The sequence below is a fragment of the Staurois parvus genome, unplaced genomic scaffold (assembly GCF_062004578.1).
Source record: "Staurois parvus isolate SC_StPar_1 unplaced genomic scaffold, SC_StPar_1.0 ptg000376l, whole genome shotgun sequence".
NCBI classification, from domain to species: domain Eukaryota; kingdom Metazoa; phylum Chordata; class Amphibia; order Anura; family Ranidae; genus Staurois; species Staurois parvus.
In genome coordinates this window covers 2,749,795-2,821,883 of record NW_028318172.1, presented here as the reverse complement: position 1 = coordinate 2,821,883, position 72,089 = coordinate 2,749,795, and the positions used below count along the sequence as shown (strand labels likewise).

The 72,089-nt window shown below is 41.6% G+C and overlaps 1 protein-coding gene across 2 annotated transcripts; it reads right to left on the bottom strand.

The window, feature by feature from the left end:
• Window positions 1–25,664: 25,664 nt before the first annotated feature.
• On the bottom strand, window positions 25,665–60,331 carry PSMD2 (proteasome 26S subunit ubiquitin receptor, non-ATPase 2). Of its 2 annotated transcripts, XM_089685498.1 has the most exons (22): window positions 60,163–60,331; window positions 50,353–50,409; window positions 48,338–48,502; window positions 47,170–47,291; window positions 46,419–46,643; window positions 46,032–46,190; window positions 44,653–44,697; window positions 43,028–43,172; window positions 42,872–42,932; window positions 42,644–42,790; window positions 42,436–42,542; window positions 42,174–42,301; window positions 39,988–40,075; window positions 36,428–36,590; window positions 36,237–36,338; window positions 34,361–34,494; window positions 34,066–34,149; window positions 30,286–30,454; window positions 30,104–30,198; window positions 26,597–26,723; window positions 26,354–26,472; window positions 25,665–26,055 (listed from the first exon to the last, which is right to left on the bottom strand). In XM_089685498.1, the coding sequence occupies exons 1-22, from the start codon at window positions 60,268–60,270 to the stop codon at window positions 25,873–25,875; spliced, it is 2,733 nt and encodes a 910-aa protein (XP_089541624.1). In that variant the 5' UTR covers window positions 60,271–60,331; the 3' UTR covers window positions 25,665–25,872. The 2 variants fall into 2 exon arrangements, with proteins under 2 accessions (XP_089541624.1, XP_089541625.1); XM_089685499.1 differs by lacking the exon at window positions 44,653–44,697 and having other exon boundaries at window positions 60,163–60,330.
• Between the last annotated feature and the right edge of the window lie 11,758 nt (window positions 60,332–72,089).

Here is a 72,089-nt window from a genome sequence, read left to right as displayed (position 1 = left end):
GCTGTTATGTAGACAGGCATTCTGCAGTTTGCTTGGGTAATGGGGACTTGTAGCCTTTCACTTATCCAGATTTCATACTGTGCTGATTACTGTGTATTGTACTGCAGTGCTTCTCTCGCATGCACAGTGGGCACCCGGCTGTGAAGCTGCAAGCTGTCACAGCTGGGTGCCCACACTGAAGATGCTGGCACCAAGGAGAGAAGATGGTGAAGACACCGCTGGACTGAGGAACAGGTAGGACCGAGAAGCAGGTTCTGCTGCACAGAAGAGCTGAGCGGGTATCCCGGTATTCTAACACGGCGGCGGCGGGAATACCGGGCTGGTCGTTCCATAAGATGCACAGACATTTTCGCCCATTTATTGCATCTTATGGAGCAAAAAATAAAGTAATTATATTTTACAGAGAAATATTTACTTTATTGGGAACTAGGTCATAGGCATTGAAAACTACCAATCCCATGATAAGGTCTTCCTGCAGAAAGCAGATAATCCTGAACAAGTGTATCAGGTTTTCTCCAACATAGATCCTTCCCGGAAACTAGCCATGATGATGCTTTTGCCAAGGTTCCTTTTAAAAACATGTTAGTTAAGCCTGAATACTGACAGCCACACAGTAACAGTCTCCTAGCTGCATGCAGAGCACTAGGCAAGCAATGTCTGTGTGCTGCTAAGCAAGACGGTGTTAGCAGTTACTCTGCACGCTCACCACTATTCCCAAAGCCTCACTGATTACTGTGTAGCAGTCTCAGGACTGCAGCGTGATTTCACATCAAATTATGCTTTCTAAACCCATGCAGAAATTGCACAAGGACCTTCAATTAAAGTACAGTATATGTAAACCTAATTACTAAAATCCCTTACCATTTTTAACAAGTACAACTCCTAGATTGTAAGCTCTAACGAGCAGGGCCCTCGGTTTCCTCTTGTACCAAATTGTATTGTAACTGTAATGTCTACCTTCATTTTGTAAAGCGCTGAGCAAACTGTTGGGGCTATATAAATCCTGTATAATAATAACTAAAGGTTCCTGTAGGTCAGGCTAAACCAGGGGTGGACTGACCATTTGGTAACTCGGGCACTGCCCGAAGGCCTGGGGTCAGTCGGGGGCCCCATGAGATGCCCTGGTACCTTTTTCATAGGCTTTTTTGAGTTTGGGCAGGGACACAGGGGCCCCATGATCCCCTATTGCCCGGGGGCCCCATGAGTTGTCAGTCCGCCCCTGGGCTAAACAAATACCAAATCCAGTTACAATGTGATGCACAAGCCTCATAAAGTTAATAAAAAACTTTACCTGCCCTGAATGAGCCAAATCCTCTTTTAATTGCATCTTACATGCTCCCTTCCTAGACACTGCAACTCAAAGTGGAGTGGTTTCAGCAACAGGGGTAATTTTTTTTTCTCCTAAAAAAAAAAGACAAAATAAGGAATCAAACTCTTACCACATCACTTCCTGACCCACCCCATTTTACTGGTTCTTCTCCCTTGCTTCTCTCTACTTGATTATACATCTCTGATTAAATTGGTTTCTAATATGAAGTCTTCCACTCCCTTAGCACCAGTTTTGTATCAACAACCTTCAAAACTGCCACCATCACCACAGTACCAAAAAACTAACATGGTTTTGGACAATTTTAACAACTTTTGACACATATCTAGGAAGGGTAATTTCCTTGCCAATATCCTCAAGTGGGCTGTGACATCTCAGTTACATAACCACCTCGACCCTAAACAACCTATTTGAACCCCTCCAATCTGGTTCACAGCACATAAACTGCCTTGGTCAAAGTCAATAATGACCTTCTGTTAGCTACTGATTCTGGCTCACTAACTATTCTTATTCCACTGGATCTTAGTTCTGCCTTTGATACTGTAGACCACAATCTTTTACTCTCGCACCTTGAACCATATTTGAAGTCTCAGATTTCGCTCTGAAATGGATTAAGTCATATCTTACTTATCACTGTCACTTTGTTTCTCTTGGCGGATTCCAGTCTGATTTGGTCCAGTTAAGTTTAGTGTTCCTCAGGACTCAATCTTGGGTCCCTTACTTTTTACGATTTACATGTTTCCACTTGGCCAACTGCTTAGATCACATGGGGTCAATTAACACTTCTATGCCCATGACACTCATACATCCACACTAAATTGGATTCTACTTTGGCTGCTACTCTCCTATCTAACTGTATTTGTGATATTATAACTTGGATGGCCCACGATCTCTTTCAAATAATTGTGACAAGACTGAAGTCATGCTCATTGGCAACCCCCATTAATTGTGTGATATTTGATGTTGGTTTAATCTTTGATCCACATGTACAGAACATCTTTTTTCCACTTGAGAAACATAGTTTGGCTGCGTCCTATGCTATCATACATACATTGTAGCTAAAAAGCTGATCCATACGCTTGTGTTCTCCTGACTTGACTACTGCAATGTTCCACTCCCTGTTGTACCTAAATCCATTATTGATCGACTGCAATATGTACAAATATGCAGCCAGAATCCTCATTAGGTCTGGTACCAGTGACCATATTACCCCTATCCTGGAGTCCTTGCACTGGCTACCCATCAGGTTTCGCATACACTTTAGCATCATTTTGCTCACCTACAAGGCTCTTCATGGCTTAGCACCCCATTAGGGGTCGGAACTTTTATCAACTTAACCCTCACCTCATAACCTCCACTCGTAAATTCTTCTGTGTGTCCCCCCAACTCACCTACACTTAATGGGAGACAGATCCTTCTCCTAAATAAATATAAACAATGTTGCGCTCCTAATCTAGCAAATTAATAAAATAGTGTACCCATTCAATTAATATAACGCAATACAAAAATTTATATAAAACCCATGTGATCAAAAAGTAAATGATATAATAAAAGCAAAACCACTGTGATCAAAATACATAGTAGGACATCCAATGCATAGCATATGCTGAAAATAAGTCTCTAATTATAATGGAGTAACTAATCCCTGTGATTAAAGTGAAATAATAAATTCCAGTGACTTCTTTAATAGTGATGTCAACTCTCAGTGACGATAAATTCCAGTGACTTTCTTAATGTGATTTAAGATGTACGCTCACCTCCTAGATAGCCTATAATAGGCTTACTGCGGTTTTGTTCTCTTAAGGAACTTTTGTATAGATGTGTATTGCATCATATAAGGTATGGTGGATATCTCTCCACTGGCTCCCCGTCTCTTATCCCTGCTGGGATCTCTCTCTCCTGCAACTCTTCCCTTGTATTCCTCCTTTGGACGTATCCTCAGTGGGAGAGAAGTGCAAAAAATAGTGCCTTATCCTTTTTAGAATTAAAACACTTTATTCAGTGCCCAAATGCACTCACATTAGGTATACATAAAAACCGCTTTTATAGGAACAATTGAACACCTTCAACGAGCCGAACACAGCATGTAATGTGTGTACTTGCCGTCCACCAATGGTCCGTGACGTGGTAGCCCCTCCCCTCTGCGTTACGCCGCCAATGATCAGCATGATGCTGTGAATAAGGCTTTGTTAAGCTGAAACGCATTTGCTTTATGGATTCTGTATTTATGTAAAGATAAAGATTTCCATTAAGAAGCGTTCTGAGTTGACGGCTACTTGTATTGTGGATATTTGCTGTGAGGAGTAGACCCCTCAGCCAGTGAACCGGCCTCCTGTCTCCATGTGGTGAATAGAGCAGTTGAGCTTGGGTACGATTTGTTTTTGTGTTATAAAACTAGTCTCAAAACTTTTTGATACCACCTCGTTCTGATCAAAATGCTGCCATCAAGCAGGGATTGGCCAAATTTCAATCAGTGTGTGGACTTCAACACTCAATAGAGATTAATTGTTTATTCTATTTCTGTTGAAGGAACATGTTAGAAAGTTTCCCATCAATCATTGGATACAGCAAATCAGCTGCATCCACTGATCTGTGTATTCTGACTGCAGCGGGTGCCACTGTCAGAATACAATGTCCCACGAGGGGTGATTGGTGGAAGGGGGCATTCATGTATGGCCAGCTTAAGCATGTGTGTATGAATATGGCCCCATTCAAGTGTATAGCGACACACCACAAGGGTCTTTGAAAGTCTTTTTTAAATATATTTTCAAAGTGAGACCTTATTCCAACATAATTTTTTAGGTCTCTGGATGGAAGGCCATGATTTTCCATTGGACCCTCCAGTAGTCCTATTAGGAAAATTAATTTTTAAAGTATTTAAAGGTTTATCCCTCTGGACTGGACAGGACAGTCAATAATTTGACATTAAATGAAGGAGACCCCAGGTTAAATACATACCAGGGCCCAATGGCTTTTAGTTATGTCTTGGTAGTTCATGTATTTGACATTTAAATTCCTTGTAATTACTGCTTTATTTTCTATGTAGTGTGTTTTTTTTACCTTTACTACTAGAGCTTTATGGAAGTTGATTCCTGGTGTGCATGAGCTATAAAATCATGGTGTGCATGGGCTATAAAATCATTAAAACCTGTTTTCTTTCTAACATTTATACACATTTTAGTTTCTCTCCTTTAGTGCCTAAGAACTCCTCCTTTAGAGCCTTGCAACTCTCTGCGGTGGGAGAAGCACAGAAGCTGCCATTGCTGACCTTTAGTTGGAGTGGCCATTCACACCAGAACACGGGGCATGCACGTTTCCTGCACTGCCTTTGAGGCACTGCAGTTAGGATCTGCAGCAGGATTCAATGTTAAGTTAATGATACCCCAGATGCAGGTTGCATGCGCAGTGCGTTTGCCTGTACAGGACCGCATGGTACCAAAGTACTGTAAGAACTAAGAGTGTTTTTTGCAGGGAGGATTTTTTGCAATATTCTAGAAATTAGAGTAAAGAAACAAGGAAGGCTGGGCAATATGCAAGATATCTTCATCACTCACGCATCCTCAGAAATTGACTAGCACACTTGAAAACTATCATGGAAACTAAAAGTTCCCCAATCTGGACACAGGAAACAATCAGAAACAACATGCACACACAAATATCCACAGGATAGGTGCCAGCAGCTGCAGTTTGTCAGTATCTGGTCTGCTAGACAACCATACACATAGATTGCTGTCGCTGGCAATGAGAAATGTCCCTGCCTATAGCATACTGTATAGGATAGCTTTGACACACTGACTCTAATCTGCTTATGATCTCGCTCTCCAACCACTGCAATTAAAGAGAACATGAGGACACAGTCACAATCACAAAGCAACCTCACATTTCTAACTGAGCATACAGGTACTGGTAATACAATACAAGAGGTTCTATAGGAGTTATGAATTCTGTACTTAGTGCATAAAAGGTCACCTTTATTCATATTTTATTCATCATTACAAATTGTCAGAGCACAGCAGAAATAATAAAAAAAGAAAGAAAATAACAGAAATATTGACTATTTGTTATAAAATAAAATAGGAGAAAACAGAAGCTCCAGGTGAATTACACCATTCTTTTTCATCCTACTTATTTTATAGAGGCAGCAGTGGTAGACAGACTCTTTTCCCTTGGCCAGACATCTTATCACATGCAGTTCATAGTTTGTGCCATTAGAAGGAATAACTCTCTTCTCCCCACAACTACAATTTTGGATCTTATGAGAGACAAAACATATTTTCTTTGATCTTTGGAACATGGGTAATGACCCCAGACAGTTCATCACCCAATGTGGAGTGACTCTTCCTTCTGCTTTGCAGTGGCCATGTCTGGCTATAGGATGGGGGGCTCCTGTCTGACACTCATTCAATAGCAGCAAGTTGTTAAATTGAGCCTAAGATGAATATTCAGATGAAGCCACATTTGTCTATACACCAAACTACATGGAATGATTCTATATCCAATATAGCACATATTTTTTTTTCTTAAGTGACAGGAGTTGCTTTAGATCATTTATATAGAGATAAAAACCATGAATTGGTCTAAACTAACTTGTAGTAAATCATTTATTTGAGCAGAGAAAGCTTACATTTGGTAGCCAAATTGAAAATGTGCTTTTACTTTATAGGTTTTCAGTAGGGAGACAAAAAAAAATAAAACAAAATAATTTCCTGTAATTTCTTTCCAACATTAATGTCAATTAACTAGTGCAGCTGAAGAAACCTAGCAACATCTTTTCAGTACAAGAAAACCACATACTGTATATTTGATTATCACAAAATGTACGGAAGTGGTAGATCCTCAAATCAAAGTCTTAACCTAGGAATGCTTTTCCCTGTTTTACCTTTACAGCATGTGCTGGTAAAAAGAATCTCTTTGCATACCTGGTTAGTAAAAGATTTAGATAAGATCGAGATGGGTTTGTTTAAGCAGGTGTGACTTGTTTGAGGATTCCACATGTACCAACTTGTGACTGTAAAAATGTTAAATCATATAGTTAATCATATAGGCGAGACTCATCCACCTCACTAACCGCTCCACATCCGCAACCCACCTTTGCCAATCACTTCACTGGTTCCCGATTGCCCAATGCATCAAATTCAAACTACTAACCCTGACCTACAAAGCCATCCACAATGCTGCCCCAACCTACTTAACCGACCTGATACCCAAATACTACCCTACCCGTGCCCTTCGCTCCTCTGAGGACCTCCTACTCTCTAGCTCCTTGATCTCCTCCTCCCACGCCCGACTGCAAGACTTCTCCAGGACCTCCCCCATCCTCTGGAATTCCCTACTCCAATCCATCAGACTGTCACCCACCCTCACCACATTCAGGCGCACCCAGAAAGACCCACCTCTTCAGGGAGGCCTACCCCTCTCTCACCTAACATCTGACCTTCACTCCTCCCACCACCTCATCTCCCACAGCCACTTCCTCCTGTACCACTTTCCCCTCCCTCCTAGATTGTAAGCTCGAAAGAGCAGGGCCCTCGAACCCCTCGTGTATCGCACTGTCTCTGTCTTGTCTCATGTCTTGTCCCCCTGCCTTTGTACAGCGCTGAGCAAACCCTTTGGCGCTATATAAATACTGTATAATAATAATAATAATAATAATATAGTGCTAATTAGTATAAATGTCTGATGATGTTCCATGCGGTGAGCACACATGTAATCCAGTGCATGCAGTTTGTTTGTTTGAACCTGGGTATTTTCTATTTCTATTATTCTAATACTGTTCTAATACAAATTTATTGTAGCAAAGTTAAGTCAATAATGTTTTATAACAAGTTTCAGTCATCCCTGAGGAAGTCACGTGATCTGTGACGCAACACGTTGGAGGATAGAGCCAGGTGATGTCACTTCCAGGACCGGAAGGTCACTTCCTATGTGTCTGGAACATAGATAAGCTGCATGTTATTGTTATTAAGTGTGAGCGGCATTCTTCTTACTTATTAAATACATTTTAATACTACACTATGGGTGCTTCCATTGTCTCTTTCCTTTGAGCATATCTGGTTTGATTAGATGCCCCGAACTACATCGGTGGAGAGGCTGAAATGAGGAATGAGAAATACACACAGCCCTGAAGTGTCCTGATATTTAAAGTGACCTTGACCTATTTGAGAATATGGGTCTTGTGTAAAGGTGAGTGGCCATTGCACACAAGACGGTGGAGCACTACGATTATGTGTATGTGTATACCACCTCAAAATTCCTCAAAAAGTCACACTTTCTCCCCAGAAAGTAATACAATGTTATAACCTTTTTGTGTTGAAATTACATAAACCTATTAATATACAAATCCCATAACAATGAAAACTCAAAAAGAAAAAACAAAAACAGAATTTGTAAAAAAATTCAGAAAAAAGTGTCCCAATAAAAATTGTCCCAAGAAACATTAATAATGTCCAAAAAATATGTCCCAATGTTCAAACTTTATCCTCCAGTAGAAAAAATCTCATTGCATCCCGTGGTACCTCAAAAAAAACAAAATAAATAATCTAGTGCGTTACCTCTATAAAAGATAAATATTCACTCCGTGCAAAACACAAACAACAAAAACTGTGCAAAAACTGTATACATATATATCTCCTGTGCACGTATGGATAAACTGTGACCACTCTGTGAACACTGCAACACTGTGTATCCACCGACACCAATAGTATAAAATACTATTACCCTCTGTATCAATATACCAGCAGGGATCTTCTCATTCTCTCCAAAGAAATTTTCCAAGGTCCTCAAAAGACAAGAAGGGTCTCAAGGCTCATATTCAAGGTATAGGTAAAAGATTTTAATATCCACTTACATTAAAATTTCATATATCCAGCTCCCCACATGGTTCCTATGCAAGTTCCACCAAAGAAATGCGGTAAACCATGTGTTGACAACCCACAAAATGGCCGCGGCGACACCCCCGGTCCACGCGCGCGCGCCACGACGCCACACCCCCAACGCGCTTCGCCACCTCCGGACCTCGTCTGAGCGTTGGGGGTGTGGCGTCGTGGCGCGCGCGCGCGGACCGGGGGTGTCGCCGTGGCCATTTTGTGGGTTGTCAACACATGGTTTACTGCATTTGTTTGGTGGAACTTGCATAGGAACCATGTGGGGAGCTGGATATATGAAATTTTAATGTAAGTGGATATTAAAATCTTTTACCTATACCTTGAATATGAGCCTTGAGACCCTTCTTGTCTTTTGAGGACCTTGGAAAATTTCTTTGGAGAGAATGAGAAGATCCCTGCTGGTATATTGATACAGAGGGTAATAGTATTTTATACTATTGGTGTCGGTGGATACACAGTGTTGCAGTGTTCACAGAGTGGTCACAGTTTATCCATACGTGCACAGGAGATATATATGTATACAGTTTTTGCACAGTTTTTGTTGTTTGTGTTTTGCACGGAGTGAATATTTATCTTTTATAGAGGTAACGCACTAGATTATTTATTTTGTTTTTTTTGAGGTACCACGGGATGCAATGAGATTTTTTCTACTGGAGGATAAAGTTTGAACATTGGGACATATTTTTTGGACATTATTATTGTTTCTTGGGACAATTTTTATTGGGACACTTTTTTCTGAATTTTTTTACAAATTCTGTTTTTGTTTTTTCTTTTTGAGTTTTCATTGTTATGGGATTTGTATATTAATAGGTTTATGTAATTTCAACACAAAAAGGTTATAACAAGGTGGAGCACTACGGTTATATCACATCACAGTGGTAAAGGTTTTTGATCTGAAGGACTGGTTGAGCATGAACATTTATTTTTATATATATCTGGAGTGGACATTTTTGTTGCAGATGCACAATCTCATTCTTGCTTACATATAATTCTTGTAATAGCACAATTTATGCTTTTCACTATTCATTGTTTCACGTTTTTGTATTATATACTGTTTATAGGTATATTAGTTTCTATTAAGGAGAGGGACATCATTTGATTTTACAGTGTTGTAGCACTGACATTGTGGCATCAATATACTGCATTGTTTTTTCTTTATTGTAAGAGATTCCGCTGCACCATATTTTTACTATTATCTGATATTTGCTGTGGAATGTTACACAGTTAGGTGCTAGTTGCAGTTCACTATTGAGTGGTCCACTTATATCGTCTAAGCCAATTTGTTCTGTTGAGCTGCCTTGCAAAAAGCCACCTCTTCCTCAAAGACTGCACAGGAGAAGGGCAATGTGGACAACTGCTGGGTCAGGAAGAGTGAGGCCTGTGGACCATAAACATGTAGCTTTTGGTGTGACACTGCATCACTCCTATAGTGTTCTTTCTGAGCTAGAAACAGATACAAAGGTTGCAAATGTAGCTGATTGTGAGCATAGGAAGGAGGACCCTGAGAAAAAAGTTGCTTTGCCAAAAGTAACTGTTTTATCTGAGGTTCCATTCCATGCAAGTGTTGTGGATAAGACTCCTAAAAGGAGAAGTCATCTTCTTGTTGGTGATTCAGTTCTAAGAGGTGTTTCTTTAGGAAATTATGTGGAAGTGTCAAAGGAAGATAGATGTTTACTTGGTGCTACTGTTAGGAGATATAAAATGCACATTTTAAAAATTGTCAAAAAAGCTAGTGAAGAGTGCAATGGTGATGTTGTCCTGCACCTTATCACAAATGCTTTTCAGTATTTGGGACAGGTTCTTCAACAGTTAGGGTGTGCTGTTACATTTTCGGTGGTCTTACCTCTGCATAATGGACAACAAGTGAAAATACTTTGTATAGCAGAGCTAAATGTTTGGTTAAAGGATTGGGGCAAAGCTGAAGGTTTTGGTTATGTTAGTCATGATGCTATCCAGTGGTCTGATATTGAGCTGCACAAAAGAGATGGTCTGCATCCCTCACACAAGGGCGCTGAGCTTCTTACTATGGAATTTTAGTAGTTTTTTGGACATACATTTAAATTGAGAAATGTGGTCAGAGATGTAATTATTGAGGAGCATTTCTGTCCCCAGCAGGTTGAAACAAATGTGAGGGTTAGTGTCGCTAATGACTGGGCTGATGGGGTGGTAACTTCAGTTAAAGATTCTGGTGGTAAAAATAAAGCAGTTGATAGCAGTGTTTGTCATGTCATGTGCACTAATGCTCGTAGTTTAGGCAACAAGCTTTGTGAGCTGACAGCTCTTATGTCTAGGGACAACACGGACCTTGTTGCAATCACAGAGATGTGGTTCAAGGATGCAAATGACTGGGAAATACAGTGGGGCAAAAAAGTATTTAGTCAGCCACCACTTGTGCAAGTTTTCCCACTGAAAAAGATGAGAGAGGCCTGTAATTGGCATCATAGGTAGACCTCAACTATGAGAGACAAAATGAGAAAAAAAAATCCAGACAATCACATTGGCTGATTTGGAAAGAATTTATTTGCAAATTATGGTGGAAAATAAGTATTTGGTCAAAATCAAAAGTTCATCTCAATACTTTGTTGGCAGTGACAGAGGTCAAACGTTTCCTGTAAGTCTTCACAAGGTTGGCACACACTGTTGCTGGTATGTTGGCCCATTTCTCCATGCAGATCTCCTCTAGAGCAGTGATGTTTTAGGGCCGTCGCTGGGCAACACGGACTTTCAACTCCCTCCAAAGGTTTTCTATGGGGTTGAGATCTGGTGACTGGCTAGGCCACTCCAGGACCTTGAAATGCTTCTTACGAAGCCACGCCTTTGTTGCCCGGGCGGTATGTTTGGGATCGTTGTCATGTTGGAAGACCCAGCCACGTTTCATCTTCAATGCCTTTGCTGATGGAAGGAGGTTTGCACTCAAAATCTCACGATACATGGCCCCATTCATTCTGTCCTGTACGTGGATCAGTCGTCCTGGTCCCTTTGTGGAGAAACAGCCCCAAAGCATGATGTTGCCACCCCCATGCTTCACAGTAGGTATGGTGTTCTTTGGATGCAACTCAGCATTCTCTCTCCTCCAAACACGACGAGTTGTGTTTCTACCAAACAGTTCTATTTTGGTTTCATCTGACCATATGACATTCTCCCAATCCTCTTCTGGATCATCCAAATGCTCTCTAGCAAACTTCAGACGGGCCTGGACATGTACTGGCTTAAGCAGGGGGACACGTCTGGCACTGCAGGATCTGAGTCCCTGGCGGCGTAGTGTGTTACTGATGGTAGCCTTTGTTACGTTGGTCCCAGCTCTCTGAAGGTCATTCACTAGGTCCCCCCGTGTGGTCCTGGGATTTTTGCTCACCGTTCTTGTGATCATTTTGACCCCACGGGGTGAGATCTTGCATGGAGCCCCAGATCGAGGGAGATTACAAGTGGCCTTGCATGTCTTCCATTTTCTAATTATTGCTCCCACAGTTGATTTGTTCACTCCAAGATGCTTGCCTATTGCAGATTCAGTCTTCCCAGCCTGGTGCAGGTCTATAATTTTGTTTCTGGTGTCCTTCAACAGCTCTTTGGTCTTCACCATAGTGGAGTTTGGAGTGTGACTGTTTGAGGTTGTGGACGGGTGTCTTTTATACTGATAACAAGTTCAAACAGGTGCCATTGATACAGGTAATGAGTGCAGGACAGAGGAGCCTCTTAAAGAAGAAGGTACAGGTCTGTGAGAGCCAGACGTCTTGCTTGTTTGTAGGTGACCAAATACTTATTTTCCACCATAATTTGCAAATAAATTCTTTCCAAATCAGCCAATGTGATTGTCTGGATTTTTTTTCTCATTTCGTCTCTCATAGTTGAGGTCTACCTATGATGCCAATTACAGGCCTCTTTCATCTTTTTAAGTGGGAGAACTTGCACAATTGGTGGCTGACTAAATACTTTTTTGCCCCACTGTAACTACACCGGGCTATACACTATACAGGAAAGACCGCGTAGGGAAGAAGGGCGGTGGAGTTGCCATATATGTCAAAAATAGCATAAGGCTAACATTCATTTTAAAAAACAAATTAAATACTCAAAACCCTCTGGGTCTACCTTCCAACCAGAGAGGGATCTTCCCTTAGAATTGGTGTAATATACAGACCTCCCCAGGACAGACTGAAGATTATGATAACTTAATTGACGAGATGACTCAAATGGTGATGAGGGGGGAGGTTTTGATTATGGATGACTTCAACATGCCTGACATTAACTGGCATTCTCAAACTGCTATTACAAGCAGGAGTAGGGATGTAGTGGAAGCACTGAATGGGCTTTCTCTAAAACAGTTAGTAAAACTTCCAGCCTGAGGCGATCATATTCTAGACCTAGTACTAAAAAATGGGGATCAACTGTCTAATGTTGATGTGGGAGAAAATGTGGGTTCTAGTGATCCCCAATGTCTGTGGTTTGATATTAAAATAAGAAATGAAAAATCATATACAAAAACAAAAGTTTTAGATTAAAAAAAAAAAAAAACCTTTGCTTAAATGGATTTTCTATGAATTTCTAAAAAATTAGTTAAAAGGCTGGAGTAAAACGACAGGAGTAAGTACTCAGTGGGCTCTGTTAAAGTCTACCATCCTGAAGGCAACTAGATTTTATGTCAGGCAAGTTAGTAAGAATAAACAGAAGAAAAAAACAATATGGTTCACTAAAGAGATAAGTAAGATAGTAAAGGAAAAAAAAATCTGCATATAGGAGATTCAAGGAAATAGGAGGTGTAGCTCACAGAGAAGAGTATAAGAATTGACAAGGCCAAACCCATTATCAGTGCTGCCATATCACAAAAAGAGGAGGAAATTGATAAATCTATTAAGGAAGGAGATCAAACCTTTTTTAGGTATATTAGTGATAGAAAGAAAAAATATGATGGGATCACTAAAATGAAAACTGGGCACAACACTTATGTTAAGGGAGACCTGGATGTAGAAAACCACTTAAACAATTACTTTTGTTCAGTCTTCTTAGAAATAAATTGTACTAACAATAATAAGTTTGGAAATCATATTGGTTCAAATAATGATGGTTAATGTTTAGGATTTCTGGAGACATAGCAGAGGAATTGGCATGGTTAAAGATTAATAAAGCAATGGGACCTGAACGTATTCACTCCAGAGTTCTAAGAGAACTTTGAGGTATAGTTGTTGAACCATTAACTGATCTTTTTAATCAATCAATCTCTTCTAACAGTAGAAGTTCCCCCATGACTGGCGGACAGCTAATATTGTACCTATCCGCAAAAAGGGCAACAAGGCAGAAGCTGGCAATTACAGGCCAGTGAGTTTAACAGTTGTAGTCAAGTTAATGGAAACCGTCCTGAAAAAAGGATCACTGATCACTTAAAAACACACACCTTGCTGGATCCAAAGCAGCATGGCTTTACTGAGGGCAGATTATGTCAGACTAATCTGATTGGATTGTTTGACTTTATTACTAATGTTTTGGACCAGGGTGGTGCTGTGAACATAGCATATCTTGATTGCAGCAAGACATTCAATACAGTTCCACATAATGATCTAATATAAAAGTTGTACAAGCTAGGATGTAGCCCTTGGGTGGTTCAGTGGATATGCAGCTGGCTAAAGGATATATACCAGAGTGTGGTTGTAAATGGAGTTCACTCGGAGAAAAGACCAGTCACTAATGGTGTACCACAAGGCTCTGTACTAAATCCTGTTCTATTTAATCTATATGTAAGTGATATAACTAAAGGGTTGTTGGGTAAGGTATGTATTTTGGCTGAAGACACAAAGGTGTGAATAGGGTTGATATCTAGAACATGATTTGGCATTGCTGGAAGATTGGTCAAAAAGTGGAAATTGCAGTTCCATGATTCTAAATGTAAAATAATGCACCTAGGGAAAAAGAATCCCTTGAGAGAGTACAACATTGGGGTTACATTGTTGGCCAATAATTCAGAGAAAAAGGATTTGGGGGTAGTTATTTCAGATGACTGCAAAACTAGTAAAAAGTATGGCCAGGCAGTGGGGAAAGCGAATAGAACTCTAGGATGCATCACTACAGGGGTCACCAGCAGGAGGAGGGAGGTCCTAATTCCTCTATATAGATCTTTAGTTAGACCTCATTTAGAATACTGTGTCCAGTTCTGGAGGCCTCACTTACAAAAAGATATTGATAAGATAGAACGACTCCAGAGACGGGTAACAAAAATGATGAAAGGTCTGGGGGATAAAACTTATCAAGAGTGACTTCAGGAACTTAGCATGTACATTCTGGAGGACATGACTGAAACCTTTAAATACATCAAGGGGGTGAATAAGGTTTAGGAGGGCAGTATTTTCAACACAGAACAAAAAAGGGGACATGATCTTAAACTAACTGGAGGAAATCTCAAAACTAATCTCAGAAAGTACTATTTTATTGAAAGAGTAGCTGATTATTATACAGGATTTATATAGCGCCAACAGTTTGCTCAGCGCTCTACAATATAACGGGAGATAATACAGTAACAATACAGTTCAATACAAGAGGGATTTGAGGGCCCTGCTCCTTGGAGCTTACAATCTAGGAGGGAGGGGCTAGTGGTACAAAAGATAGTAACTGTGGGGGGATGGACTGGTTGGAAGAGTAGAAGATTCCAGTATTAGCTGAGGGCAGGATAGGCTTCCCTGAAGAGATAGGTTTTCAGAGATCGCCTAAAAGTGAGCAAAGTAGCCGATAGTCTGATAAATTGGGGTAGAGAGTTCCAGAGGATGGGGAAGTTCTGGAGAAGTCCTGGAGATGAGCATGGGGGGAGGAGACAAGGGAGCTAGAGAGCAGGAGGTCGTGCGAGGAGCAGAGAGTACGGTTTGGGTGATATTTAAAGACAAGTTTGGTGATGTAATTTGGGGCAGAGTTATAAATGGCTTTATATGTTATTGTTATTGTTTTGAATTTTATCAGTTGGGCAATGGGAAGCCAGTGCAGGGATTGGCAGAGAGGGGTGGCAGATACAGAACGATTAGTAAGGTGGATAAGTCTGGCAGCAGCATTCATGATCGACTGAAGAGGGGATAGCCTGCGATTAGGTAGGCCAATGATGAGGGAGTTACAATAGTCAAGGCAAGAAATAACCAGGGAGTGAATAAGTTGCTTAGTGGTTTCAGAGGTTACGAACGGCCGTATCTTGGAGATGTTGCGGAGGTGAAGTCTACAAGATTTGGACAGTGATTGGATTTGGGGCTAAAAGGACAGATGGGAGTCTAGGATTACACATAGTACCCTGGCATGAGGGGAGGGACTGATGATTGTGTTATTGATCTTGATGGAGAAGCTTGGAATAAACTTCCAGCAGAGGTAGTGAGCCAGTCAACAGTAAATAGCTTTAAACATGCGTGGGACAAGCATAGATCTATACTCAGAAAAAAAATGAACAAAAAAAAGTGAACAAAAAAGAACCCCCACCCAAAAAAAAGAAACAAACCAAAGAAAAAAGGCAGATTCGGTGGAACACTCAGTCTTTCTGCCATCACTTTTCTACGTTTCTATTGGTAGTGCACGAGTATTTATCTTTTACATATTTATAAACATATTTGCAGATTTGGGAGGGGACATGGTGAAGTAATATGTGAGTCCATGGCTGCACCATGGAGCTATGGATGATGCTGTTCTTTAATGTCTTAGTGGTTAAGGGTAAGTTCCGCTTTAAGACATCCTCCCCTCCTCCTCTGCCTAACTTGGTATGTAATTTTGGAGGGGGTGGGGGGGCAAGTACCTATTCCCACTTCCGCTTGGATTACCTAGTCGATCCGAGCAAAAGCTCTCCTTCCCCTGTCTTCTGGGACACATGACAGGTCCCAGAAGACTGCAGGACCATTCACAAAGTGCAGCGCAACTCACGCACGTGCAGTGGGCACCCAGCTATGAAGCCGAAAGCTGGATGGCCACAGTTAGGATGCCGGCTCCGGGAACACAGAGGCTAGTGAAGAGCTAGCCCAGGTAAGGACAGCACTGGATCCTGGGACAGTTAAGTGCCCATTTATTAAAAATCAGCAGCTCTAGGATTTGTAGCTGCTGACATCTTTTTTTTTCTTTTACAGGCTTAACCTCCGCTTTAATGTCTGAACACAATTTTGCAGCTTTGACCTGCATTAGTCAAACTGTACATATCATTGAAACCACTTTGTGTATCCAGGTGAAATATAAATATATATATTTTTTTATTTTAAGACAAGTTTGGCATTTGTTTGGTGGTGAATGGGTAATGCTATCTCCTGATTTGTTTCTTTTTATGTCAATGGAAAACAATGAAAAATAATTCTTCTGCTCCTGATGATCGCAGCAATATCACCTATGTGTATGTCAGTTGTTGTTTGTACCCATAGTAGGGCCTAGAAACAATAGTACGCATTTTGCTTTTGTTTTATCCTACCTAAAACATACTGACACTGATACGAACTTACATTTTTTTTTTTTTTTAAATCCTACCAAAAATATACTAATCCCGACCTTTGATCCCTACCTTAACCCTAATAATAAACGTGGTAGAGACCTGGATAAAACCTTGATATAGTTTTTTTTTTCCTTATTTTTAATTTTATTATTTCTATAACAGACTTTTGTTTGTTTACATTTTTCTCTCCTGCAAAGAAAGATACAATGTATCTCTCTCCATTTAGAAGAGAAAATAACCATGGGCAGGCTATACAGTGACTGATCACTTGAGGAGACCTAGGCCTAGGTCAAAGACAGGTACACATATATGCAGCCTCACAAATATTGATCGCCCTCACTCAATATTTGCATCGATCCTTAACCATAACAACTGGGATGTCTAAAAGCAGTTCAACTAAGGGGTGGGCAACATGGCAATCAATAGCAACAGGTCCACATAACAAACAGGTCAAGAAAGGTGTGACAGACCTAGGAAGCAGCTTGTAGCACTGAAGCCTTAAACTGGCATCAGAGGAAGCCTGAATACCCACCTGGTAGAACTTAACCACTTGCCCTTCAGAAGATTTACCCCCCCCCCCCCTTCTTGACCAGGCCATTTTTTGTTATACAGCACTGTGCTACTTCAACTGCCAACTGCATGGTCATGTGACACTGTACCCTAAATAAATTTTTATCTTTTTTTTTCACATAAATAGAGCTTTCGTTTGGTGGTATTTGATCACCACTGGGTTTTTTTATTCTTTTGCGCTATAAATGAAAAAAATACTAAAGATTTAGAAAAAAAAAAGCAATATTTTTTACTTTTTGCTATAAAACATATCCAATAAAAAATGTTTAATTTCTTCATACATTCAGGCTGAAATGTATTCTGCAACATGTCTCTGGTAAAAAAAATTCCAATAAGTGCTTATTGATTGATTGGTGTCCGTGAAAATTATAGTCTATACAAATGACATTATATATACTGGAATTCTTTTGTTATACTAGTAATGGTGGCGATCAGTGACTTATATTGGGACTGCGATAGTGCAGTGGGTATTCTGACACTGGCTGACACATCCAGTGACACTATTACAGTGAACAGTGCTAATAACACGCACGGACAATGGGCAGGAAAGGGTTAACATCTGCGGCATTCAAAGGGCTAACTGTGTACCTAACTAGGTGTAATGTGTGTGCTGTGTTCTGTTTTACTAGGGGATGTGACAGATTTTGTTTCCCTGCTTTGCAACAGGCAAATGAAAAAAAATTGGCACATCCCCACTGTCAGTAGAGAGATCTGTGTTAACCAACCTGGATCTCTCTCCTGTCACTTGCTCCACCAATACAGTATGCCTGTCAGCAAGCGGTTCAACTGGTGTATAGAAGCCCAGGTGGCAGCCTTCCAAATTTTAGAAACCGATGCTTGATGCTGAAAAGCCCATGAAGCACTAACTGCTTTGGTAGAATTTGCTTTAACAGGGATGGGTGGAACACTATCCTTTATATTACAAGTCTGATAACTTACCTGATCCACAGTAGTGAAGAGAAAGGCAGGGAGGCCCTTGAGGGAACCTTAAGGAAGCACATAGAGGGAACTCGATATCCTAAAGCTGGCAGTAGAGAGGTAAATTCTCACAGCACATACCACATCCAAACAGTAGAGAGACTACCTTAGGATGTGTCAGATCAGGACACCCAAGTCGGAAGAACAGCATCCTGATTAAAATGGAGAGCAGAGACCAACTTTGTGAGGACTGAGACCTTAGTGTTGCTTAAGGACAAAATTGTCGTGAGGCCTAAGAAAAGCTCCTTACAGGATAGGGCTACTAATTCAGAGACTGTCCTCACAGAGGCGATAGCAACCAGAAAGGCCACCTTATGAACAAGGTCAGACAAGGGAATATCCTTAATAGATTTTAAGGATGGCTTTTACAGAGAAAACCAAATTGAGGTTCCAAGGGTTGGGGGGGGGGGGGGGGAGAGCTTTCTCCGATAAGGCTCCCTGCACTGATTGGGTGTACAGGACTCCTTCCCAGCCTAATAGGCTGGCATCCATTGTGAGAGCCTAATTTGGGAATCAACCATGCCAAAGAGAGTCTGGCCTTGGAGATCAGACACATGGGACAATCCCAGGAAGGAATACACTGCCAAAATGCTGTGTTGCAATAGTCTGTGGAGTGAAACTAGGCATAAGGCACAACCCTCTAAGGAGGCAGCCATAAGACCCAAGACTCTCATGCAAACATGAATGCAGGGCTTTCCCTGGCCTGGGCATAAGTATTAAAGGGCAGACATTTGCCCCTAGGAAGGAAGATCCCAGACAGGGCTATGTCTAGCATCAGGCCCAAATACTGTGAAAGAAATGTCCAGTCTTCCCTGTTCTGTTAGCCAGCATTCATATAACAAAAAATCATCCAGGTACACCACAACATGAATCCTTTGAACACAGAGTGAAGCCAAAATCAGGCAAGCGCCTTAAAAGTGTATTATGGGTACCATGCACTGTCCATGTGAACCACAAAAACAAAGATGTATATGTAGGCCTCTCGCCCATTATACATCCCTCTAACACGTTTCACCCGATCAGGGCCTTGTCATAGTGGTCTCTATGACTAAGCTCTAAGCAGATGAAACATGTTTGAGGGGTGTGTCTAATGCATGGGAGGCCAAGGTAAGGACTATATACAGACCTTTGTTGATAATCTGTGAGGTCAGCACAGATAATCTAGGGGTAGACTGGACTCCCTTCCCACCTCTCTTATCCACTATCCTGCTGGTGACATCAATGACCTTATCCCGACCCATAGCTCAATGGAATGAACAAAAAAAAAAAAGCGCAGCTTGGATAGAGAGGAGTTCAGAGAAACCCAAGGGTACATTTTCTCAATTTGAACATCTGATATGGTTTCTATATTCTAAAATATGGATTTATGAGATTTGCAAATGATTGCATTTTGTTTTTATGTAGACTTTACACTGCACCCTAAATTTTTGAGAATTGGGGTCTATCTATATAATGTTTCCATGTATGTATACACACACACACGTTTAAACACCATTCTGGTTTATCAGAGTATCTACAGTATTTACAACACACTATACAATTTTGTGATATCAAACACCACCACCTAGCTACAGCTCAAGCAACTGCAGGAACTACTGAACAAACGGATACGCTAAACGAGTCCGCCCTGTGTGAAAGGACCATAATGGCCAAGCCAATCACCTGACTGGAATCCAATAAAAAGTCTATGGAAAGAACTAAAGATCAGAATTCATAGAAGAGGTCCATGAAACCTTCAAGATTTGAAGGCTGTTTGTGTGGAAGCAATGCATGAGACTAGTTTCTCCATCCCGGAGGAGTCTTGAAGCAGTCATTGCCAACAAACGATTTTGTACGAAGCATTAAATAAATTTCACTTAGCGTGTTCAATACTTTTTCCCGTGTCATTCCATTTTATTACACAACTTAATTTCTGAACAAATTTGTTTTGGTTTCTTTGTATGTATGGATTGCACGGGTTGTTCGTAGTCACAATTTCTATAGCACCTCTAGAAATATATTTACTGAGAAAAATGGTGACGTGTTCAAAACTTATTTTACCCACTGTACATATACGTACGTGCGCGCACACAGCCTTTTTGAAAAGTGCATTACTTTACTTGCAGTTGCTCCAGGTCCTTCTCTGCTGGATACTGCCCTGTAGGGGAGGCAGAGAGACTTAGGAAGCCACCTGTTCCTTCCATTGCTTTTAATTCTCTGTCCCGACCAAATTCCAGCTGTGCTGATATACAGTTCAGAGGAGGAGCTGCAGCTTGGTCTGATCTGATGCGGCACACCAGTTGAGAAAGGTTGTTCTGGAATATACCTGCTGATCTGACCCTTACCAGAAAACAGCATCTGCAAATCCCACTGCATTTACCTGGATAGCATTTGGAAAATTATTTTTAGGGATCAACCACTTCCAGTCCGGACACTTTTACCCCCTTCCTGACCATGGCAATTTTCAGCTTTCAGTGCTATCACACTTTGAATAACAAGTGCGCAGTCATGCAACACTGTACCCATATTAATTTTTTACCATTTTTTTGAGACAGATAAAACTTAATTTTGGTGGTATTTATTCACCGCTGGGATTTTTTTTTTTTTTTGCTATGTAAATGAAAATGTCCAAAAATTTTGAAAAAAAAAGTGTTTTTCTTATAAAATTTTGCAAATAAATATTTCATAAATCTTGGCCAAAATTCTGTTATCTTTTTAGTAAAAAAAAAAATAAAATAAGCCAAATTAGTTTATAACCAAAAATTATAATTTTTAAACTTTTTTTTATTATTATTTTATAATTTTTGTTTTTACATAGTGTCACCATGGTGACACTGTACTACTTTTGGGGGGTGATGAAGATTTTTAATTTTTTTTTTTTTACACCGATTGCTTTTACACCCATATAGGATGTAAAAGCAATCATTTATCTCTCTCTGTCTGCATTCTTGCAGCCATTGAGAACTACTGAGTTGTGATTGGTCACAGCTTGTCACATGGTACAAGGCTGTTGTGAATAGCCTTGTACCATGTGACCTTTGTGATCATTCACAGATTTCACACATAGTAAGGAATGATGTCAGAAGTGACATCTTGCTTACTACTTTGCATGTGATCACTGATTGGCCAATCAGTGAACACATGATCGGGACCTCGTACAGAGGTCCCGTCCGACGATCGGTGTTTCACTGTGTCCGGAGGACACAGCGGGCACCGGATCGCGGTGCTGCGCGCTCCCTGGGAACGGCCACCCAACCCTGCAGTGCCACCGTCCGGCCGTATACAACGGCCGGTCGGGAAGTGGTTAAAATAAAGCTATGGCCACAGCAAACACTTTCTTTTTATAACATCAGGATTGTAATAACAATACAAACAAAAGTCATATTTGACATACCAATATAAGCTTCATTGAAAATGTTGCAAGTGCTGCCTGTCTGCTGGTCATCGCTTTCCACAACTTCCTGGACTCCCTGCATGCTTTGCAGCTTCTCTGTTGTTTATGTTCAGTTTCTAAGCACTACATATCCCATGGTACCTTGCTGTTTGCAGTGATTCCTGTACTGACTCCGCCTCCTAAAACTCCTCTCAGCACCTCTGTAGTTCAGAAGGCAGGCTCTGTGAAATGTGTGACACAGCAATGCCTACTCATAGGGCATAGTGAATACGTCACAGAGTTCGTGGAAGTAAATGTGTGGGCATCTTCACAAAGTTTACTAACATCAAGATTGTATGATTAATAGGTGTAGGCTCAAGTGGACACTTTGGCCTTACTAAAAGGTGACATACATTATACACTCTGATTGTACAATTTACTTTAGATCTACCATCAGTAAGGGTCTGCCTGATTTAATACAAATGCATTTAATTTTTTTAGGCGTGTCCTCCTACTACATAGCTTTGTTCAGTCTAAAGGAGATTGTACAATCAAAACATTTAGTGCAAAATAAATAGTTTACCTAAAATATGTCTCCCCTGTAATACTAGCCATACATTATACAATTTTCTTGTTCAATTTCCTTTAGATTTACCTTCAATTATGTACTGTAAGGGCATGTCTGATTACATAAAAATTGAAAGCGTTTAGGTCTGACCTCATATTATATGGTTTTGATAAATCTAAAAGGGAAATTGTATAATGTGTGGCCAGTCTAAGTCCTATTTCATTCACATCAGTCAGGATCATTCTCTTTTACTGAATTCCTCTATCATGATGTGTCTCTAGCTCTTTTAGGGTATTCTATTGCTTCACACTTCGAGTGTGTCTTTCCCTTAGTTTTTCAGGATATATAGCCAGTAGCTGGCCCACATTGTACAGCAGATCTCCTTGTGCTCGATTTGCCCTCATTTTGACAGGCCCATCCCTGGGAAACCAACATCCCCAGAGGTGTCGCCGGTGGCAGAATGTGCATTTAATTAACCGCTTCCCAACCGCCCTATAGCGGAAATACTACTACAGGGCGGCACGGGTGCGCAAAATCACATGTATATATACATGTAATTTTGCATTTCCGGGTATGGGGGGTGTGCGTGCACCCTACCCACAATGCCATTCGCGGCCTCGGCTGTCAGTCACCAGGTTGGTAATTGTCAAGCATCTCCAATGGGGAGAACTGTTTGTAAACAACAGTTCTCCGCCAGCTCGTGCACACTGCTTTGGATAGTTGTGCAAAGCACAGCCATGCAAAGCAGTGTGCTTACAGTGAAGCACACGGACACAGCACTTCATAAAACAGCACAGAGTTAACCCTTTGATCGCCCCTTATGTTAACCCCTAACTGACCACGCAATTGTCAGTTAAAGTAACAGCGCTGTATCGCAAAAAATGGCCTGGACAGGAAGGGGGGTAAATCCTCTGGAGGGGAAGTGGTTAAACAAGAAAAGTTGTTCCTGTGTTTTAGCTTGGAACTCCAGCAATATGGAAGACTGAGTGGAGTTTTGTGCTCCATCGTTGTGACCTGTGATATGTGGTGGAGGGAGCTTCTAATCTTGTGATGTCAGGTGAAGATGGCAGTTCAGTGATAGGTCACCATACAGCAAACTTTCTAAAGAAAGGGCCAGTTTACTGTCCTTCAGACTTTGGGGGGCCAGACCGTACCCAGTGGGAGTAAACAATGCCCGATTTTGGTATTAGGGGGAAAAGTAGTTGGTGTCAGTGGGAGGAATAGTGCCCCACTGTTGGTGCCAGTGGGACTAATATTGCCCCATAATTGGTGTCAGTGGCAGGAATTGTGCCTCAAGGGCCGGATAAAGGCAAGCAAAGGGCCCATCATCTGGCCACAGTTTGGAGACTACTGCCATACACAATCAATTACCAAGCACTGTAAGTAAAGGAAGGAGCCACACACTACTGTATGGAGCATCTATTCATTACTTTATCCTGACCCCTGAACTCTGCATTACCTAATCCTGTCCAATGAACTTTGCAATACCCAGTTCTAACCCCCTAAACTATGCATCACACTCCTGACCACTGAGTTACTTACTATTGACATCTGCTGCATTACTTAGCTTTCTCAATGAAGCTAAAAAGGTAGGGTACATTTATATTTTTAAAGTGATTTAAATTATTATATTTTTCAGTTTTCATAAAACCTTCTTTTCTTAATATATTCTTGCTAATGTATCTGCATATACACATGTATATTTGAAAAAAAAAAAAATGCTTGTACATGAGTACTCCTACACTACAAGCCATGATCCCAGAGAGGTCTTTCACTGCCAGGCCCATATATTAGTATGAATCTGACAGCAGAGAGTTTTACACACAATCCAGTGGCTGTAGACACTGGGATTGTGTGTAAACTGAAAAGCAGAATCCTGCCTGTCAGGTGGAAGCATACCAGACATTGTCGGTAATGGCACAAATCCCCCCATGTATTCTGGACTCTGCTTGCCCAACTGAAGGCCTGCGACTGACATGACAGTTACCGCTGGGTAGAGGTGAGGGAGGAGAGCCGACACACGTCCACTCTCCTCCTTGTTGGTGACCCGGAAAAACGATGTATATGACCTCACTTCCGGTCTCCATTTTACTTTCCTCGGCTTACATACCCAGGAAGGAATGTATTGCAATGCGATCTGCACTGTATTACATTCAATGGAGCAAAGAGTAGGGAGTACCTAGATTTAATTTTGAAAATTTGTTAACCTTTATGTAACATATGGCAACACTTAAAGGGTGCAGCTGTCAAGAGAATGTAACATTGTGCCTCTTAAACTGCTGGCAGGCAGAATCTAAAATGCAGGAAGGGAGTTTAGACATCACTGGTTGCTTGATTGCCACACTGATGCTGACTTTTCTTCCTGGAGCAAACTCAGAACTTGAAAATTTTAAAGAACCCAAGTCAGCAAAGACAGTTCCTATATTTCTTTCCTGACATTATATATGTGACTTTTCTATGAGCAAATACATCAAATCAAAAAATAAAACCAAAACTTATATAAAAAATTATAAAAATTATATATAAAAAAATTTTTATGTCCAAAAATCCCACCTTTCCCACCCTTCTGAAAAAGTCAAAGGAAGTGACGAAACGCGTCAGTGACACGTGACGTCATACGCATCGACGTTGACCGGAAGTGCGATCGCGGCCATCTTGGAAGTGGGAACATGCGGTTTATGTTTCCCTGAACCTGTCCATGTGCATACTGCTTGAGAGGAGGAGCTGTTACCACGAAATTTATGTGAGTTTTAATAAAGAAGAATACCTTTTATATTGTGACTGGTTTTCTGGAGGAAAGTGGAGGAGAAAATCATAATCGTTGGAGGAAATCAATGAGAGGAGATTGTAACCCAGAGTGGTTAATCTGCCCTGCTGTCTCTGCTATAGGGTAATTACCCATCCATATTAGAGTTGGAGAGTGGTGGTTTGGTTATCACTTGGCACGTGTGTTTTACATTATTTAAGGTATGACACTATGTCGAGTTTTTTTCTTTTTTTGAGGTGCATGAATATCAGGATTTGCGGGTATTAAGAAGGTTTTGGTGATGAAAGAAGAAGAAAAAGTTTTAGTGTTTGTATTACACTTGTGAGGATTATTTTTTTGGGACTTTTGATTTTATTTTTTATTTTTATTTTTATTTTTGGACACGGTGGGATTTTTGGACATAAAAAATTTTTTATATATAATTTTTATAATTTTTTATATAAGTTTTGGTTTTATTTTTTGATTTGATGTATTTTCTCATAGAAAAGTCACATATATATTGTTTAGCTGGCCTTCAAGGGTGAAGGTAGATCACTTTTCTGGGATATTATAGGTTTAAGTGTTGTGATATATAAGTATAAGTTCTTTCCTGACATGTTCCAATATAAATGGCCAACAGTAAATACATGAAACATTTCATTGCATTTTTTCAACAGAATATGCATTTTCAGATAGTAACAAATCATTGTTCAGTTTTCACAGCAACACATTAAAAGAGTGTAAAAACGGTTAAATTGTAACTTTTCTAAGATGGAATAAGGTTACGAAATAAAAACCAAATCCAGCAATAAAATGTATTTTCAAAAGTTTATACAGGGCTGAAAACCTCATTAATGTATACCAAAAGAAGGCATAGGTGACAACTCAAATACAGTTGTGAAATTATTTAATAATATTTAGTAACAAAAAAAAACAAAACAAAAAAACAAACAAAAACAAAAAACACAACTAGTCCCACCAGCCCACAATATTCCCTCCCATATGTTATTTAGATTACAGCACTAGACGTCGTAGTTGGGATTCTTTCTGAGAATGACAAATCCCTCAAGGATGGGTGTCACAGGAAGATATTCCTCTGTTGCCAGTTCTGCCCGCTCACCATGTGCCAGTAACACAGGGGTAGTATGCGTCTGGAAACCAGTGATTGTCTTAGGCTTCCCAGCTTGACCCACAACATCTACAGCCTACAGGAAAAAAAAAAAAAAAAAAAGACAAAAAATCATGACTTTAAGGCAATGTAATATGTTCTTTGTTGTTTGGCAAGTCAGTGAAAAGGTCCATAGCAACCAAATCATACATTTCTTTTCTTTTTCATGACAATGACAACTAAAACCTGTTTTTGGGTAACACCAAATTATTTTAAATGTGTGCACATCCTCTGATATAAAAGATGAGGACTCCGCAATTATTTTTTATTTACTGTGGCTATCTGGGCCCTCGAAGTCCAGTTTTTTAATTAATCAGTAGGTAAATCATACTTACTTGACCCACTCGAACAGATACTGGTAAAGGCCGCAACTCCTCATCAAATGTGACCAGCATTCGTGGCTGCATTGCAGCTACTAAACCGTAGAGAACGTAATGAGACTTTCCCAAAATAACTAAAAAATAAAGTAAAAATACACATACAGTGAGATACAGCAGCTGCCAAAAGAAAAGGCAAAACAAAAAAATGGATCAATAAATATTAAGAGGGTCAACATGGAGAAAGAATACATGACTTACTGTTCCTTACATCCAGGAAAGACACAAGTACAGTTAATAACCCAGCCACTGCTACCTGACTCATGAGCTGGCGGTCACTATGATATGGACATAGTGTGAGTGTGCCTTTGCCAAGGTGTGTCAGACCCTGTAAAACATGAATGTCCTCAGTTAAGAGACGGCTGTAAGAAAGTTTAATAGAAAAAAAAAAACCCATAATGAGAACACACACATGTATACCTAAACATACAAATGTTCTACCCTAGCACAAGTGTAGTCTTTTTCCAGAGTTCCATTGTCTCCACACACTTTTTTTCACTGCACAGCCATTAAGGGCCCAAAACCATGCCTATGATCCAAGGTGATGTTGTGGCAACCCCAAAAATCACAAAAACTGTCCCATAGTCTATAGCGAAGTATTCTTTAGATGTTCAAAGGTTTACTGCATAGCTACATTTCTTTACATAAACTAGACCAGCCTTTCTCAACCAGGGTGTCCAGGCATCCTGGGGAGCCTTCAGGCTTTTTTAGGGGTGCTGTGGCAAAATGCTTCAAAACTGCCCTAAAATTGTATACAAGCCAGCAGGTGGATCAAACCTGCTTTTTAGTTATATAAAGCCATAGGTTTTCATTGTGCACTTTTACAACTTGCCAACTTCCAGCATCCATTGATAAGGAGGATGTCGGGTGCCTTCACAGCAATTCTTTTTTGCCCTTCCCCTGCCACTCTTTTATAAGCAGTGGGGGTCACATTAGCTGAGTGATGGAGAGAAACTAAGGGAGAAACATTGGAATACTAGTCAGTACCAGTTTGCAAGGGAATACTTGCTTTGGGAGAATAAATCACCTCTAACGTTGGTTGTCCTAAGCGTGTGGATGTTGCTGCATTATGTAAAACTATTAGAATAGTTTTTCACATTTTAGAATGGGGTGCCTTGAGATTGTGCAGAATGTCAAAGGGTGCCTCAAGATTGTCCATAATTTTAAAGGGTGCCTCAAGATTGTCCATAATTTTAAAGGGTGCCTCAAGATTGTCCATAATTTTAAAGGGTGCCTTGACTTAATGTTTGAGAAACACTGGACTAGACAAATATAACAAGAGTTCTGTACTCAGAAGACTTCAGTTACGTTTGGGATGTACTGTCACCTACAGGAGGTTTGGACACTGGCATACAGAAATATTAAAAGCCAACCCCCTGTATAACCCCTCCTCTACCAAGTATGCCTCAATTTGCTGGAAAAGCAGTACTTGACGCATTAACAGTTGATTTTTGATCCTATTGTCTTTTCTTGTGGTCCTCAGGAAGAAGGGGAATGGGAAATGATGATGATTCAAGGAGGGTTCTTGCACCCCCCGACCCCCATTTTTTCTCCTTCTTTTGATGGTGAGACTACACCTGATCCCGAGTACAGCTGGAATCCTCACCTCACATTTTTCCTTATATATTCCTATATGCCCCTAGTTACATTTGTCTTGGAGTACACAGGAGGGAAAAAAAATAGTTGCACATTGTGTTGCACTGAACGATTATTTTTCACCTATTCCACAACTGGTCCAATTACCATAGGTGCAATCTTCAGTATATTTTGGCTGTTTAATGTTTATAAGGAGGTGTGCACATTCCGCACACCAGCAGGTGAGTATTTCTAATGTGCATTCTAGTCTGTACATTTTTTTTTTTTAATTAACTTTTTGCTCTCTCTCTCTCATTTGTAAACTTATGTGACTTGTAACAGAAATGCCTACATGTGATAGTGCCATGCAGAATGGACTGTGTATTGTACGAGCACAATGTATTAAATAAAGAATATTAAAAAGTGCTATTTAACTTCTAAATACTTTTTACTGGTTTTAAAATTGGGGAAACAAAGAAGTAGCAAAAACACACTGACATACAGATATACAGTAGGTAAACATTACAGCATTTTGAAAGAACTATGATAACACAGATGTATACCCTTGCATGACATGAATCCCTGAGGGACTCAGACACACATAGTTGGAAGTATAGCACATACATTTCAAACGGTCTTACTCTTATGTGGAGTGTATGGTTATACAAGTCTATAGCAGTATGACAGCATGCAATATAAACAGGGTTTTGAAGTAATCAGAGTATGGATTTGGGCTTGGACAAAAAAAAAGGGTTATTTTCTTTCCCCTTTAATGAGGGAAAAAAAATTCAGATACAGTTGAGATATTAAAAAAAAAAAATCCAACTGAAGGGGTAGGAAACAATCATGACAGGCCCAGAAGGGCGCTTAGGACTGACTCAGAATCAATTCAAGGACCTTTGCCTGAATCTGAACTTGAGGAGGTGAACCCCGTCCACAGCCAGGGAGCAGAGGGGGTCCCCACACCAAGGACTACCTAATCCTTAGAGAAAATGTGAGTGTCTTACTTAGAGCCCAAGCCCATAGCAATAGGGGGGTAAGAAGGGCCAAGAGCAAAAGAGAGAAGGGGAGACCAACCTGAGGGAGGGTTCCCCCAACTCCCAATGCAAAAAAGACAGAATTCCCTAACTGTTAATGAGAGGCCCAATTGCACACAGAGTGCAGACCTTTTTAAAGAGTTAATACCTGCACTACCTAAAAACAAAAATAAACCGCACCTGCAGACACAAGGTGCCCACAGCACCTTGAAGACTTAACAAAAACTCCACAGGGGGTGCAGCACTGTTCAGCCAATTGGTAAATTGATAATATATCAAACAAACATTATATCATAAAGTCCAACTTGATAATACGATTCCTCATGTGAACTCAAAGTAGGACTCCATATAATGTCCTGCAGTCCCTTGTTATTTTGTTCTTCCACTTCAAACTGTCCCATCGGCTTTCTATGGTATGGGTATGCACTCCTGTCCTTGGGTTGATAAAATGGTGCTTATGATTGACCTTGAATCATCTCTCCTTTAGCTCTAGGAACAGTATGCTCTCCACAAATCCAAATACTGCAAACTCTAATTTCATGTCCTTGATTATATGGTATAGGAGATTAGTCAGATTTGTCAGGGTCTAAAAGGAAGCATTCCCTGCAAATTCCCCCAAAAACCCACTGTTGAAGCACACGACCTATATTTTTCAAAAAATTGGTGTGGTAAATGGAAAACGTAGAGAGCACTGTCATTCATAAGTGACAATATTCAGCAGTCAGACTGCAGTTATGTGAGAAAGTCTCTAACACCAAGGGAAGAAAATTCTCTATACCGAAGCCCAAGACTGACTCAGACATTGAAACCATGCCCCTCCACCTCCTTTCTGGTTCTAGGGATGAGGGCTCATCATTGGCAGATATCACAAGAAGGAGCGTCGGCAACTCATTTCAACACCAGAGTAAATTGTCCCCCTCTCCCAGATCAATTTCAATGGCTCCCACATAATTGAAAAGTGGAGGCAAAAATGCAAAAGTACCTAAATATCTAATAAAAAACATCTAACATGTACAATATTACAACAAATACCCACAGCCACTCTTACTCCATCCATTACCAACTGCACATTTGGTAATAATATTTTTTTCCCTACCTGTGCCAATCGCACCATGAAAAGATTGTTGGGGTCTTTAGCATGATACTGGGCCAACTGCCGCAACATTGCAGCAAGACGGGCATTGTTGGTTCCTAAAGAAAGAAAAATGAAACATGGCTTTTATACTCAGTTCCCAGTACAAATACTAGGTTATAACTCTAGGAGGTGATAAAACTTACCACTGCCCACCATGCCCATAGCAAAGATGGAGTTGTAGGAAACTTCAGGGTCTGCATCATGAGAGAATTTGCTCAGAGTATCCAGGATATTCAGCCTTGGATTGGACACAGAGATGAGAGCTAGAGCCAAAGGAACAGCTCTGCGGAGCGTGGGCTCACCATATCTTAGCTATTAGGAAACAATTGGAAGAAAAAAAAAAAAGTTAACTGAAAAATTCTAAATTTTGTACTCTCTCTAAAATCCTTTTCTAGGAGTCTATTGAGGGACACAGGAATTCAGATGCAGCTAGGTTGTACTCCTGCCAACAGGAGGATTGCACACGGACAAACAATTGTAAGACAACACCAAGATGCCACCTTCTCTACCAAGCATGCCTTAGTTTTGTAGCAAGTACCAAAAGCCAGAATAATCCTATTATCTCTCCTATCCATTGAGAGTCGGTCACAGGAATTGAAATACCATCAAGACATCCAAAAGCAGTCCAACTAAGAGGTTTGTAACACAGTAACAACTGCTAAGAGGCCCAAAAATAACATGGTACTTGATGTGGTCAATAGAAAACCCATGGACAACCCAAAAAGGAACCTAGGTTAAAAACAGGTCCAAGTGAGCCAGACCCACCAGTATATATGGGAAAACATAAGGCCCTTACACCCATAGGTCATCTGGATCAAAGGGATGGAAACTTCAAGGCTATAAACGTTGTCTGGCCAGACAAACAATTTGGTATCAGCACAACACAACAGCCCACAAGGGATGTGAAGTGACTGCCAAGATCGCCAGAGAATTCATGAAGTTCAGTCACACAAAGTTAGTGTGACTGAAGGGGCAAGGTGCATGGGAGGCACTCCTACAAGGATAGGCAAAAATGGAAGTTAGGGATTTAGACCCAAACTGGGATTAAGGAAGATCTGATCTGACGGCCTGATTAGATTGGACAAAGAAGAGCTTCCTTATTGGGCAATAATTTGCAATGTGGGCTAAATGAATTGGACAAGTAAAAAATTAAAAGAATTGTTTATATTTACACCTAAGATCAGTTTAATACATTTAACAATTTATATAAATTGTTTTTAAAACCATAGTTGCTGTGTATTTGCAATCATACACTGCTCAAAAAAAATTAAACGGAACACTTTTTAGTACTGAGTATAGCATCAAGTCAATTAAACTCCTGGGATATTGATCTGGTCAGTTAAGTGGCAGAGGGGGTTGTTAATCAGTTTCAGCTGCTTTGGCGTTATGAAATTAACAGGTACACAGATGGGAAACAATGAGATGACCTCCAAAACAGGAATAATTTTACAGGTGGAGGCCTCTGACATTTTTTTCCCTACTCATCTTTTCTGACTGTTTTTCACTAGTTTTGCATTTGGCTGGGTTCAGTGTCACTACTTGTAGCATGAGGCAATACCTGAACCCTACAGAGGTTGCATAGGCAGTCCAACTCCTCCAGGATGGCACATCAATACGTGCCATTGCCAGAAGGTTTGCTGTGTCTTCCAGCACAGTCTCAAGAGCATGAAGGAGATTGCAGGAGAATGGCAGTTACTCTAGGAGAGCTGGACAGAGCTGTAGAAGGTCCTTAACCCATCAGCAGGACCAGTAGCTTTAATGGGATCTCCCGTCCCAATAGCCCCACCGGCTAGTAACAGGGACAAACAAAGACTGGATTGACTTTGTTCGACGAAATTCCACTCTCCTACCCTTCTTTCTGTAACCCAGAAGGCGACCAGTGTGACGTCACTTGCGGGTTACTGCTGTCACTTTCTTCACATAGGGGACTTTGTGTCCCCTATGTGATGAATAAAAAAAAGAACATCCACCCCACTAAAAACTGTTGAGGCCCTCCCCACCCCCACATACATCCATGTATGAACGTAAACACATACATCAGGGCGCCTAGGTGTGAAACCGTCGATTGCGATACATGTTACATATCGCCGTGTGTGTCAGAGTAGGAGCAATAAATGCAATAAAAGAGCTTTTGACGATAGGGTACTAAAGTCTGTCGCCATTTCATAGGAGCACACAAATTTATAGTTTGGCATGTTGGGTATCTATTTACTCAGGGTAACCTTCGTCTTTTTTATTTTACTTATATAATTTGAGTAATTTATTACGTACGTTTGGCCTAAAATTTACTTTAGTGTGTTTTTACTGAAATTTTGCAATTCCCAGACCTTTGCAACAACATCGCATGACATAAAAAAATGGAACTACCACTATTTTATTCTAAATGGCGGACCACAGTCCGAGAACAGCCCCAGCAGCGCTCCCTTCTGGACCGCCAGCCCGCAATGACAGATTCGCTACTAAGCAACACAGAATGTGCCCATCAGAGTGCTCCTAAACATAAAATGTGCCCATCAGCACAAAGGGCTCATTTTATGTTAGGGGCACTATGATGGGCATCTTTTATGTTAAGGGGGCACTGATAGGCACGTTATATTAAGAGGGCACATGCTATGGAAAGGGTACATGATGGAAAAGGGCACTCTGATGGGTAATATGAAGGAAAGGGGTACACAGATGGGGAAATATGATGGAAAGAGGTACTTTGAGTGTAAAGGGGGCACTCTGACAGGAATACCTGATGTAAGGTGGCACTGTGATGGGGATACCTGATGTAAAGGGGCATTCTGATTGGGACAACTGATGTAAAGGAGCACTCTGATGGGCACACCTGATGTGATGGGAATACACGATGTAAAGTTGCACTGTGATGGCAACACCTAATGTAAGGGGGCACGCAGCTGATGGGCAGTTTTAAATAAGGATAAAAAAGAAAAAACATTTTTTAATGCAACTATATGATTTTAGACAAAGACAGAAACAAACAGCCAATAGTTTTGTGACTAAAGGCCACTAACACACATTCTGCATACTTTCATTTTTGGAGGCTGGTTTTGAAGCTTTAAATTTTGACAACCTCACAAAAAATGGATGGGTTCTAATTTATGAAACAGTTAAAAACATTTAACATCGCATTAAAATCAAAAATGTTTTGCAGGATTATAGCTCAGGAAACTTAAAGCAGAACTAAACCCAACAACTTAACGGTTTCCCAAAACAGTTACATTCAAGGCATGCCATCAATGATAACGGTCACATTAGCTTTGCTCTCAACCGAACTGCCAAGCCATCAAATGGCTGGTGTCATAACTGATCACATGTGCAGCACCACTGCAACTGCAGATCAAACAGAGGCCAAGACAGCAGGCTTCTTTGTGTATAAAAGGATAGGGCGTTTTGTTCGACTTTAAGATCAAACTTAACGCCCCACCCCTTTTACCCATAGAAAATTAAAACAGTTGTAAAAAAGGTTTATTTTTTTTAAACCTTAATGCATTCTCCGCATCAGAGTAAAAAAACCTTTCCATGTCAGCTCCCTCCAGCCCCCAATTTAATACTGAGGCCTACATCGATCCAGTGCTGTGCCTGTTTGCAGCAGTGCTGCTCTTCTTCCCCAACTTCTCACAGGAAGCTAGGCAGCAGCAGGATGTGCACCTCAGTGAACAATTTCAACATATGCCCAGATGAATGACCTCCCATACATGCACACGAGTTATGTTATCCCGGCAAAATCCCAAACCCAGAAGATGATCAGGCAAAGATGTTGGCACCAGCAAGAAGTGCTGGAAAGGAGGGCAGCATTGTTCTGCTTTAACAAAGGGTAACCAAAGCAATTTCTCATTATATTGAGTATTAGATGAATACAAACTAAAATATTTCCTGACAGCAGAGGAACAATTCACTGTGTATTAAAAGACCATTACCAGATGTCCAAAGGTGCGCAGTGCCATCTCTGACCCAATTTCTTCACCCATGGCAATAAGAGCAATACCCAAGACCGCCACACCCTAAACACAAAAAAAAAAAAGAAAAGAAAAGAAAAAAATTAGGTAGTACCTCAGCATTCAGCTGAAAATAAATATTTTTACAGGTAAAGCTGCATATAAATATTAAATCTTAACATCCTGAGTTTTTATATAATGCTCTGTTAATGATATACTATATTATGCAATATATTGAATAGATGGATTTATGTCTAAGCTACAGTTAAGATGTTACCTGGTGAGATCCCATGTCTGCAGCAGTCTCTTTCTTTTCCTTTTTGTCCTTCTTCTCTTCTTCTTTTTCCTTATTGTCATAATGTTCACTGCAGATATGCAAAAGCTGCTGCACTTTCAAGACATTCCCAGAACCTGTAAAAAAGCAAAACATACTACGTACTCAGATGATGTACTAATGCTGGCTATATCTCAATTTCAGCCTAAATACAGCAGTGCAAGTTACCAAGATTAAAGCAGTATTAAACCCAATAATCAATAAGTAATATATTCACCAATCTTAGATGTGTCAGCTGCATTAGTTTTGTTGTTTTAGGCATTTTTAGCCTCTGTTTTTAACTGCTGAGCTGGCCATTAACACACCTCCTGTATTAGAGTGCCTACACTTTGGATGAAGGAGCAACAGACACAGCTTTGGGCAGCAGCATTGTCAATCTAGGGGGAGGGTTGCGTTAGATGTACTAGCAGATTTAAATACACAAACCAAAGCCAAACTCCAACTCACACTTTTAAGCAGTTACAGCAACAGATTTTTACCTTCTGGGTTAAAGAATAAATGGTAAATCATTGTAAGTACCCCTTGTCAGTGTTAAATGGTTTGTTTCAACCCTCTAACTGCTACATCTGCATGACAGCTTGTTCTGTTGAAAAATTGCAGACTTACTGGCTAGATTATCAGGTGAAAGCAAGGAAAGACTAATTCAATGTGTTTATTCAAGACAATTGGGTTTGACTTAACAAAAAATTTATAAAATTTAAAACAGTTGAACAATTCCATTACCTTGACAGAAACCAATCTGCTATAACAAAAAACACACACACTAACTCCTCTATAACTTGAGACTTCTCACTAAAAAAAGAAAACTAATGCAGCCACCACACCTAAGAATTGGTAAACTGTGATATAATAAAGGTTTGCTTTTGGGATTAATAAGTAATAACAAGCAGAAAATGTTATTATACATGATTTAACCAACAGTTTGCACAGCGCTTAACAACAAGAGGGCAGACACTACAGTTACAATACAATTCAATACAGGAGGAATCAGAGGGCCCTGCTTGTTAGAGCTTACAATCTAAAAGGGAGATTCAGGTGATACAAAAAGGTAATAACTGTGTGGGATGAGCTGATGGAGAAAAGTGGAAATCCAGTTGTTAGGTGGGTAGGCTTCTCTGATGAGAAGGGTTTTCAGAGATAGCCTAAAAGTGGACAGAGTAGGAGATGGCCGGACAGATTGGGATAGGGAGTTCCGTAGGATGGGACAGGCTTGGGAAAAGTCTTGGAAGTGAGCATAGGAGGTGGTGATATCACCATAATCCATACCACCCAATTATAATAATTTCAGGTAAATTATTTCAAAAGGCCTAATAAAGCCAGTAGTGATGAAAAAGAAACTTGAAGATTGCAACATCCAAGGCAAGCAGCTAGACACAATGAAAAATAAAACAGTGATGTTGTTCATTCAGAAAAAGAGCAGGAGTCAAAATGTAGATCATGGTTTAACACCCTTAAAACGAAGCACACACTGTTTAATTTACATTGTCCCTTCTATTTCTGTATATGGATGATGACACTAATTAAAAAAATCGAAGTACCTTTTTCCTAATTGATATACAGCTGTGATTCTGGGGAAATGCTCAGCATAGAAACTCACTGAAGCTGAGCATGTGCAGAGTTGCCACTACAACTGAAAAATCCCTAGCTGAACTGGGGATATGAACAAAAGGTGGAGACAGTAGAAGGATCAACCAGGTTTTTTGCAGAATACAGAAAACTAATCTCGTATAGACGGAGTATGAACAGCATGTAGTACAGCATTTATTGATAGTTTTAATGATATGGGTTTAGCGACACTAAGAAAAAGTAAGTAACTTGCCAGCATATGCACAGATGTCCACTAAGGTGTTGGCAAAGCTCCGGAATGGCTCAGAAACAACCTCCAGTGCAGCAAGAATAGCCTCAATGGCTTCACCTTTCCCTGTATAAGAGAAAAACAAAAAACTATAGGTTTACCTAGCCCAAATGTTTAACCAAAATCTGCATCCACAATCTTCTGACATCTCTTACCCAGATGGTTCAGTCCCAAGCCAAGAGGAAGCCAGCGAGCAAAGGTGTCCTTCAACTCCTGTTCTGATTTTTCCATAATGGTCTGAAGTATGGTGGATGTTACATCCCCGTTACAGGATCCCACAGCAATCATACCACAAGCAAGAGCTGTCACTCCAACCACCTGTGTGTGATTAACCATAAATATATATCTATATCCAGGAATAATGTGATCACATTTCAGAGAAGAAGGGATTAACTAATTTAATTGCATAAACTCAAATCAATTCTCAGTCAAGCAAGGTACTTTAAAGTAAAGCTATTTCTGCTACTCATCATAATGTTCATGAATAGAAAACATGCATGCAAATTACTGGCACTTGTCTAGCTCACCTAATTAAAGCAGAACTTTAGGCGAAGGCATGAAAATTGGCAGACAGGCAGGATTCTTAACTACCTGCCGACCGCAGGTAGCCGAATGACGGCTTCACTGCGGCCGGCCAGTTCTGGGTGGACGTCATATGACGTCCTCCCAGAACGCGCTCTCCTGCGCGCCCCAGGGGGCGCGCACCCGGCGATCTCCGTGATCGCTGTGTCCTACGGACACAGCTGATCGCGTGATGTGGTAAAAGGCCAATCACAGCGGTATTTTACCACCTGATCAGCGGTGTCCAATGACACACTGATCAGAGGAAAATGCAAGTGCCGGTTCTTGGCTGCACTTTCCTCACGCTGTCAGATCGTGAGGAAAGTACTGCCGAGAACCGGCAGTTGTCAGAGCGGGGATCGGCACTGATGATCAGTGCCCTGATGATCGGTGCCCAGCAGTGCCACCCGCAAGCTCCGCCCACCTGTGCCCAGCAGTGCGCCCACTAGCTCCGCCCACCTGTGCCCAGCAGTGCACCCACCTGTGCCCAGCAGTGCACCCAGCTGTGCCACTCTGCAGTGTCACACACCTGTGCCCAGAAGTGCCACCCACCTGTGCCTAGCAGTGCCACCCACCAGTGCCACCCACCAGTGCCACCAGTCTGTGCCCAGGGGTTGTGCCAGTCAGTGCCGCCAGTCAGTGCCCAGCAGTGATGCCAGTCAGTGCCGTCTGTCAGTACCCATCATCAGTGTCACCTATCAGTGCCGCCTATCAGTGCTGCATATTAGTGCTGCCTATCCGTGACACCTCATTAGTGCTGTCTATCAGTGCCGCCTATCCGTGACACCTCATTAGTACTGCCTATCAGTGCCCTTTAGTGCTGCCTATCAGTGCCGCCTATCAGTGCCCATCAGTGCTGCCTCATCAACACACATCAGTGAAGGAGAAAAATTACCTGTTTGAAAAATTTTATAATAGAAACAAAGAAACATTTTTTTTTTCAAATTTTTTGCACTTTTTGTATTTATAGCGCAAAAAGTAAAGCGCCCAGTGGCGATTAAATACCACCAAAAGAAAGCTCTATTTGTGAGAAAAAAATGATCAAAATTTCATATGGGTACAATGTTGCATGACCGCGCAATTGTCAAAGTGCGGCAGCGCTGAAAGCTGAAAATTGGCCTGGTAAAGAAGGGGGTATAAGTGCCTGGTAGGCAAGTGGTTAATGCAGAAAAGACATGCTTTGTCTCTTCTTACCTGCCTGTCCGCCCCTGTACAGAGAGCCATGAATACGCAAGCTCACTGTACAAATTCGGAATCTGACTGATTTGGCTTCAAAGCAGCATCAATTCTTACACTTGCACAAAGTCAAGGATTTTGTAGCATTTGACACAGGTGTATGATTAACCAATTTCTGCAAGCAGGTCCTAATTATCAACAATTTTATACGCAAGTTGAACACAGACATTAACAAACAGAAATTGTTGTGTAGTAAACTTAAAACTGAGCAAGGAACAGCCAGACTCTGCTAAGATGGGGTTGTGGAAGACAGTTTTAAGTCACAGGTCATACACCATGGACCTGTGACTGAATACAGCAACAAGGCACAAGATAGTTTTACTGCATCAGCAAGGTCTCTCCCAGGCAAAGATTTCAAATCAGACTGGGGTTTCAAGATGTTCTGTTCAAGCTCTTTAGAAGAAGCACAAAGAAAAAGGCAACATTTAGGACTGAAGCCACAGTGGTAGGCCCTGGAAACTTATAGTGATACTAAAAGGTTTGGGTTTTTTTTTTTTGTACTATAACAAACATGTTATACTTACCTGCTCTGTGTAGTGGTTTTGCACAGAGCAGCCTGGATCCTCCTCTTCTTGGGTCCCTGTAAGCTCTCCTGGCTCCTCCTTTCTATCAGGTGCCACCACAGCAAGCAGCCTTGAGCCTTTAGAACCACTTTAATACAGCAGATGAAAAACACATCATGCTTACTTCCCTTTGATATTGGAAGATGTCCGGCTGAGCCATCAGCACAGAACGGATGGAAACCAGGGGATACACCCATCTACTGTCTGGAGAAGTCTGGCCGAAATGGTCTTCATGGAAGAATTGCGGCCAAAAAGCCAAACCTCCGACATGGAAACAAGGCTAAGCAACTCCACTTTGCATAAAAACATAGCAAATGGGATGCCTAAAAATGACAGCTGGTGCTCTGGACTGATATTCTAAAATTTTAAACATCTGGCTATAGCAGGAGGCAGTTTGTTTGCCAAAGGGCTAGAGAGTGATACAATAATGACTGTCTGGAGGCAACAGTGGAGCATGGTGGAGGTTCCTTGCAAGTTTTGGGCTGCATTTCTGCAAATGGTGTTGGAGATTCGGTCAGAATGAATGGTATCCTCAATGCTGAGAAATACAGACAGATACTTATCCATCATGCTATACCCATCAGGTAGGAGTGTGATTGGCCCCAAAAGCAGCAGAAGCAGGACAATGCCCCCAAACACACAGCCAATGTAATCAAGAACTATCTTCAGTGTAAAGAAAACAAGAAGTCCTGGATGTGATTGTTTGGCCCCCCCAGAGCCCTGATCTCAACATAATCGAGTCTGTCTTGAATTACATGAAGAGACAGAAGGATTTGGAGGCAACCTACATCAACAGAAGATCTGTGGTTAATTCTCCAAGATGTTTGGAATAACCTACCTGCCAAGTTCCTGCAAAAAACTGCGTACAAGTGTACCTAGAACTGATGCTGTTCTGAAGGCAAGGGGTGGTCCCACACATACATACACACACGGTAAAATAAGTATTGATCACATCACCATTTTTCTGGAAAAATATATTTCTAAAGGTGCTACTAACATGAAATTGTCACCACATGTGGGTAAAAACCCATGCAATCCATACATATGAGACCAAACAAATAAGTTCAGAAATTAAGTTATGTGTATTAAAATAGAATGACACAGGGAAAAAAAAGTATTGGACATGCTGAGTGATCACTGGTCATGCGATCTTGTAAGCTCTCAGTTTCATAGCAAGTGTTGGACAGCAGCAGAGTCACAACGATGTTATAGCCAGAGGCGAGTGTGTTGGGATTTTTTTTCTTCTTAGTAACCCCAAACCTTTAAAAGCTAGCTGCATGAAATAAGCATATCATGACTTTAACACTAGTAACATGACCACAGACAATCAGACCTTAGCAATGCTAACAGCTCACCTCCATACTGGACTTTGAATCCCCCATTACTGGAAGCAGCAGTGTAAGAACGTCCTCACGATTAGATCCTGCATAAGCAAGCCCAAGCCTAAAGGCCCAGAAAGTTATACAACATAAATTTAGGACTTCTTGACATTCTCATTCCACATAATTACAGTTCACAGCACAGGTGTATTAAGTTCACATCTATTTATTGTATTTATAATTGTTCATTCTTATCTTTTAGTATACCAAAATAAAACTATTCTACACTAAACAGCAGCCATAGTCATAAGAAAAAGCTGATGTACGAGAGTTCCAGATTTTGAGAAAACTGGATTACAAGTTTACATTTCTCCTAGATTTCTCGCATATACATGTTCATAATATAGCTACAGTGGGTATAGAAAAGAATCACCCTCCTTTAAAATAATTTTTCCCGTATGTGCTTGCTGCTTACAGCTAACAATAAATTAAATCATGCTAGATTACCAGGTCCAACAGAGCATCATTCCTAGTTGGGGCCTCTATGAACTGTACCATAAAATTGTCCTGTAGTAGGTTTAAAAATTTTTGCCCTTTAACTGCTCCTGCGGTACAATTACTTCAATTTCCAAGTAGTTAAAATCCCCCATTATTATCATTGTCCCAGCCCTTGAACTGAGAAAATACAGCTGGATAAAACGAAAAACTGCATGTCTTCATTTCAGGCTGCAAAGTAACAAAATGCGGGGAGTGATTCATTTCTATACCCACTGTAGTTTGCCTTCAAAAGGGTGCCTTTTTGCTCTGCTATGCCTTTTGCAAAATCTAGGATTTTGGATTCCAGGAGTGAAGGCAAAATTTTCCTTTCTTAAGCCCAGTCCACACCTTCAATTTACGTGAACTACATAGCATTAACCGCTTGCTAACTGGCAGCAGTACCCATACATTGCAGTGAACTTCCTGGTTTAGAGGCATGTGCCCCCTGCTAGTCCGTGCTGTGCCTGGACACTGCACAAGTTTGTCAGCAAGTTAGGCCAATTATTTTGGCTGTATACCTGCTGATCGGCTGTGGTCAGTCACAGCACAGAGATCAACACACAGAATTCAACACACAGAATTCAACACACAGAATTCAACACACAGAATTCAACACACAGAATTCAACACACAGAATTCAACACACAGAATTCAACACACAGAATTCAACACACAGAATTCAACACACAGAATTCAACACACAGAATTCAACACACAGAATTCAACACACAGACTCTGGCTGGACTTCTCCCTGCAATCAGTTACCATTCAGAACTGAAAGCAAGGAGAGACCCAGTCAGATCTGTAAGAAAAAGCAGCACACATACACTTGCATACACTTGTTGGACATAGTTAACCCCTTGATTGTCCTCCTGATCACTCCTGTCACCCAGCCAGTGTCATTAATACAGTGTACAGTATTATCACTGTATTAGTGTCATTACAAAATCAGTGTTAGTTAGCGTCCCTCCCAGCCAGTATCTTGATCATAATTACAACTATACTAGTGTTTCCAATATCCCAATAGTATAGTGTCCCCAAAATAATACTTTGGTTTGTAGCAAAGACATGTATCAGAAAATATTTTGTCCTAAATTAAGAAATTTGATTTTATTGGATATGTTTTATAACAAAAAGTAGAAAATATAGTGTTCAATAAAAAAAACCCAGTGGTGATCAAATACCACTATAAGAAAGTTCTATTTGTGTGGAAAAATTATATAAAATTTAATTTGGGTAGTGTTGCATGACCAAGCAATTGCCAGTTAAAGTGGCAACAGTGCTGAATAGCAACATAATGCCCTGTTCATGAGGGGGTAAACCATTCCAGAGGTCAAGTGGTTAAGTTTCTGATATAGCCATTTTAGAGAAAGTCATCACAGAAGGCAGCCCTGTGATTAGAAACACTTTGTTTTCTGGTGCTAGGCACAAGGTCTACTTCTCCGTATAAGAAGCACTTGAAATGTGTAGTAAGCAATAAAAGGCTAGGATTTATTTTTGTTTTGTATTTTTTGTGAAAACACTGTCTTTGTTTGCTTGATGCTGCATACATAGCAAAACAGCTGTGTGGACTCTTGCTCTCTGTAAATAAAAACCCACAGAGGTATCTGCCCCAAAAGTGAAGAAAATAAGGCTGCTATCATTACAGTATCCTTAGATTAGTTACAAAAGTGTCCAGTACTCACCCAAAGATGGCACCAAGTCGCATTGTGTTGCTGTTATGTAGAACATAGTCTGACAACAGAGCCAAAGCTGGGTCACATTCATTTCTCACCCCAGAATTCACAATCCCACAGGCTAAGAGAGCTCCAGACTGCAAAGGAGGCGATTACATTAAGCAAATGTTGAAATGCCTTAGTGGATAAAAAGCTAATGGCACTAAATTAAACTGAAGAACTGAACAACACTGCTACCTATATGTTAAAAGAAGGAAGCTTCAAAACTCACCTTGATGTAGTCTTCTGAGGAATATAAATATTTGTCTATCTGAGTTAGGCCACCATCAACGTCCCACAGAAGAATCATTCCCAAGGAAGCAGCAGCACTGAGCATTCCTAATGAAATAACATTGCAAAAGGTCATACTGGAGTAACATGGGTAAAAAATAAAAACAATGGCGACACAGAGAACAAAATAACAGCATGGCAGTCCTTACCATGATCCTTGTTTTTATACAGCCATTTGTTTCCATCATCAGTCAGCAGCTTGTCTTGACCAAAGGCAGCATTAACAAATCCATTCACAAATGATGAGGCTAGATTCATCCGAGCTGAATCTACTTGTGATCCACTGCCTCCAAATCCTATTAAAAACATTCTAAATTTTATAAACAAACCATATAATTACTTGTTTCAAAATTACACTGTCTGCTCTATAAACTCACTGTTATTTTCCAGGTGGGTTTTGTAAATGTCATCTGGCACCTTGGGCTCCATAATATCCAACTAGGGAGGAAAACAATTGCCAAAAAAGGATTCATTCACGTGATAATTAAAAAATAAATAAATAAATAAATAAACACAATTATCAGGATTTTCACCTCACGAGCCAGAGCCAAGAAGTTGCTGTTTAGCTGAACATTTGACATGATTTCTGTCAAATCCTCATACTCTTCCACATCCTCATTCAGACTAAGATAGACTCCATGGCGGCCTAGCATAAACGCCATTTGTTTCTGTATAACGCTAGATTTAAAAAAAATAAAAAAAAACACAGCTTAGATGCAAGTAAATATTTAATATCTGTTCACAAGGATATTTTAAAAGAGAAAGCCAGCTTTCAAATAAGTGAATAGGAATATTCATAAAATCACAGATATACTGTTCAAAGACTAAAATGAGTGATGAGAGTTGTACAGACTTAACTATTTAGGATGGTTTGCTATGTATTGTGTGAAATGAAGTACACAGCAATGCCCACGTCACCAAGAATTGTACAGATATGCAGGTATAAGGTCACCAATTTGTGGAAAAAGGAAAACATAAAATATCTACATATCTTAAGTGTTAGGTACCTTAACACATTCTATTCCTGTCCTTTCAGAACTGTTTTTTAGTACTTGCTCATAAAAGCAGCAAGGACTGTTGCTCCTCTGCAAAGCAATCCATGCTCAGATCGCTTTTAAGAGGCATTTGACAGGCGGTAAAGAGGCAATATGTTGCCTCCTCACCACCTGTTTTAAACCCCGTAAAAAAAAAAGGCATCCCCATACCACAACTGCATGCAATGCGCACACAGTTGCGGGGTGGTTTGAGTTCAACCCTATCCAACTGGAGGTATATTTTCAGCTGCGGACACAGCATGTGTATACCCCCAGCTGCTGCTTCTGCAGCTAAAGGTGGAGCAGTTGGGGGTGGTAAAAGCAGCTCAATTGCAACCACACAGGTGAACAAGCCCTTGGTTCAGATCTGTGTGGCTGTGTGTAGGGCGGCCCATTCATTTCAATGGGCTACCTTACTCACAGAAATGCAGGGAAAGCAGTCCATGACCATTTTTTTTTTAAAACTGCACCATAACAAAAACGCCCTAATTGGCCAGTGTATGGGTGAACCCCTAAAGAGCACAGCAGTTGTCTGCGTGTCAGAAATGAGCACAATTTTGTGTGTGTTCTGCGACACACAGTAATGTGAACCAAGCCTTGGACAGGGGTGCCTTGTGACTGAAAATACTTTTCAAGGGCACCCCGACTGTAAAAAGGTTGAGAACCACTGCCTTAACATGCAAAGTCCTATTCAATAAAGAATTGCAAATAAATGTATGCACACCTGTTTAATGTAGTCGGTTAAAGTAGAACTAAAAGCCAAAACTTTTTTTTCCCCTCATTTTGGATAGAGTAGGAGGTGGTTATAACACCTATCAGTTATTTGTGTCCTACAGGGGAGATTTTCCTTCATTTCCTTTTCCAAAGTCATAGCAGGTAGTGAGGGAAATCTCTCTAAAGTGAGAGAAGTCCCCCCTTAAACAGCAGTCACCCAAAGTGTATCTAATTAAAGATTTCCCTTCTATTTCTGTGGCAACAAGTTTTGAATTTTCTCTCACTTCCACTCTCAGGGACATAGGTCACCAGGACAAAGTGTAAACAACCCTTACAGGGACAGACAGCAATAAAAACCTGACATTGGTTCAAATCCCACTTTGGCTTTAGAAAACCTTCAATTTACCAACCTCTTAAAGCACTTTCCTTCTGTAGTCTTGACCTGGGTTTGACACCTGTCATGAACAGAAGGTATTCCATAAAAAGAGGCCCTCCAGCTTGGTCTACCGTCAGATAATGCATTTTCCACTGTCACTTCACTCAGAATTCTAACTTAACAGCTAAAGAATAACTGCTTTTTTATACAAGTAGAAATCCATTGACAGCATTTGTGTGTCCTTAAAGCTCCATTGAGGGTTGAGCACCCCAAGAAGGACTTGTTGATACAATAGCAAGCTTTATCCATTCTCAAAAGAGGCCCAAAAGAGTCACATACACCAAAAATAATGAGCTCAACAGAGTGGCAGTGAGTCCTAAGCTGTGTAAACAATGTTGTCTTTTTCTTTCCTCCCAACAGTGTGCTCCTGTACCAATTAAATCTAACAACTCAGATCTTTGTTTTTCCACTTCCCTTGTTTAAGTAACCTCACACATTCTTCCTTATCACTTCCCTTTAATATTACTAACGCTCAGTAACACTACGGGGTTGATTTACTAAAACCGAAGAGTGAAAAATCTAGTGCAGCTGTGCATGGTAGCCAATCAGCTTTTAACTTCAGCTTGTTCAATTAAGCTTTGACAAAAAAAAAACCTGGAAGCTGGTTTCAATGTAGAACTGCACCAGCTTTTGCACTCTCCAGTTTTAGTAAATCAACCCCTTAGTGTCAGATTATTAGATCATTGAGCAACCCATTTACACCCAGTGGCCTGCCTGCCCCAAGGCTTGCCTCACTGTCCAACCCATATTGCTGAAAAGTATTGCATCTGGTGCAGATAGTCCAATCATGTTTATTCCGCCTGCCCCACCCCATGACACTGAAAAGGACTGCAATAGGTCTTAAGGGGCAAATTCATCTGCATGGACACTGCCTATCCTATTGGACACAGCCTCCTACAACTGCTTTTTTTGTGAAGTGATAGGCTGGTACACAGCTTTGCTCACTTGCACTTTGTTTACTGCAAAAGCACAAAGATTGTGACCGACCTCCCCGCACATCCACCATGCCTCTAGGCCGCTACCTAGGTCGCCCTGTGGATAAACAAGCTCCACTTACTTGACAATCAACAAAAGCAACTAAGAATGGCAGACTTACGGTGAACAAGTCATTTGTGGTTTAGATAACATTAGGATACCAAAAAAGTACTGTTACACATATTTCTATTTGTACACTCAATGAGTAGATACCTGTGCACAGAAAATCAGTTTTACATACATCTTATAGATTTGTAAAAACAAATACCTAATACACAAGTGAAAATCAAAATAAAATTGAATAGGGGAAAAAAAAAAAGTTTACAAATGGCCACAATTTTAAGCAGTATGTAAATACACAGTAGAACAGAAACCTACACATCCTTGCAAGAAGTAAAGATGTCCTCCACTAGTTCCATGTCGTTCAGCATTAGAGCAAGACGCAGTGCCTCTGGATAACGGTTAAACTTGCGGAAGATAGAAAGTGCGCAGCGCAAGAGAGCAGAGTTCTCTGGCTCTGGGACATAACTCACACAACTGCATGAAAGATAAAGGCATCATGTTAGCCACAATTCCAACAGAGCATTAAAGCAAAAACACGGAATGATCAAAATCAAATGCATAATTTGTCAGGCATACCATGCACAAACCAAGCAAACCACAAAAACATTCACTAGAAATATCAGTGCTTAACAGAAATGATGAACTGCTCTGCAGAAAACACTATGTGCTTGCAGTAAGCCTAAAACATTTGTATAGTTTCACCTGGTCAAATAGAGGCAAACTTTAGCATAGGCATTGTCATCAATGTATTTTTCCAGCATGTCCATTTGCTCTATCTCCATAAGAAGGTCGCAAGCTTCATGTTCAGCATTGTGTGCCATATTATACGGGACTATCTCCTTCACCAAAGTCAGCAGAGTATCTCTCTGAGATTTATCAGATTCCTCCACTTCTTGCCATTCTTTAGCAACCTCACCAGCCAAGTGCCTATGACAGAATACACAGGTCAGTAATAGTGAATGAGACCCATTGTGACAGAAATCCAGATACATAATCACTGATTTTCACAAATATCCTGATAACTTAACAAACGAACAAAACAAAAATTATGATAACTGATTCCACTAGCTATCAATGAATTCAAACCAAAGATTTTATTGTTCACAGGCAACCCAAGCCAAACCACTAAACACGCCTGTTTGCTTCTGACACATTGCACCACAACACGATGGGTGCGCTACCATGCTTTGTGATGCACTGCAGTGAGGGCACTTTGTTTTTGTATTATGGTGCCATTTAAAACAAATAGCACTGTAAATGTGCTGCAATACGTGCGTTTTAACACTGGTTACCGCAAAGGTGTGAACAGGTTTCACTAAAAAAATAGAAGAAAAAAAAAACACAGCCTATGGAAATTTTGTTTAAAATAATAAACCATTAAAATATTTACCTAAAAAGTATATGTAATACTATATAAAAAAGGAGTATATAAATGCAAGGTTCACCATTTTACCTGACATATTCATGCCCCCACGAGGCCAGTTCTTCTTGTGAGCCTAACAGTCTGTACTTCAGGCATTCTCTTTCTCCGCTCATAGTCATAGCGAGAACAGAAATGATATCAGCAGCAAACCGCTGTAAAAGCAGAAGATACAATTGTGAAATAGTCACCAGTTACGGATACAGTACCCCTAAATTGACTACATAGTACATGGACGGCATAAAATGTTTTCTAGTTATAACAATGAAGAAAAAAAGCCAGTCACCGCACTGTGTGTCCTAAGAAAGCTAATGATTAAAGGTTCAAAAATAAAGATCAAGGTTTCATTAGCTCAAAAAAAAAAAGTATGGATTTAAAAAAAAAAAAAAAAAAAAAAAAAAATTATACTCACCTGCAAAGAGCTGAGTGATCAAACACTGCTGATCACTCAGTTCTCCCCTATACTTTTAGTAGAGAGCCAAGACTGTCAGACACTGGCTCTCTGCTCTGCCCCTCCAGCACTCACTGGAGCGCCGCCAGGCTGAGGAGGGAGTGGCTGGCTCAGTCTCTCTCAGCGGCGCAGCTGACAGGCTGAGCCAGCTGCCAATCCAGGCTTCTGGGTGGATCCCGACCACATGGCTGGGACCTTCTCAGAGCATGGACCGGCTCTGTGATGTCGCAGAACGATCTGCGTGCCTGCGATCCCCATGAGAAGCATAGCCATAATAGCTTTGGCTATACTTCTCCATTAAACTACTAAAATTCAGTGTCATGTTGCACTCTGAATACATCCATGATAAAGTTATCTGAAATGAAGGCAATATGTAAGGGATTTGCATATTGCTTTTAAAACCACAACATAAATAGTGTAGACTGCCAATGGGCAAGACATCATATGTAACAAAGGTATGAGTGCAAAATCAAGACGTTTAATGTTTTCAACATGTAGAGGATAGAGACACATACACCGAATATCTGCTCTACTATGCAGCAGCCATAAATTGATGGTTACTCATACTTGGACAAAACTAAAAGTAATGCGACAGAATCAAACACTGCTTATGACAACTGGGCCATGTAGGGGTTCCCTAAAGGACAAAAGCAATTTCTTAAGACAGTTTGGAAAGAATTCTACTCATTTCATGCTGAACCTCTCTCTCACCTAATACTTATTTAAACAAATTAGATTTTCCAGACTTACCCTATTTTCTCCAGGGGTCATACTCTCATATATTTCCTTAAGTTTGCCATAGTGTGGTCGCAAGAATTTCAGAGGTTTTGGAACAGAGGTCATGGAGGTAGTGGAGGATCGGATCTGCCTTCGCAACTCCTCCAAAGCTGGTCTATAAAGGGAGCTGTCCTTCTCCTAGAGTAGAACAACACAGATAAAAAATAAAATCCTTATAAAAAGAATAGAAAAAGGATGGTTTATTTCCATAATTGAATCCCTTTAGGGATCATTCACACAGGCAGATTTTTTTTTTCTGCATGAAAGAAAGGTTCTTGCTGGCAAAGCTAGAAGATCCTGTGCAAAATACGTGACTAAAAAGTACTCACATTTATGCCTGTTTATACACATTTATGCACATGCATGTGTAAAATCTGCAAGTCTATGCGTGTAAAATCTGCATCTGTGTCAAATTTTTTTTTTTTGTGCTCAGCTAAAACACAGCAGACATTTTCAAATGTAGATGCAGCTAGAAGTATAGCTCATTGGTTACTATAGTGCTGTATTTAGACAAGTACAGAACTATCAAAATGCAAATGAATTAGCTCCTGTACAGAACACTGCCAACTAGTAATTCCACATACACTTTATAATAACAAATTAAAGTACTGTGTACCTGTCTCTATCCAAAGCTCGGAGTGCGATTTCTCTTTGCTGCCCTGTTCCTCTGTTATCTGTATGGGCCCCACCGATTTTGAATGTGACAGCGGATTTAGGGGAGCGGAAACCCCACCCACTGTCACAGGGAAGAGGTGAAGGGGGTAAGCAGCAAGGGTACTGGTATGTTGCAACCTAAATATGGGTGTAACACGTAATGTGCTCCAAAAGGTGAATTTAACCTTTAAACACAACCTTAACCACTTCCATACCGGGCACTTTTAACCCCTTCCTGCCCAGGCCATTTTTCAGGTTTCAGCGCGCTCACACTTTGAATGACAATTGCACGGTCATACAATGTTGTACCCAAACTAACATTTTATCATTTTCTTCACACAACTAGAGCTTTCTTTTGGTGGTATTTAATCACCGCTGGGATTTTTATTTTTTGCTAACAAAAAAAAGACCCCAAATTTTGGAAAAAAAACAAACAAACATGTTTTTCTTTGTTTCTGGTATAAAAGTTTGCAAATAATTGTTCTTCATAAATTGCCGTGTCGCAAGGTACAGTATTAAAAAGGTAATAATGGCATTTATAGTTTACAGAAAAACATTGTCTGATAAGCACAAGTGCAGTTGCCATAGTCAACTGACCAAAGAAGAAGACGACATTGCGGAGACTTGTGACCCGGAATAAGAAAACCACTGATACAAAAGTGACTGCAGAGCTCAATTTCAGTCTTCATAGGACTGAGATTGAGCTCTGCAGTCACTTTTGCAGCAGTTGTTTTCTTATTCCGCGTCATAATCCTGCACAATGTCCTTTTGTCTCTTTCAGTCAGTTGACCACGTTGTCCTTGCTTATGCTTATCAGATGACATTTTCCCGAAAACTATATATGCCACCATAACTTTTGATACTGTACCTCACGAAACGGCAAATAAATAGGCAACTTCATTCACAGAGGACCAACAATTTGCCCTCTCTGAAGCTCAGTAAGCTCTGACAGGACTCTGTATTACTAGCAGCACACTCAGTGAATGACAAACGGAGGCTTCCCACCTGTTAGCTAGGTGTCTCATCAGACAGCAGAAGCAAAAGACTGTTACATCACGACTGCTTTCAAAGTGAAACGTGTTTCACACCTGCAAATCATGGTGTCTCCATTTTTCTGTCCAACCCCTATATATTTTAGGGTAGGCTGCAAAGCTTCCTTTTTTTTTGTCATGTGTCTATACATGCGCTAAGCACTGTTAACCAATCTGTGTTTAAAATGTATTAAGATTAGATACAGAAGTGTCTTGGGTAGTGCACTTTTTAGGTGTATTTTTTTGTCAGCCAGTAAAACGTTAATTAAAAAAAATTAAAAAAAAGTTGTTTAAAGTACTGACCCCCAAACGTTCCACAAGCATTTCAAGTTCATCTTGTAGTTGCTTGTCTTCTTCAGACTGTGAAAGAAACAAAAGTTTGTCAAGAATCAACATATAACATAAGAAGACATAACCTACTCTGACTAACCGGAAGGCTTTCAATAATTGAATAAAGAATCATTGCATTTTATATTCACACACAAATATGAAGCAATTTTCTATGAGTTTATGTGGAAACATCAGCTTAGAGCAGGAAGGTTTTAAGGGGAACAAAACTCACCTCTACTCCAGCGATGTGGTGACCAGGAACTCCTTGCCAGCCACTCTGCTTCTTGATTTTCATGTCCGGCAAGTCTTTGTCCTTTGCCTGTTTTTAATGGCCTGGCAGAGATAGTATCACTTCCATGCATCTGACTTGGACCCCTGTAACAGGTGTTTGGTCAGTCTTTCCATCCAAAAGTCTATTTCTGGCAATGAAGGTTGCTACCGGAGCTGAGGCCATGACAGATGTGTTAGCATCCCATGCTGTCCTTAGGAGGTATCCAGACCATAGGTCCATCTATTACTTAATGCACCCTGAATCCTCGAAGGAGAAATCAGACCTCTTGGTAACTTGCGACATCACAGCATCTAACCTCGAAAGCTCAAAGAATCTATTCCTCCTCCTGGCTTGGGCTGGAGGAAGCATCTGGGAAGATGGGAGGAATAAACTGGGGCCCCCTCTGGAATTTAGGCTTTCCTGTGATGACGACCCTTCCTTAGGGGTTAGCTCCTCTGGGCCTGGGCCCTGCAGCTGTACCATTGAGGTTTGAAAAGACTGGATGGTGGCTACTATATCGGCTTGCATAGATGTTAGGAAATCTTTCATCAAGCCTGAAGCCTCTTTCCCCGCCAGCTTGTTTATGCATCTATAGCAAAATGGTTTAGGATGGGGACATAGCTAGCTTCTCCCCACAATAACCATATTTCCTTGAGGAGCTAGAGCCCGCGGGTACAGAAGGTGGTCTACCAGGGGCCTCCTGGGTTCCACTTGGGGATTCTGAAAGAGAGATGAGAAACACCAATTGCTTAGTCCAGGGGTGTCAAACTGGCGGCCCTCCAGCTGTTGCAAAACTACAAGTCCCATCATGCCTCAGCCTTTGGGAGTCATGCTTGTAACTGTCAGTCTTTCAATGCCTCAGGGGACTTGTAGTTTGGCAACAGCTGGAGGGCCGTGAGTTTGACACCTGTGGCTTACTCTCTCTCTTCCCATCTCCCTCTGGCTGCCGAGTTAACATATAGTTAACTAGGGAAGGATTGGGGTCCCCACCCAGTTTGACCCAACAAGGTCCATCTGGGCCCCCTCTTCCCTCCTAGCATTCCTCTTCAAGAAAATCACTCACCGAGCCCCAACTTAAACTTGCCCTCAGTCACCAGTGCTGCATCCCTTCCTCCTTCTGTATGAGGTGGTTCGGCCCAGTCTCTGCTGCAGATGCCAGGTGTGCTGTCCTGGACTGTCATCAGACCGCTGTGAGCTGGCCTGCTGTCCTCACACCCCAGCGTCCTCTGGCGTCTCAGTTCTCTTATGGAGCACGCCATATTCCTGGCCCAGCCCACTTCCGGTCAAATGGCCGGAAGATCCTGCTGACGCCAGAATGAGGCTTGGAGTGCGCCCTCTTTCCTGCAATCCACTGAGTGCTGGAACCATGTGAGGGAAGAGAGAGAGACAGCAACAGGGCAGCATTTCAACACACAGTGACAGTCACACTCCCCTGAGACCGGAGCGCTGGTGCCAACTGGGGGCAACCTGTTAGAATGAGCCTGCGGGCTAGTTTAGCCATTCCTGGCCTCCGTATACCTACCTCACAGTAGTACCATCCAACCCTCCCCAGTCTTCTGGTCACAAAAACAACAAACGTCCCATTGTAGGGAGAAACACAATCAATACTGTAGGACAAGGCGAAGGGAGGGGGCTTATAACAGCCGTAAATTGATTGTGTTTCCTGTAGGGAGGAGCCTCATCTCTCAGGTGTGCCATCCTGGCAGGTGATAGGAGAAATCATTCTAATGAGTACAGTTAAAACCTCTCATTATGCTCGAATAAAAAAAAAAAAAAAAAAAAAAAAAAAAGTGTGAGCCTTATAATGCAATATAGAATATGATGCATTGTTATAGTACTGCTCAATTTAAAAAAAAAAATATTCAAGTAAAATAATTAAACTGTTTATTATGTTATTCCTAGCACTTATCTCAAAACTGTTAATAGAAAGATGAATGTCCAACACAACAAACACTTTACTCCTGCGCTAGGAAAGGACTCAGTAGACCCAATAGGAATGTTCTGGAATTTTCTGGAATATGCACTGCTTGCTGCCTCCAACAGACCGGGGTGGTCCGAATACACTGGATACAAATGGAGAAACAGAAAAAGGGCGCACCGACCTAGTGCATTATCGTTTAAAATAATTTATTAAAGAAACAAAAATAGGTATCATATTCACAATGGACATAATAACACAGGCATGTCAAACTGAACAAGGTGTATGAGCCAACTCTGGCTCTGAGGAAGAGGTTGTGTCCTCGAAACGCGTTAGCCAGTTGGTCATCCAGGGTTCCATCGTATGGACTCAGATGTTGTTTGGATCATACACCTTGTTCAGTTTGACATGCCTGTGTTATTATGTCCATTGTGAGTATGATACCTATTTTTGTTTCTTTAATAAATTATTTTAAACGATAATGCACTAGGTCGGTGCGCCTTTTTTCTGTTTCTCCATTTGTATCCAGAAAGATGAATGTCCCTGTTTGCTGGTGGAATTTATCATGAATACTCTATCCACAAACTGCATAATAAACCTATAGATGAAGTTTTAGTGGCAGATTAATGCCATCCTCTCTGCAGAGCTGATAGCAGTTGCATGCATCCACCATGGACCTGCGTACAGGCAGTCCATAAAAGTGGATGCACATGCAACGCCCATATGGACACAATCACATGTCAAAGTCTGACATGTGGGCAGGAGTGAGTGCATGGATATGAACACAGAGGCTCTGTTCCCAAAGTAAAACTTTGACATGCGATTGTGTGTGTGCCAGCGCTGCATGTGTTTCCACTTCTATAGGCTGCCTTCAGGTAAAACCTTTCAGAGTTTAAATGGTTAATGTCCTGTTTGTAAATATATTTTTACAGTCAGTCCTTTCCATTTTCAAACTCTGATAGCACAACAGCCTTTCTTAACCACTTGCCCTCCAGAGGATTTACCCCCCCCCCCCCCCCTTCCTGACCAGGCCATTTTTTGCTGCCCGGCACTGCGCCATTTCAAATGGTAATTGCGCGGACATGCAATGCTGCACCCAAATGAAATTTATGTCCTTTTTTTCACACAAATAGAGCTTTCTTTTGGTTGTATTTGATCACCTCTGCGGTTTTTATTTTTTGCGCTATAAACAAAAAAATTCCGGAATGTTTGAAAAAAAATTATATTTTTAAATTTTGGTTATAAAAAGTATCCAATCAACTCAAAGTTAGTTATAAATTTAGGCCAAAATGTATTCTTCTACACATCTTTGGTAAAAAAAAAATCTCAATACATATATAATAATTGGTTTGTGTGAAAGTTATAGCATCTACAAATCATGGTATATACATTGGTATTTACGTAGCTTTTACTTTCTGACAGCCCATCACATTTCTTGAGGTGCTAAAATGCTAGGACATTACAAATCACCCCCCAAATGACCCTTTTTGGAAAGTAGAAACCCCAAGGATTTTTCAGAGAGGTATGTTGAGTCCATGGAACATTTTATTTTTTGGCACAAATTTTTGGGACTTTTTTTTTTTTTTTTATTTACACAAAAGTTGTCAATTCAATGATATATTGCTCATGCATGGAAATTGTCTGGCAAGAGCTGAATTTGGCTGGGCGGCCATGTATTGTGGTGTGTATAAATTGCCTTGGCCCACAATCAATTGGTACAAATCTTCCGTGAAAAACAGCGCAGGGGCTAAAGGCTAGTGCTGGCAGCAAATGGGGCCGATCCTGCTAACTGCGTTTTTGGCGACACTATACAAAAGGAGGAATTATACCAGCAATAGAGGTAATCAGCAACCTATAGCTTGAGTGTGATAGCGTGTGGGCAATCTAACGCTAGCTGACCCTGACGCTATCTGATGTCGCTAGTGAAAGGAATGCAGTGATAATTGAAAAATTCTATATACGGACAGTGTACTAATGGCACTGGTTGGGTGACGGGGTGATCAAAGGGTTAATAGGGGCGATTGAAGGGTTAAATGTGCTAATCTAACACGTGTGTAAAATCTAGTGCTTTTACTCTGTGCCGTGTTCTCTCTTCTCTCCCTGGAACAACAGCTGGGGGGGGGGTCAGCGGCGCGCACAAGTGAGCTCACACCCCAAAACAGGTAGTGACAGAAGATTACGTTGCTTTGCCAAGAGCTGCTGCTTGCCCGCAAAATTAGCAAGTAGTTAAAAAAAAAAAAAAAACACTGAGAATTTTTTTTGAGTTTTTTATTATTTTTTTTTTTTAATACTTTTATCAGAATAGTACAAAGTTACCATAGTAACACTGTACTACTGTGGGAGGGTGATCAGGGATTTTATTTATTTTTTTGTTTTTACACTTTGCTTTGCAGAAGAAATAAAGATAATTTATCTTGCAATGCAAAGCTTGCTGTCATGAACCTAACTCATTCATGAACTGTCATAAATGAGTTAAGTTTTGACAGCTCAGGATAGCGATCTGTGATTGGCTGGAGCTGGTCACATGGTAAAGGGTGCTGTAATTGGCCCCATGTATCATGTGTGTGATAGCGCTGAAAGCTGAAAATTGCCCTGGTCAGGAAAGGGGTAAAAGTGTCCGGACTGGTAGTGGTTAAAAACCTGACCAGGCAATTTTTCGCGATACGGCGCCGCGACACTGACAATTGCGCAGTCATGCGATGCTGCACCCAAATTACATTTATGTCCTTTTCCCCCACGAATAGAACTTTCTTTCGGTGGTATTTAATTGCCTGTGCGTTTTTTATTTTTTACGCTATTAAAAAAAAAATTACCGACAATTTTGAGAAAAAAAATATTTTTTACTTTTTGCTATGAAACATGTCCAGTAAAAAAAAAAATTTAAATTAAAAATCAAATTTCGTCAAAAATTTAGACCAAAGTGTACTCTGCTAAAAAAACAAAACAAAAAAAAAAAAACTTAGAGCATTTACAAATGGCGGTATATACACTGGATTTATTTTCTTTACTAGTAATGGCGGCAATCAGTGACTTACAGTGGGACTGTAGTGGGCATTCTGACACTGGGGGGGTAACGGACATTCCCAGTGACATCAATACAGTGATCAGTACTAATAAAAAGCACTGATACCGTACTAATGCTACTGGGCAGGAAGGATATAACATCTGGGGCCATCAAAGGGTTAACTGTGTGCTGTTTCACATTATGTGCGCTTCACTGTAAACACACTGCTTTGTAAGGCTCTGCTATACAAAGTAGTGTGCAGGAGCTGACGGGAGAGAACTGTATTATTTACATACAGTTCTCTCCTCCCGTCGGTATTACTCAGCGATCACCGGGTGCCAGTGAGCAATCACTGGCTGGGACCCAGTGATTGAAAGTCAAGGCCGCGAATGGTGGCGCGGGTAGGGCGGACGCTCCCTACCCGGAACTGCAAAATCACATATACAGTATCTCCCAGACGTGAGTACACCCCTCACATATTTGTAAATATTTTATTCTATCTTTTCATGTGACAACACTAAAGAAATGACACTTTGCTACAATGTAAAGTAGTGAGTGTACAGCTTGTATAACAGTGTAAATTTGCTGTCCACACAAAATAACTCACCACACAACTATTGCTGACTAAACCGCTGGCAACAAAAGTGAGTACACCTCTAAGTGAAAATGTCCAAATTGGGCCCAAAGTGTCAATATTTTGCGTGGCCACCATTATTTTCCGGCACTGCCGTAACCCTCTTGGGCATGGAGTTCACCAGAGTTTCGCAGGTTGCCAATGGAGTCCTCTTCCACTCCTCTATGACGACATCATGGAGCTGGTGGATGTTAGAGACCTTGCGCTCCTCCACCTTCCGTTTGAGGATGCCCCACAGATGCTCAATAGGGTTTAGGTCTGGAGACATGCTTGGCCAGTCCATCACCTTTACCCTCAGCTTCTTTAGCAAGGCAGTGGTCATCTTGGAGGTGTGTTTGGGGTCGTTATCATGTTGGAATACTGCCCTGCTGCCCAGTCTCCGAAGGGAGGGGATCATGCGCTGCTTCAGTATGTCACAGTACATGTTGGCATTCATGGTTCCCTCAATGAACTGTAGCTCCCCAGTGCTGGCAGCACTCATGCAGCCCCAGACCATGACACTCCCACCACCATGCTTGACCGTAGGCAAGACACACTTGTCTTTGTACTCCTCACCTGGTTGCCACCACACACGCTTGACACCATCTGAACCAAATCAGTTTATCTTGGCCTTATCAGACCACAGGATATGGTTCCAGTAATCCATGTCCTTAGTCTGCTTGTCTTCAGCAAACTGTTTGCAGCTTTCTCGTGCATCATCTATAGAAGAGGCTTCCTTCTGGGACAGCCATGCAGACCAATTTGATGCAGTGTGCGGCGTACGGTCTAAGCACTGACAGGCTGACCCCCCCCCCCAACCTTTCAACCTCTGCAGCAATGCTGGCAGCACTCATACGTCTATTTCCCAAAGACATCCTCTGGATATGACGCTGAGCACGTGCACTCAACTTCTTTGGTCAACCACGGCGAGGCCTGTTCTGAGTGGAAACTGTCCTGTTAAAACACTGTATGGTCTTGGCCACCATGCTGCAGCTCAGTTTCACGGTCTTGGCAATCTTCTCATAGCCTAAGCCATCTTTATGTAGAGCAACAATTCTTTTTTTCAGATCCTCAAAGAGTTCTTTGCCATGAGGTGCCATGCTGAACATCCAGTGGCCAGTATGAGAGAGTGAGAGCGATAAAACCAAAATTAACACACCTGCTTCCCATTCACACCTGAGACCTTGAAACACTAATGAGTCACATGACACCAGGGAGGGAAAAGGGCTAATTGGGCCCAATTTGGACATTTTTAGTTAGGGGTGTACTCACTTTTGTTGCCAGAGGTTTTGTCATTAATGGCTGTGTGTTGAGTTATTTTGAGGGGACAGCAAATTTACACTGTTATACAAGCTGTACACTCACTACTTTACATTGTAGCAAAGTGTCATTTCTTCAGTGTTGTCACATGAAAAGACAGAATAAAATGTTTACAAAAATGTGAGGGGTGTACTCACTTCTGGGAGATACTGTGTGTAATATATATGTAAGTGTGTGTTTGCACACCCGTGCCGCACTGTAGCAGTAATTCTGCTATAGGGCAGACAGCAAGCGGTTAAAGTGGTACTAAACCCAGGACCCTGCATTCACTATATCTGGTCTCCCACAGTACACAGAACATGAGAATGCAATAAAATATAAACTGCTAACCCCCCACCTCACCCCCTCGGTCTCCGCCCGAATCACACACCTGCTGAGCGACACATCTGACTGGATGTCGCTCCACTTCCTTAAACTGAACCTCTCCAAAACCGAGTTTCTTGTCTTCCCCCCAGCCCGGACACCACCCCCCATTGACTTCTCTATCACATCGAACAACGCCACCATCAAACCCGCCCCACAGGCCAGAGTACTTGGTGTCATTCTGGACTCCAACCTATCCTTCCAGCCCCAAGTCCAATCTTTAACAAACTCGTGCAGACTCCACCTCCGCAACATCACCAAAATACGCCCATTCCTAACCCCAGAAACCACTAAACAGCTCATCCACTCCCTCATCATATCACGACTCGACTACTGCAACTCCCTCCTCACTGGCCTGTCTCGCCGCTGGCTATCCCCGCTTCAGTCGATCCTGAATACGGCTGCCAGACTCATTCACCTTTCCAACCGCTCCATTTCCGCCACCCCCCTCTGCCAATCCCTCCATTGGCTTCTGATTGCGCAACGGATCAAATTCAAAATCCTATCACTGACGTACAAAGCTGTCCACCATACTGCCCCGAACTACATCACTGACCTAATATCCAAGTACCACCCAGCACGCACACTCCGCTCCTCACAAGACCTCCTTCTCTCTAGTTCCCTGGTCTCCTCCTCCCATGCCCGCCTCCAGGACTTCTCCAGGGTGTCACCCATCCTCTGGAACTCCCTGCCCCAACCCATCAGATTATCACCTACTCTCCTCTCCTTTAGGCGCACCCTGAAAACCCACCTCTTCAGGGAAGCCTACCCCACCCCCTGCTAACTTGCCAACCTCCTCCACTCTTCCTACCACTCCATCCCCCACAGCTATCTCCTCCTGTGCCACCATCCCCTCCCTCCTAGACTGTAAGCTTGAAAGAGCAGGGCCCTCGATCCCCTCATGTTTTGCATTGTATTGGTATTGTTCTGTCACATGTTCTGTCCCCCTTTGTAATGTACAGCGCTGAGCGAACTATTGGCGCTTTATAAATACTGTATAATAACAACTGCTAAATAACTTTTCTCATCAGCAGTTAAAGCAGTCTTGTGACGTTATCAGTGTGCAGCAGAGCACATGTTAAAGCTTGTAGGAGTTTTTTTTTTGCTGCTCTAGGAGGATGCAGAACCCTGACCTCTGTCTGGACAGTGCTGATTGGCCCTGTGCTGATCACATGAACTCTCCCAAGAAAAGAAAAAAAAACCCTTTAACAATACACACCAAACTGAACATGTGCAGAGTGACTCCATGCAATATGTCTTATTAAGAGATAAGAGGGGGACACTGGAAGAAGGGAAAGATCAGAGAAGTCAGGATCAAACAGCCTTTTTACACAATAAAGAGGATTAAACCCTTAGGTTCCACAGTGAGTATAACAAGCATGCTGTACTGCATATACAGACTGATTTTATCGTTTTGGGTTTAGTAACACTTTAACAGGTTTTGTCTCATATTAGTCCATTCCCGCTGGATGTACTCTCTCAGCTGGAGGGATCCCTGCATTCACACTGTTTGCATTGCTGGGGGAATCTTGTTTTTTCATTCATAGTTTTGCCTTCCGTCTAGGTTCACACTTAGGTGTTTTGCAGTAACGCACTACAGTCCATGTAATGTGATTGCCTATGGATCATGTACACATCTGTGCAGTTTCAACCAGTGCGTCTTCTAGGAAAGGGTCAGGGACTTTTTTGCCTGCGGCAGATTGCATTTTTGGTTCCACAGACTTCAATGGAAACGCATTAAAAAAAAACCAAGTACATGCATTTTTGGTGCGTTTCCTGCATAACAACACATGCCTCCACTTAGCAACATTAACACACGCCAAGAATTCTAAATGCAATGTGCATATGAAAAGCTGAATAGGTGTTAACCTAGCCTAAGTCTGCCCATACAATCTAGTTGTACAATGTAATATGAGGACACATCTAAACAGTCCACTCAGTATGTATCCAATCAGGTAAGCCCTTGCACAACACAGATGATGGTACATCTAAGGAATACTGTACAATCAGATGGGACTTGTCACCCTATAATCAGATTGTATAGTGTATGGTCACCATCAGACAGCCATCTGCCTCCTGCACACATCCCAGCCATCCTATACTTAGTGCTGGGGCCCAATCATCAGCCATCCTAGGTGCAGTCAATCAGGCCTCTGCCATGTCATTCTCCGTGCCAGGTCCGGTGCCTGTATCCCCGGCTGTGCTGTGTATGGGCCCCAGTGACTCAGCTCTATCCCCCCCGTAGCTGCTCTCTCTACCCAGCATGGCTGTCCTCACTCCTCGCCGAGACTCACCAATTCCTGATCCTCTTTCTTCTCCTTCACCGGGTCGCGCGCCTCTCCCCCGGCCTCCTTGCCTTTACCAGCTGCGGGTGTCTGCTGACTCTTAGTCTGTTCCTCCATGTTTGCCAATGAGTCCCGGTAAAGGCGAACACAGGCTGGCCAATCCGCGCAGGCGCCGGCAGCACGCTGCTAGACGTAATACGTACACGTACAACCCCTGTGTACGTTACTGTGCGCATTGTCTCAGGGAAGGTTGCTTCCTGGTTACGTGACCATGAGAAGGCTTTTCCTGGAGCGCCATGTTACTACTCTGTGATGGCTTTCAGTAGCCATATTGGTGCTCTCATTGGTGTGTAGTGTACCAATTGTGGAGAATAACATGAAAGATGGCATGTTCAGGGGAATTAGGCCATAACATGCTAGTATGCATTGTTTATTAGTACATACCCTCCGGTGTTGATGTGCTAAGTGCTCTAAGGTGTCATGTCACAGGAGTTTCCATCTTCACCTGCTTTTTCTTCCGGGTTAACTTCTTGTCCAGAGGATTTACCCCCTTTTCTGACCAGGCCATTTTTTGCTATTTGGCGCTGAGCTATTTCAACTAGTAATTGCACGGTCATGCAATGCTGTACCCAAACAAAATTTATGTCCTTTTTTTCACACAAATAGAGCTTTCTTTCGGTGGTATTTGATCACCTCTGCGGATTTTATTTTTCGCCCTATAAACAAAAAAAATAATTTCTGTCAGAAACAATATTCAAAAAAACTAAAATTTTGTCATAAATTTAGGCCAAAATGTATTCTGCTACATGTCTTTGGTAAAACAAAATCCCAATAAGTGTATATTGATTGCTTTGTGTGAAAGTTATAGCGTCTACAAACTATGGTATAGATACTGCAATTTATGCCATTGGCTATATACAATGCTGCACTTTTATTTTTTGCGCTATAAATAAAAAAAGACCGAAAATGTTGAAGAAAACCCAATATTTTCTCATTTCAGTCATAAAAAATATCCAAAAAACTCAATTTTTTTCATAAATTTAGGCCAAAATGTATTTTGCTACGTCTTTGGTAAAAACAAAATCCCAATAACTGCATATTACTTGGTTTGTGTGAAAGTTATAGCGTCTACAAACTATGGTATAGATAATGGAATTTATACAGCATTTACTTTCTGACTGCTTATCACATGTTTTGAGGTGCTAAAATACCAGGATAGCACAAACACCCCCAAATGACCCCTTTTTGCAAAGTAGACACCCTAATCTATCTGCTGAAAGGTATATTGAGTCCATGGAAGATTTATTTTTTTTCCCACAAGTTTTTGGAAAATGACAAGAACATTTTTTTTTTTTACACAAAGTTGTCACTTAAATGATATATTGCTCACACAAGCCATGGGTATATGTGGAAATACACCCCAAAGTACATTCTGCTACTTCTACCGAGTATGGGGATACCACATGTGTGAGAGGTTTTGGGAGCCTAGCCACATACAGGAGCCTGAAATCCAATGATTACTTTGAAAGCCTGAAAGTGCTTAACTTTCTCATTTCACTTCCTCACTACCTATCACAGTTTCGGAGGCCCTGAAATGACAGGATAGCGCCCGCCCCCCAAATGATCCCTTTTTGGAAAGCAGACACCCCAAGGAATTTATAAAGTGGCATGGTCTAATTTTTTCTCACATGGTTTTGAAATATAAAAAAAGAAAAGGAAAAATATGTTTTTGTTTCCTTCATTTTCCAAAAACTTGTGGCAACAAACGAGATCTGCAAAATACTCACAATTCTTCTTATCAAATTCCTTTGGGTATCTACTTTCCAAAAAGGGGTCATTTGAGGGCGGTTGGTGCTATCCTGGCATTTCAGGGCCTCCGAAACTGTCATAGGTAGTCAGGAAGTGTAATGAGGAAATAAAGTCCTTTAAAAGCTTGAAGGTGCTTATTGGATTTTGGGGTCCTGTCCTGTACTTGGCTAGACTGCCAAAAAGTCTCTCACAGGTGGTATCCCCATACTCGGGAGAAGTATTTTTCCAAAAACTTGTGGGCCTGGGGGCATTTTATGCCCAGGATTAGACGTTTATGACACACATCACTCTTCTAACCACCTGAAGACCGGGCCTTTTCTGACACTTTTTGTTCACATGAAAAAAATCAGTATTTTTTGCTAGGAAATTACTTTGAACCCCCAAACATTATATATATTTTTTAAAGCAGACACCCTAGTGAATAAAATGGTGGGTGCTGAAATTTTTATGTCACATAGTACTCATGCAGCGATTTTTTCAAATTCAAATGTTTTGAAAAAAAAATACACCTTTTTTACTTTTAATGCACAATGTAAACTGTAAAAGATGATGATATGACAAGTAAAGATATACCAAACATGATATGCTTTAAAACTGCACACACTTATTCATGTATATTCTGAGAGCAGACCTTATTGCTGTCAGAATAAACAGGACGGTGCTGCAGTTGAATGGCATTCCTGCAAAGAATACAGCAATGGTTAACAATAAAACAGTAACAATAAAACAGTAACTCAATAAAACAACTTTTTTATTAAAATATGGCCCACAAAATAAATATATATGCCGAAGCATAGGGCCATCCACCCACTGGCCACTCCAGCCCCCCCCATGCTTCGGCATATATGCTCTTTTTTAACTGCGGATGAAAAATCTCATCCAACAGCGCTGCATACACTTATGTATATTCTGAGTGTCAGGGATCCCCTCGATCCCTGCCGCGATGGTCCCGGCGCAGGCGCACTGCTCCGCCCTGTACAGGGGCACTAGGTCCGGGCTGGCCGCGGCGTTCGAGTTCGCGCATGCGCAGTAGAAGCCGCGGCCGCCCGCTGGGCACCAATGGCAGCGCAGGGCGGGATATTTAAAGGTCCCTGAGCTGTCATTTCGTTGCCTTCTGGTCTTACCTGCTTCCTGTGATTCTGTACCTGTGCCTTGTAAGTTTATTGACCCGGATTGTTCTTGACCTGCTGATTTCTCCTGCCCAGACCCTTGCTTGCCTGACCTCTCTCCCTGGATGCCCCTCATTAGATTTGACCTCCTGTTGCTGACCTGGCGTGTGACCCGACGATTCTCTGCCTGCTCCCTTGTACCTTACCGTCCTCTACGTTACCAACTCGGCCTGTCTGACTTCGCACCTGCTCAGCCATCCATCCATCCATCCCATCGGGGTCACCCGACCTCCTCACATCTGGCTCTCCCTGGTTGGAGCCCCTGGCGAACACCCCTACCACTGACAGGTGTGCTCAGTAGTGGCGACCTGGTCTCGGGGTACTACAAGTCCATCCCCACCATCAGGGGCCCTGGTGAACAAGTACCCTGGGGCTTAGACTCCGCGCTCTGGGCACGCCTGACCAGTGGAGTGCTAGTGGTGCCGCTCGGCGGTCCCTCACACTGAGAGCAAGACCCTGTTGCTGTCAGAATAAACAGGTCGGTGCTTCAGCTGAATGGCATTCCTGCAAAGAAAACAGCAATGTTTAACAATAAAACAGTAAAACAGTAACAGTAGAACAGTAACTCGACAACAATAAAAAACTACAACTATTTTTGGATTATTTTTGTACATTTACTTTATATTTTTATGTTTTTTTTTTAACTTGAACCTAAACAGATTGTAGGGTCTCTCAAAATGCGATAGCCAATTTCCTGACTATCTAACATCTTTTGAGACCCTGTGTAAATACCCTGTTTAAATATGTGCCATGAACTGTGCTGTGCTGTACCCTATACTAATACTCCACTAGTGTGTGGTAGCGACAGAAGCAGTCCTTGAGGCAGAGACCAGGTTGGCCAAGACAGGAAGGAAAAAAAAAGCAGGTGTCACGCCTAATTCCATGTCTGCTACAGACACAACATCTTTTTGGGGGTGTCCTTTGGGTTGGGGTACCAGAAATGGCATCTGAAAATGCCTCTCATGTAGCCGGCTAACTGCATCTGGGTTGGAGGTTTGGATCATAACACCTTCTGGATACAAAATGGCCGTGATTATCTCTTCCTAGAATTGTAGAAAGGATTCACTTTGTCCAGTTGCTTTTTAAAGCACAAAAACATTATATAGAGCTAATTGAAATAAATAAACAGACATCTGGCTTTTTGGGAAACTAAGTACGGCTTCATCATCTGGTCATTGAAGTCCACCCCTCCCATGTTAAGGTTATAGTCATAGACACAGAGGGGTTTCTCAACAACACCAGCTGCTGTGGTAATTTGGATGATCGTTTATGCGTGAATGGAAGACAGGACAAAAACATCCCGTTTGTCCTTCCACTTCACTGCTAGCAATTCCTCATTTCTCAAGCAGGCTTTTTCCCCCTTTCTAAGACGGGTATTTACAAGCCATTGGGGGAAGCCCCGGTGAAAAGGTTGCATGGTGCCACAATTCCAAGATTGTACAAATGTCTAAATAGTGGCACGCTTGAATACAAATTGTCCATATATAAGTGGTGCTCCATATGGAAAAAGGATGACACCAAGTCCCAAACTATCTTGTCACCACTCCCCATGTAGTCTGGGCATTCGGGGGGCTCCACATGACTATCTTTTCCCTCGTAAATCCGAAACCTATATGTATAATCTGTTGCCCTCTCACAGGTCTTATACATATACAAAGGAGCATAGGGGAGCTCTTGTCCATAATGGGCATGGTATTGGCACAGCTCCAGATGATCCACATTGGCTCACAATTGATATGATACAAAAATATTTAGACCGAATAAAGGTGAATAAAGCACCTGGACCGGATAGCATACACCCACGAGTCCTTACAGAATTGAGCTCTGCTATTTTAAAGCCATTGTTTCTAATTTTTAGGGACTCATTAATGACTGGCATAGTACCACTGGATTGGCATAAGGCCAATGTGATGGTAATATTTAAAAAGGGGTCAAAATCTTTACTAAGTAATTATATACCTGTTAGTTTAACTTCTATAGTTGGGAAGAGGGACAGACTAAAACATTTAATGTGAAAATGGCTTAATGTAGCTTAACGTGTAATAAACTGTCTAAATCTTAATCAATTGACTTGAAACTTTACACAGCCCAAGTTCTCAACATCCCAAACATGTCCTAGAAGTTTCATAGATGTCAGCCTTCCACAAAGAAAATGGGGGACATTAAGCTTGTTTTTTGGGGAGCTTAATGTAGCTTAATGTACAAAAAAGTGACAGTGCTAAAACATTTAATGTGAACAGCTTAATGTAAAAAGAGCTTAACGTACCATAATGTGCCTAAATATCAATCTATTGACTTGAAACTTTGCACAGCCCAAGTTCTCCACGTCCCAAACATGTCCTAGAAGTTTCAAAGATGTCAGCCTTCCACAAAGAAAATGGGGGACATTAAGCTTGTTTTTTGGGCAGCCTAATGTGGCTTAACGTACAAAAAAGAGCTTAGATGTTTACCAATCTCTCCCAAACTTCACACAGTAGAAGACTCAATCTATGGCAACATATTCTGAAAATTTCAGGTCATTTGGTAAATCACACCAAACGTTATTCACATTAAGCTATATTTTACAGTGCTAAAACATTTAATGTGAAGAGCTTAATGTAAAAAGAGCTTAACGTACCATAATGTGCCTAAACCTCAGTCAATTGACTTGAAACTTTGCACAGCCCAAGTTCTCAACATCCCAAACATGTCCTAGAAGTTTCATAGATTTCTGCCTTCCACAAAGAAAATGGGGGACATTAAGCTTGTTTTTTGGGGAGCTTAATGTAGCTTAATGTACAAAAAAGTGACAGTGCTAAAACATTTAATGTGAATAGCTTAATGTAAAAAGAGCTTAACGTACCATAATGTGCCTAAATATCAATCTATTGACTTGAAACTTTGCACAGCCCAAGTTCTCAACTTACCAAACATGTCCTAGAAGTTTCATAGATGTCAGCCTTCCACAAAGAAAATGGGGGACATTAAGCTTGTTTTTTGGGGAGCTTAATGTGGCTTAACATACAAAAAAGAGCTTAGATGTTTACCAATCTCCCCCACACTTCACACATCAGAAGACCCTATTTATGGCAACATATTCTGAAAATTTCAGGTCATTTGGTAAATCACACCAAAAGTTATTCACATTAAGCTATATTTTACAGTGCTAAAACATTTAATGTGAAGAGCTTAATGTAAAAAGAGCTTAACGTACCATAATGTGCCTAAACCTCAATCAATTGACTTGAAACTTTGCACAGCCCAAGTTCTCAACTTATTAAACATGTCCTAGAAGTTTCATAGATGTCAGCCTTCCACAAAGAAAATGGGGGACATTAAGGTTGTTTTTTGGGGGGCTTAATGTGGCTTAACGTCCAAAAAAGAGCTTAGATGTTTACCAATTTCCCCCAAACTTCACAAAATACAAGAATCTACATCACGGGTACTGAATTAAAATTCATGGAGGTCCAGTTTTTAATCCTTTTTTCCGAATCTCATTTTTATTCTATGACTCAGGTCATTAACGTCACAGACCCTTTTCAATTAATGTCCTCAGTCCCCCTTTTCCAATTACACCCCTCTATATATCACAATTCCCTTTCACATCAGAGCCCCCAACATTACAGCCACACTTACATCACATCCCCTTGCAATCATAACCCCATCACAGTCGCCTTTGCAATCACAACCCCCCACATAACAGCTCACCCCCTCTGGACATCACAGCCCTCCTCCTCACATCACAAACCCTTCATATCACAGCCCCCCTTTCACATCACAGCCCACCCATAATACAGCTCCCCCATCTTACATCACAGCCCGCCATATCACAGCTCCACATCTCGCATCACAGCTTCCCCTTCTTACATCACAGCCCTTTATACCACAGCTTCTCCCTCTCACATTATTGCCCCACTCTCACAAAACTTTATATTACAGCACCCCCCCCCATTCTCATCACAGCCCCTTATATCACGGCTCCCCATTCTCACATCACAGCCCCCTATATAACATCACAGCCCCCCCATATCACAGCCCCCATATCACAGATTCTCCCTATCACATCACAGCTCCCCAAGTATTACAATTCCCCTCTCTCACAGCCACTCATATCAGAGCTCACCCCTCACAGCTCCCTCCTCTCACTTCCCAGCCCCCCATATCACAGCTCCCTCTCTGACATCACAGACCCCCCCCCATAATCTCCCCCTAGCTTAACTCAGTGTTGTGGAGGGCTGGGAGAGTGGCAGGTTAGTTTCCTCTTCTGGGTGTGCACACCTGCTGCTGCCACTAGGCTCCATGCCTCCTGCCCTCCTCCTTACTGTGGGTTCAAAGGTGGACGAGTGCATTGGGGGGAAGAGGTTGGGCATACTCCTGTACACCTTACTTTCCTCCAACCCACTCTGCTGTGACTTCAACAGCGGTGGCAGGTGAGTGAATGTGGGGGGGAGGGGATTCAGGTCCTCCTTGCTGTGGGTTCAGTGGCGACAAGTGTATTCAGGGGGAGGGGGAGGGCAACTGCTGCTCCCCCTGTAGACCTTCCATTCCTTCCGCCCGCTCTGCTGCGGTGGGCGGGTGCATGGGGGGGTCCAGGTCCCTGTCCACCTTGCCATTTCCTTCACCCTCTGCAGGACAGTAATCCTTAACATCTGCAGTGGTGGGAGGAAATGAGTCCGCTCAGGCTGCTGGGTGGTGCGGCTGAGGTCCGGACTGAACTATCACTTGGTCTGTGTACAGACCGCAGTCCGCCATTTAGTGAAGCCTGCTCTACATGTACCAACAAATTGTGAAAATTTCAGGTTGTTTCATAAAACATGCCAAAAGTTATTCAGAGGGAGAGGGGGAGGGAGAGAGAAAGAAGGGGGGGGGATGAGACTCTCAATGCCACTACATATCAAGGCTTGACTGGCTCCAATTGCTCAGCTCACAGCACAGGAGACGAAGCAAAGTGATCACTAAAGCCCGTCAACCTTTCCCGTACTCTCAGTGGTCAATAAAGGCAGAGAAGGGCTGTTGGTGCAGAACAGCAGCAGAGGCAGAATTTTCACAGAGGATATTGCAGGTCTGCCAGTGTAGGATGTTCAGCTGCTTTCTCTAGCTGCTTGCTGTGCCCCCCCCCCCCCACCCATCTATAGTTGCACTCTCTTGTTCCTCCAGCTGCTTGCTCTGCCCCCCCCCCCATCTCTAGTTACACTCTCTTGTTCCTCCAGCACAGAATGCCTCTGTCTCTCTATTCCTGGCTCCCCTAATCACTCACAGCTCTCAGACTCTTCCATAGTCATGGTAAGCAGGGCAGACAAGGGAGGAGGTGGAGCAGCTCAATAGAATAAAGTTGGAGCCTCCTGGCTGTGAATTCTGTGGCTTTGCATATACATCACTGGTTGCTAGATACCAGGCGGTCCTAGCAACCAGTGATTTCACTGGGGGACATTGGGCAGCGGCTACCAGAACCAGAAAGCTGGTCTTCCGAAAGCTGGTCTTTGGATGGTACAGCAAACAGAGGATTCTGAGCCAGCTGTGATGCTACCCCAATGTGCAGGCAGCAAGGGTTACAGACTCCCTTGGATGCAGCCTTCAGAGCAGCCCAGGGGGGCTGTCATTCCTAGGACACCACCTCCATGGACGGTACAGACCGGCGGTCTGTGTATCATGATCCGCCCACTGCAACAAGCAGGGATGGAAATACATCCCTGCTTGCTGGAGAACAGAACTACAGATGGGATGTACCAAGACCAGTGTCTGTGGGAATAGGGGGCATAGCAGTGATCGGTCTTACTAGAACAACTACTCAGATAACAAGAATATGGATTACATATTCAGGGAAGGCAGGAGATAAGCAACAAGAACATGTAAAAAAAGATTTTGCCCAGAGTTCTCCTTTAAATGTTAATAATCTTTAGTCTGTTTTACCAAACAACCTGAGATTTTTATAATATGTTTGCATAGATAGAGTCTTCTATTGTATACATTTTGAGGAAATTGGATAACATCCAAGCTCTCTTTTGTACTTTAAGCCACAATTAGCTCCCCTAAAAATAAGTACAGCACCTCCCTGACCCCCAGAGGCATAGCGTGGACCCTCAAAGGCAGGGAAGGCTGACATCTTGTTTTCGTGCAGATCCTAGGCCTGTGAAGGGATGTGCGATCAAAGAAAAGTTAGGCGCCAGTCAGTTTAAGTACATCTTTGAATTCTTTATTGGGGAACTTCATAACTGGGAGATAGGACATAGGGTTCAGAACATTCATGTCAAAACTATATTAGAAAAGAACTTCAGACTCACCAGACCCTTTCAGTATTTCACAGTGCAGAATCAATAGGAGCACAAGCCGGCACTGGTTATTAGAGGAACAGCTAAATATGGATAGTCATGTGATCTTCAATAGGTCAGACAGACTTGCCCCTTAGGTCCATTCTAGTACCAGGTACCTCCAGTAGCCATCCAGCTTCTCTCATTCTCCTCCTCAATCAGCATGTGAGGCCCCTTCTAGGCTTGAGGCCTAGTCAAACCTTTCCCGCACATAAGCATTACCTCCCCAGGCCAAGCCTGGAGGTAGACTGTACTAAGATTGAGCACATAGCAATTCTCATGAATATATACAGTGGATATAAAAAGTCGACATACCACTATTAAAAAAGTCAGGTTTCTGTGATGTAAGAAAATGAGACAAAGAAAAATAATTTCAGAAAAATTTCTACCTTTAATGTGACCTTTAAACTGTACAACTCAGTTGAAAAACATATTGAAATCTTTTTGGTGGAGGGAAGTAAAAATAAAAGACTAAAATAATATGGTTGCATAAGTGTGCACCCCCTTAAACTAATACTTTGTTGAAGCACCATTTCATGTTATTACATCACTCAGTCTTTTTGGGTATGAGTCTATCAGCATGGCACATCTTGACTTTGCAATATTTGCCCACTCTTCCTTGCAAAAACTCTTCAACTCTGTCAGATTGCGAAGGCATCTCCTGTGCACAGCCCTCTTCACATCACCCCACAGATTTTCAATCAGATTCAGGTCTGGGCTCTGGCTGGCCCATTCTAAAACTTTAATCATCTTCTGGTGAAGCCATTCCTTTGTTGATTTGGATATATGCTTGGGTCGTTGTCATGCTGAAAGATGAAGTTCCTCTTTATGTTCAGCTTTCTAGCACAAGCCTAAAGGTTTTGTGCCAATATTGACTGGTATTTGGAACTTGGAAGAATGCACTTCCCAATTGATTGAGGTTTAGGCACATTATGGTACGTTAAGCTCTTTTTACATTCAGCTGTTCACGTTAAGTGTTTTAGCACTGTAAAATATAGCTTAACGTGAATAACTTTTGGTGTGATTTACCAAATGACCTGAAATTTTCAGAATATGTTGCCATAGATAGGGTCTTCTAATGTGTGAAGTTTGGGGGAGATTGGTAAATATCTAAGCTGTTTTTGTACGTTAAGCTACATTAAGCTCCCCAAAAAACAAGCTTAATGTCCCCCATTTTCTTTGTGGAAGTTCAAAATCTATGAAACTTCTAGGACATGTTTGGGACATTGAGAACTTGGGCTGTGCAAAGTTTCATGTCAATTGATTTTGGTTTAGGCACATTATGGTACGTTAAGCTCTTTTTACATTAAGCTCTTCACATTAAACGTTTTAGCACTGTAAAATATAGCTTAATGTGAATAACTTTTGGTGTGATTTACCAAATGACCTGAAATTTTCAGCATATGTTGCCATAGATAGAGTCTTCTACTGTGTGAAGTTTGGGAGAGATTGGTAAACATCTAAGCTCTTTTTTGTACGTTAAGCCACATTAAGCTGCCCAAAAAAACAAGCTTAATGTCCCCCATTTTCTTTGTGGAAGGCTGACATCTATGAAACTTCTAGGACATGTTTGGGACGTGGAGAACTTGGGCTGTGCAAAGTTTCAAGTCAATTGATTAAGATTTAGACAGTTTATTACACGTTAAGCTACATTAAGCCATTTTCACATTAAATGTTTTAGTCTGTCCCCTTTTTTCCCCCCAAAAAAGGGGGGAAAATGTCAGTGCGTCTTATGGAGCGAATATAAAGCGGCCGGTCTGGTATTTCTGCCGCCACCATGTCAGAATACCGGGCCGGCCGCTCAGCTGTTCTCTCCTGCAAGGCCTTACCTGTTCCTCGCTCCAGCGCTGCACAGTCTTCCCGCGCTGGCTTCTGTGACAGCCGGGTGCCCACTGCGCATGTGCTGCGCTTTGTGAATGGTCCAGTGTTTTCTGGGACACATGACAGGTCCCAGAAGGCGCCGGGCCATTCACAAAGCGCAGCGCTTCTCGCGCATGCGCAGTGGGCACCCGGCTGTCACAGAAGCCGGCGCGAGAAAGGTCAGCAGTCTCTGGTCATCCCCTGCACTGTCTGCAGTCTCTGGTCATCCCCTGTACTGTGTCCGCAGTCTCTGGTCATCCCCTGCACTGTCTGCAGTCTCTGGTCATCTGTACTGTGTCCCTGGTATTTTCCCTGTACTATGTCCACAGTCTCTGGTCATCTCCTGTACTGTGTCCGCAGTCTCTGGTCATCTCCTGTACTGTGTTTGCAGTCTCTGGTCATCTCCTGTACTGTGTCCGCAGTCTCTGGTCATCTGTACTGTTTCCGCAGTCTCTGGTCATCTCCTGTACTGTGTCCGCAGTCTCTGGTCATCTCCTGTACTTCATCATGGCTTTTATGGAAGTACTCCATAGTACTTATAGTACCCATGCTCCATGCGAGTGATATATAAACAGGATATAGTGTAATTCCGTTATGGGATTAATAAACATACACTTTATTTACTGCTTACATCAATAAAGCATCAAAATGCTTATTCCCATGCCCTCAAAACTCTAGGGTCGCAGACTCCAAAATTGTTTGACACGTGAATTCCAATAGCCAAAATGGCTGACACGCCACTTCTGGTTCCTCTCCTGTGACGTTGAATTTTTTTAAATATTTTTGGGTTCATTTATATATAATTTTTGAG

What these genes read in the sequence shown, in the direction of transcription:
- PSMD2 (XM_089685498.1), bottom strand. Translation starts at nt 60,270, where the DNA reads ATGGAGGAACAGACTAAGAGTCAGCAGACACCCGCAGCTGGTAAAGGC. An exon ending in CTTGGGACTGAACCATCTGG is followed by an intron (nt 36,339 to 36,427) that starts GTAAGAGATGTC and finishes TCTCTTATACAG; the next exon opens with GGAAAGGTGAAGCCATTGAG. An exon ending in TATGGGCATGGTGGGCAGTG is followed by an intron (nt 30,199 to 30,285) that starts GTAAGTTTTATC and finishes TTCTTTCTTTAG; the next exon opens with GAACCAACAATGCCCGTCTT.